Source organism: Glandiceps talaboti, chromosome 3 (genome assembly GCF_964340395.1).
Source record: "Glandiceps talaboti chromosome 3, keGlaTala1.1, whole genome shotgun sequence".
NCBI classification, from domain to species: Eukaryota; Metazoa; Hemichordata; class Enteropneusta; family Spengelidae; genus Glandiceps; species Glandiceps talaboti.
This window is the reverse complement of record NC_135551.1, coordinates 8,978,480-9,050,568: the sequence shown is the minus strand read 5'-3', so window position 1 is coordinate 9,050,568 and position 72,089 is coordinate 8,978,480. Positions and strand designations below refer to the sequence as shown.

The window sequence follows — 72,089 nt, the reverse complement described above, 5'->3', positions numbered from 1 at the left end:
GTCATTGATTGCTGTTTGCCCCTTGCTGTAGCAATCTCCTGGCCAACCGGAACATGCAATGTGAAGCTTTATAGAACAATGTAGCGTAGCACTCACCGTAGAAATAGTTTCAAAGGCCAAAAAAGAGAGAATTGTTTCTGTTCAGTGTGCATCACTTAAATACTCCCTGCCCCTGTCTGTGACATTTCCTGACTAGAAACAATTCTTTTCTTTCTGTGGCCTAGCGGAAATGTGCCAATAACTTATGAAAACTAACCACTACATCGATAATATTTTCAGGACAGGTGTGCTTTGGTATCACAAATTTATGTACCAAAATATATATTGAATTTGAAGCATGCACTCTTGAGATATAGCGTAATTACTGAAAACCATAAATTATGTACTAAATAAAAAGAACAGTAACTGCTATGAACAGTAGTCTGAGTAACATTTGTTGAGAATGTAAAAAAAAAATCGCATCGTCGCACCACTTTAGACAACATTTCCAAACCAGAAACAATGTCTATGTGATCTCTGTGTCTTGAATACTAGATGCCAACCTAATTATGGTGCAATCTAAACGCAAGTTAAAGATACAGATTTTGCTTAGTTTATAAACAGGCCGATTTTGTCACCTTCGTAGATTTTATGACCGGTCAATTGCCGCAAGTGCAAATTTTAGAGAATAGATGGAATAATAGTCCCTTTGTGAGGACAATGATTACAAAATTGATTTACACCGCACAGTTTCTCTCTGAAGACAACATGTTCTGAATAACTCCATTGGATGAGTTTAAGGGCGAAATTGTTTTGATAATGATTCGTTTACGATTAAATATTTGTTTCATCCTGAGTTATGTTGAATTTATTTTATTATGTATAAACTTTTAATGATATGCAATATTTATATCGTGTTGGCTTGTACTACAGGTCGTGCTGGCGCGACTGACTGTTTCCCGACATATTCCCTGAGCTAGCTACCCAAGTAATAGTTACAAGTGAATTCGATGTAAATACTGCTTATTTTGGACAGTATAGTATCTTATTTATGACGTCATAATTTATCAGATTTGTATTCGGTTTGGTCCAAGTAAATGCTCACAATTTCCTCATATTAGAAGAATAAAGTTTCGCGAAGTGTTCACTCCAAATCACAAAAGCCATGACGTTCCAAACTGACGACATCAGTGGTTACATTGCTACTTTTCGTAGTGACAATAACGGTCTCCATGGTGACAATGACGATAACTCGATACCCTAGCCCCCTTCTAATTTGTCTATGGTTTATTAGAATATATGTACTAAACATGACGATTAGGAATGATGACCATTTGGACTACGACTACTGTATATGCATGTAGTTATGGAGAGATTTAGTTAATAGCTTATACTTAGTTTTGATAATTGGTTCCACACATGAATTTTTCACTTTTGAATATATACTCAATATTTAATCGATACTTACTCGATATATCCAATTATATGGCCTCAGAAAATATTTATTTAATCTTTATTATTGTTTTTATTTTTGAAAAAAATATTGTTTCGACCAAAACCAAACAAGACGTTGTTAATAAAATATAAGAATTTCCTATATTTCTCTTTTAAATGTTTAAAAAAATGTTTAATGTCGACGGCTTAAACTAGGGTATGTCGAGTTATCGGAAACACAAATGTTTTTATTTAGTCTTATCTGAAAATGGTTTGCGTTGAAATTTGTGATAAGACCAGTTTGTCTGCATAATGTAGTAATTTATGTGACTGTGTTAAAATCTGTTAGTTTCTCTGTTTACAGTACTGTGTCTGAGTCTTTGTATACGCTGTGATACAGTATAGTTTAGGTACCCGATAGACAGGATTGCAATCGACTATTCGCATAGACACATTCGGCGTGATTATTTCTGTTGGAAAACTGGACTAGATTTAAACTGAAAGTTTTGAGATTCACGTTCCTACAGACAATTGTTGGAATACAACAGAACATATGCAATAAGTTATTTTTTGTCATTGATTGCTGTTTGCCCCTTGCTGTAGCAATCTCCTGGCCAACCGGAACATGCAATGTGAAGCTTTATAGAACAATGTAGCGTAGCACTCACCGTAGAAATAGTTTCAAAGGCCAAAAAAGAGAGAATTGTTTCTGTTCAGTGTGCATCACTTAAATACTCCCTGCCCCTGTCTGTGACATTTCCTGACTAGAAACAATTCTTTTCTTTCTGTGGCCTAGCGGAAATGTGCCAATAACTTATGAAAACTAACCACTACATCGATAATATTTTCAGGACAGGTGTGCTTTGGTATCACAAATTTATGTACCAAAATATATATTGAATTTGAAGCATGCACTCTTGAGATATAGCGTAATTACTGAAAACCATAAATTATGTACTAAATAAAAAGAACAGTAACTGCTATGAACAGTAGTCTGAGTAACATTTGTTGAGAATGTAAAAAAAAAATCGCATCGTCGCACCACTTTAGACAACATTTCCAAACCAGAAACAATGTCTATGTGATCTCTGTGTCTTGAATACTAGATGCCAACCTAATTATGGTGCAATCTAAACGCAAGTTAAAGATACAGATTTTGCTTAGTTTATAAACAGGCCGATTTTGTCACCTTCGTAGATTTTATGACCGGTCAATTGCCGCAAGTGCAAATTTTAGAGAATAGATGGAATAATAGTCCCTTTGTGAGGACAATGATTACAAAATTGATTTACACCGCACAGTTTCTCTCTGAAGACAACATGTTCTGAATAACTCCATTGGATGAGTTTAAGGGCGAAATTGTTTTGATAATGATTCGTTTACGATTAAATATTTGTTTCATCCTGAGTTATGTTGAATTTATTTTATTATGTATAAACTTTTAATGATATGCAATATTTATATCGTGTTGGCTTGTACTACAGGTCGTGCTGGCGCGACTGACTGTTTCCCGACATATTCCCTGAGCTAGCTACCCAAGTAATAGTTACAAGTGAATTCGATGTAAATACTGCTTATTTTGGACAGTATAGTATCTTATTTATGACGTCATAATTTATCAGATTTGTATTCGGTTTGGTCCAAGTAAATGCTCACAATTTGCTCATATTAGAAGAATAAAGTTTCGCGAAGTGTTCACTCCAAATCACAAAAGCCATGACGTTCCAAACTGACGACATCAGTGGTTACATTGCTACTTTTCGTAGTGACAATAACGGTCTCCATGGTGACAATGACGATAACTCGATACCCTAGCCCCCTTCTAATTTGTCTATGGTTTATTAGAATATATGTACTAAACATGACGATTAGGAATGATGACCATTTGGACTACGACTACTGTATATGCATGTAGTTATGGAGAGATTTAGTTAATAGCTTATACTTAGTTTTGATAATTGGTTCCACACATGAATTTTTCACTTTTGAATATATACTCAATATTTAATCGATACTTACTCGATATATCCAATTATATGGCCTCAGAAAATATTTATTTAATCTTTATTATTGTTTTTATTTTTGAAAAAAATATTGTTTCGACCAAAACCAAACAAGACGTTGTTAATAAAATATAAGAATTTCCTATATTTCTCTTTTAAATGTTTAAAAAAATGTTTAATGTCGACGGCTTAAACTAGGGTATGTCGAGTTATCGGAAACACAAATGTTTTTATTTAGTCTTATCTGAAAATGGTTTGCGTTGAAATTTGTGATAAGACCAGTTTGTCTGCATAATGTAGTAATTTATGTGACTGTGTTAAAATCTGTTAGTTTCTCTGTTTACAGTACTGTGTCTGAGTCTTTGTATACGCTGTGATACAGTATAGTTTAGGTACCCGATAGACAGGATTGCAATCGACTATTCGCATAGACACATTCGGCGTGATTATTTCTGTTGGAAAACTGGACTAGATTTAAACTGAAAGTTTTGAGATTCACGTTCCTACAGACAATTGTTGGAATACAACAGAACATATGCAATAAGTTATTTTTTGTCATTGATTGCTGTTTGCCCCTTGCTGTAGCAATCTCCTGGCCAACCGGAACATGCAATGTGAAGCTTTATAGAACAATGTAGCGTAGCACTCACCGTAGAAATAGTTTCAAAGGCCAAAAAAGAGAGAATTGTTTCTGGTCAGTGTGCATCACTTAAATACTCCCTGCCCCTGTCTGTGACATTTCCTGACTAGAAACAATTCCTTTCTTTCTGTGGCCTAGCGGAAATGTGCCAATAACTTATGAAAACTAACCACTACATCGATAATATTTTCAGGACAGGTGTGCTTTGGTATCACAAATTTATGTACCAAAATATATATTGAATTTGAAGCATGCACTCTTGAGATATAGCGTAATTACTGAAAACCATAAATTATGTACTAAATAAAAAGAACAGTAACTGCTATGAACAGTAGTCTGAGTAACATTTGTTGAGAATGTAAAAAAAAAATCGCATCGTCGCACCACTTTAGACAACATTTCCAAACCAGAAACAATGTCTATGTGATCTCTGTGTCTTGAATACTAGATGCCAACCTAATTATGGTGCAATCTAAACGCAAGTTAAAGATACAGATTTTGCTTAGTTTATAAACAGGCCGATTTTGTCACCTTCGTAGATTTTATGACCGGTCAATTGCCGCAAGTGCAAATTTTAGAGAATAGATGGAATAATAGTCCCTTTGTGAGGACAATGATTACAAAATTGATTTACACCGCACAGTTTCTCTCTGAAGACAACATGTTCTGAATAACTCCATTGGATGAGTTTAAGGGCGAAATTGTTTTGATAATGATTCGTTTACGATTAAATATTTGTTTCATCCTGAGTTATGTTGAATTTATTTTATTATGTATAAACTTTTAATGATATGCAATATTTATATCGTGTTGGCTTGTACTACAGGTCGTGCTGGCGCGACTGACTGTTTCCCGACATATTCCCTGAGCTAGCTACCCAAGTAATAGTTACAAGTGAATTCGATGTAAATACTGCTTATTTTGGACAGTATAGTATCTTATTTATGACGTCATAATTTATCAGATTTGTATTCGGTTTGGTCCAAGTAAATGCTCACAATTTGCTCATATTAGAAGAATAAAGTTTCGCGGAGTGTTCACTCCAAATCACAAAAGCCATGACGTTCCAAATTGACGACATCAGTGGTTACATTGCTACTTTTCGTAGTGACAATAACGGTCTCCATGGTGACAATGACGATAACTCGATACCCTAGCCCCCTTCTAATTTGTCTATGGTTTATTAGAATATATGTACTTAACATGATGATTAGGAATGATGACCATTTGGACTACGACTACTGTATATGCATGTAGTTATGGAGAGATTTAGTTAATAGCTTATACTTAGTTTTGACAATTGGTTCCACACATGCATTTTTCACTTTTGAATATATACTCAATATTTAATCGATACTTACTCGATATATCCAATTATATGGCCTCAGAAAATATTTATTTTATCTTTTTTATTGTTTTTATTTTTGAAAAAAATATTGTTTCGACCAAAACCAAACAAGACGTTGTTAATAAAATATAAGAATTTCCTATATTTCTCTTTTAAATGTTTAAAAAAATGTTTAATGTCGACGGCTTAAACTAGGGTATGTCGAGTTATCGGAAACACAAATGTTTTTATTTAGTCTTATCTGAAAATGGTTTGCGTTGAAATTTGTGATAAGACCAGTTTGTCTGCATAATGTAGTAATTTATGTGACTGTGTTAAAATCTGTTAGTTTCTCTGTTTACAGTACTGTGTCTGAGTCTTTGCATACGCTATGATACAGTATAGTTTAGGTACCCGATAGACAGGATTGCAATCGACTATTCGCATAGACACATTCGGCGTGATTATTTCTGTTGGAAAACTGGACTAGATTTAAACTGAAAGTTTTGAGATTCACGTTCCTACAGACAATTGTTGGAATACAACAGAACATATGCAATAAGTTATTTTTTGTCATTGATTGCTGTTTGCCCCTTGCTGTAGCAATCTCCTGGCCAACCGGAACATGCAATGTGAAGCTTTATAGAACAATGTAGCGTAGCACTCACCGTAGAAATAGTTTCAAAGGCCAAAAAAGAGAGAATTGTTTCTGGTCAGTGTGCATCACTTAAATACTCCCTGCCCCTGTCTGTGACATTTCCTGACTAGAAACAATTCTTTTCTTTTTGTGGCCTAGCGGAAATGTGCCAATAACTTATGAAAACTAACCACTACATCGATACTATTTTCAGGACAGGTGTGCTTTGGTATCACAAATTTATGTACCAAAAGATATATTGAATTTGAAGCATGCACTCTTGAGATATAGCGTAATTACTGAAAACCATAAATTATGTACTAAATAAAAAGAACAGTAACTGCTATGAACAGTAGTCTGAGTAACATTTGTTGAGAATGTAAAAAAAAAATCGCATCGTCGCACCACTTTAGACAACATTTCCAAACCAGAAACAATGTCTATGTGATCTCTGTGTCTTGAATACTAGATGCCAACCTAATTATGGTGCAATCTAAACGCAAGTTAAAGATACAGATTTTGCTTAGTTTATAAACAGGCCGATTTTGTCACCTTCGTAGATTTTATGACCGGTCAATTGCCGCAAGTGCAAATTTTAGAGAATAGATGGAATAATAGTCCCTTTGTGAGGACAATGATTACAAAATTGATTTACACCGCACAGTTTCTCTCTGAAGACAACATGTTCTGAATAACTCCATTGGATGAGTTTAAGGGCGAAATTGTTTTGATAATGATTCGTTTACGATTAAATATTTGTTTCATCCTGAGTTATGTTGAATTTATTTTATCATGTATAAACTTTTAATGATATGCAATATTTCTATCGTGTTGGCTTGTACTACAGGTCGTGCTGGCGCGACTGACTGTTTCCCGACATATTCCCTGAGCTAGCTACCCAAGTAATAGTTACAAGTGAATTCGATGTAAATACTGCTTATTTTGGACAGTATAGTATCTTATTTATGACGTCATAATTTATCAGATTTGTATTCGGTTTGGTCCAAGTAAATGCTCACAATTTCCTCATATTAGAAGAATAAAGTTTCGCGAAGTGTTCACTCCAAATCACAAAAGCCATGACGTTCCAAACTGACGACATCAGTGGTTACATTGCTACTTTTCGTAGTGACAATAACGGTCTCCATGGTGACAATGACGATAACTCGATACCCTAGCCCCCTTCTAATTTGTCTATGGTTTATTAGAATATATGTACTAAACATGACGATTAGGAATGATGACCATTTGGACTACGACTACTGTATATGCATGTAGTTATGGAGAGATTTAGTTAATAGCTTATACTTAGTTTTGACAATTGGTTCCACACATGAATTTTTCACTTTTGAATATATACTCAATATTTAATCGATACTTACTCGATATATCCAATTATATGGCCTCAGAAAATATTTATTTAATCTTTTTTATTGTTTTTATTTTTGAAAAAAATATTGTTTCGACCAAAACCAAACAAGACGTTGTTAATAAAATATAAGAATTTCTTATATTTCTCTTTTAAATGTTTAAAAAAATGTTTAATGTCGACGGCTTAAACTAGGGTATGTCGAGTTATCGGAAACACAAATGTTTTTATTTAGTCTTATCTGAAAATGGTTTGCGTTGAAATTTGTGATAAGACCAGTTTGTCTGCATAATGTAGTAATTTATGTGACTGTGTTAAAATCTGTTAGTTTCTCTGTTTACAGTACTGTGTCTGAGTCTTTGCATACGCTATGATACAGTATAGTTTTGGTACCCGATAGACAGGATTGCAATCGACTATTCGCATAGACACATTCGGCGTGATTATTTCTGTTGGAAAACTGGACTAGATTTAAACTGAAAGTTTTGAGATTCACGTTCCTACAGACAATTGTTGGAATACAACAGAACATATGCAATAAGTTATTTTTTGTCATTGATTGTTGTTTGCCCCTTGCTGTAGCAATCTCCTGGCCAACCGGAACATGCAATGTGAAGCTTTATAGAACAATGTAGCGTAGCACTCACCGTAGAAATAGTTTCAAAGGCCAAAAAAGAGAGAATTGTTTCTGGTCAGTGTGCATCACTTAAATACTCCCTGCCCCTGTCTGTGACATTTCCTGACTAGAAACAATTCTTTTCTTTTTGTGGCCTAGCGGAAATGTGCCAATAACTTATGAAAACTAACCACTACATCGATAATATTTTCAGGACAGGTGTGCTTTGGTATCACAAATTTATGTACCAAAATATATATTGAATTTGAAGCATGCACTCTTGAGATATAGCGTAATTACTGAAAACCATAAATTATGTACTAAATAAAAAGAACAGTAACTGCTATGAACAGTAGTCTGAGTAACATTTGTTGAGAATGTAAAAAAAAAATCGCATCGTCGCACCACTTTAGACAACATTTCCAAACCAGAAACAATGTCTATGTGATCTCTGTGTCTTGAATACTAGATGCCAACCTAATTATGGTGCAATCTAAACGCAAGTTAAAGATACAGATTTTGCTTAGTTTATAAACAGGCCGATTTTGTCACCTTCGTAGATTTTATGACCGGTCAATTGCCGCAAGTGCAAATTTTAGAGAATAGATGGAATAATAGTCCCTTTATGAGGACAATGATTACAAAATTGATTTACACCGCACAGTTTCTCTCTGAAGACAACATGTTCTGAATAACTCCATTGGATGAGTTTAAGGGCGAAATTGTTTTGATAATGATTCGTTTACGATTAAATATTTGTTTCATCCTGAGTTATGTTGAATTTATTTTATCATGTATAAACTTTTAATGATATGCAATATTTCTATCGTGTTGGCTTGTACTACAGGTCGTGCTGGCGCGACTGACTGTTTCCCGACATATTCCCTGAGCTAGCTACCCAAGTAATAGTTACAAGTGAATTCGATGTAAATACTGCTTATTTTGGACAGTATAGTATCTTATTTATGACGTCATAATTTATCAGATTTGTATTCGGTTTGGTCCAAGTAAATGCTCACAATTCAATTTCCTCATATTAGAAGAATAAAGTTTCGCGAAGTGTTCACTCCAAATCACAAAAGCCATGACGTTCCAAACTGACGACATCAGTGGTTACATTGCTACTTTTCGTAGTGACAATAACGGTCTCCATGGTGACAATGACGATAACTCGATACCCTAGCCTCCTTCTAATTTGTCTATGGTTTATTAGAATATATGTACTAAACATGACGATTAGGAATGATGACCATTTGGACTACGACTACTGTATATGCATGTAGTTATGGAGAGATTTAGTTAATAGCTTATACTTAGTTTTGATAATTGGTTCCACACATGAATTTTTCACTTTTGAATATATACTCAATATTTAATCGATACTTACTCGATATATCCAATTATATGGCCTCAGAAAATATTTATTTAATCTTTATTATTGTTTTTATTTTTGAAAAAAATATTGTTTCGACCAAAACCAAACAAGACGTTGTTAATAAAATATAAGAATTTCCTATATTTCTCTTTTAAATGTTTAAAAAAATGTTTAATGTCGACGGCTTAAACTAGGGTATGTCGAGTTATCGGAAACACAAATGTTTTTATTTAGTCTTATCTGAAAATGGTTTGCGTTGAAATTTGTGATAAGACCAGTTTGTCTGCATAATGTAGTAATTTATGTGACTGTGTTAAAATCTGTTAGTTTCTCTGTTTACAGTACTGTGTCTGAGTCTTTGTATACGCTGTGATACAGTATAGTTTAGGTACCCGATAGACAGGATTGCAATCGACTATTCGCATAGACACATTCGGCGTGATTATTTCTGTTGGAAAACTGGACTAGATTTAAACTGAAAGTTTTGAGATTCACGTTCCTACAGACAATTGTTGGAATACAACAGAACATATGCAATAAGTTATTTTTTGTCATTGATTGCTGTTTGCCCCTTGCTGTAGCAATCTCCTGGCCAACCGGAACATGCAATGTGAAGCTTTATAGAACAATGTAGCGTAGCACTCACCGTAGAAATAGTTTCAAAGGCCAAAAAAGAGAGAATTGTTTCTGGTCAGTGTGCATCACTTAAATACTCCCTGCCCCTGTCTGTGACATTTCCTGACTAGAAACAATTCTTTTCTTTTTGTGGCCTAGCGGAAATGTGCCAATAACTTATGAAAACTAACCACTACATCGATACTATTTTCAGGACAGGTGTGCTTTGGTATCACAAATTTATGTACCAAAAGATATATTGAATTTGAAGCATGCACTCTTGAGATATAGCGTAATTACTGAAAACCATAAATTATGTACTAAATAAAAAGAACAGTAACTGCTATGAACAGTAGTCTGAGTAACATTTGTTGAGAATGTAAAAAAAAAATCGCATCGTCGCACCACTTTAGACAACATTTCCAAACCAGAAACAATGTCTATGTGATCTCTGTGTCTTGAATACTAGATGCCAACCTAATTATGGTGCAATCTAAACGCAAGTTAAAGATACAGATTTTGCTTAGTTTATAAACAGGCCGATTTTGTCACCTTCGTAGATTTTATGACCGGTCAATTGCCGCAAGTGCAAATTTTAGAGAATAGATGGAATAATAGTCCCTTTGTGAGGACAATGATTACAAAATTGATTTACACCGCACAGTTTCTCTCTGAAGACAACATGTTCTGAATAACTCCATTGGATGAGTTTAAGGGCGAAATTGTTTTGATAATGATTCGTTTACGATTAAATATTTGTTTCATCCTGAGTTATGTTGAATTTATTTTATCATGTATAAACTTTTAATGATATGCAATATTTCTATCGTGTTGGCTTGTACTACAGGTCGTGCTGGCGCGACTGACTGTTTCCCGACATATTCCCTGAGCTAGCTACCCAAGTAATAGTTACAAGTGAATTCGATGTAAATACTGCTTATTTTGGACAGTATAGTATCTTATTTATGACGTCATAATTTATCAGATTTGTATTCGGTTTGGTCCAAGTAAATGCTCACAATTTGCTCATATTAGAAGAATAAAGTTTCGCGAAGTGTTCACTCCAAATCACAAAAGCCATGACGTTCCAAACTGACGACATCAGTGGTTACATTGCTACTTTTCGTAGTGAGAATAACGGTCTCCATGGTGACAATGACGATAACTCGATACCCTAGCCCCCTTCTAATTTGTATATGGTTTATTAGAATATATGTACTAAACATGACGATTAGGAATGATGACCATTTGGACTACGACTACTGTATATGCATGTAGTTATGGAGAGATTTAGTTAATAGCTTATACTTAGTTTTGACAATTGGTTCCACACATGAATTTTTCACTTTTGAATATATACTCAATATTTAATCGATACTTACTCGATATATCCAATTATATGGCCTCAGAAAATATTTATTTAATCTTTATTATTGTTTTTATTTTTGAAAAAAATATTGTTTCGACCAAAACCAAACAAGACGTTGTTAATAAAATATAAGAATTTCCTATATTTCTCTTTTAAATGTTTAAAAAAATGTTTAATGTCGACGGCTTAAACTAGGGTATGTCGAGTTATCGGAAACACAAATGTTTTTATTTAGTCTTATCTGAAAATGGTTTGCGTTGAAATTTGTGATAAGACCAGTTTGTCTGCATAATGTAGTAATTTATGTGACTGTGTTAAAATCTGTTAGTTTCTCTGTTTACAGCACTGTGTCTGAGTCTTTGCATACGCTATGATACAGTATAGTTTAGGTACCCGATAGACAGGATTGCAATCGACTATTCGCATAGACACATTCGGCGTGATTATTTCTGTTGGAAAACTGGACTAGATTTAAACTGAAAGTTTTGAGATTCACGTTCCTACAGACAATTGTTGGAATACAACAGAACATATGCAATAAGTTATTTTTTGTCATTGATTGTTGTTTGCCCCTTGCTGTAGCAATCTCCTGGCCAACCGGAACATGCAATGTGAAGCTTTATAGAACAATGTAGCGTAGCACTCACCGTAGAAATAGTTTCAAAGGCCAAAAAAGAGAGAATTGTTTCTGGTCAGTGTGCATCACTTAAATACTCCCTGCCCCTGTCTGTGACATTTCCTGACTAGAAACAATTCTTTTCTTTTTGTGGCCTAGCAGAAATGTGCCAATAACTTATTAAAACTAACCACTACATCGATAATATTTTCAGGACAGGTGTGCTTTGGTATCACAAATGTATGTACCAAAATATATATTGAATTTGAAGCATGCACCCTTGAGATATAGCGTAATTACTGAAAACCATAAATTATGTACTAAATAAAAAGAATAGTAACTGCTATGAACAGTAGTCTGAGTAACATTTGTTGAGAATGTAAAAAAAAATCGTATCGTCGCACCACTTTAGACAACATTTCCAAACCAGAAACAATATTTTCCTTTTTGTGGTATACAGAAAATATGCCAATAACTTATTAAAATTTAATGCTACATAAATAATATTTTCAGAAAAAGTGCACTTTGGTATCACAAATGTATGAATTCTAAAAGGGCACTTCAAAAACAGTAACTTTGAGTATCTTGTAAAATGGAAAGACTATTCCTCAATCCTCATACCATTTTTAAATCAGTAGCGATTTTTAAATCGGTGGCAATTTTTAAATCAGTAGAGCGATAATACAAACAGAAGAGTGATTTGTCGTTTTCGGCTACAGTATCTTCGGCCACGGTAATTTACAGTTGGATTCCAGCTTCAAATATTAATAGAGCTGCCCAAATCGGTTTACAATGTCACCCTGTTACAATTGTGGGTTCGTCAAGACACTAGCGTTTGCGTTCGTAAACTATGTATGTCTCATTATCACCACATTCCTTTTCTTTGAGGTGGTCATATCAACTTTCTTATACTGTTAACAGGTATTGGATGCGTTGTCAATCTTTTCGTTTAATTTCCTAGGGAACTGTGTGCGATAAACAGGAACAAACTAGGGACCACATGTCTTCGTTATTCACTTATTAGATTTTACGTCTGTCTATGTGATCTCTGTGTCTTGAATACTAGATGCCAACCTAATTATGGTGCAATCTAAACGCAAGTTAAAGATACAGATTTTGCTTAGTTTATAAACAGGTCGATTTTGTCACCTTCGTAGATTTTATGACCGGTCAATTGCCGCAAGTGCAAATTTTAGAGAATAGATGGAATAATAGTCCCTTTAAGTGAGGACAATGATTTCAAAATTGATTTACACCGCACAGTTTCTCTCAGAAGACAACATGTTCTGAATAACTCCATTGGATGAGTTTAAGGGCGAAATTGTTTTGATAATGATTCGTTTACGATTAAATATTTGTTTCATCCTGAGTTATGTTGAATTTATTTTATCATGTATAAACTTTTAATGATATGCAATATTTTTATCGTGTTGGCTTGTACTACAGGTCGTGCTGGCGCGACTGAATGTTTCCCGACATATTCCCTGAGCTAGCTACCCAAGTAATAGTTACAAGTGAATTCGATGTAAATACTGCTTATTTTGGACAGTATAGTATCTTATGTATGACGTCATAATTTATCAGATTTGTATTCGGTTGGTCCAAGTAAATGCTCACAATTTGCTCATATTAGAAGAATAAAGTTTCGCGGAGTGTTCACTCCAAATCACAAAAGCCATGACGTTCCAAACTGACGACATCAGTGGTTACATTAGTACTTTTCGTAGTGACAATAACGGTCTCCATGGTGACAATGACGATAACTCGATACCCTAGCCCCCTTCTAATTTGTCTATGGTTTATTAGAATATATGTACTTAACATGATGATTAGGAATGATGACCATTTGGACTACGACTACTGTGTATGCATGTAGTTATGGAGAGATTTAGTTAATAGCTTATACTTAGTTTTGACAATTGGTTCCACACATGCATTTTTCACTTTTGAATATATACTCAATATTTAATCGATACTTACTCGATACAATCATTTATTCAGAATATATTTTAGATTGTAGTTCGTTAAAAACTTCGTTTACACTATTATTGGAAGGCGTAATAAAAAAATTGCGTGATTCCGATTACGCTCAATATTAGAAGTGGGGTAGATAGATTTTTTATTTTATTTTATTCTATTTTTTTTCGTGTGTGAGTGTCTAGTTCAGGTTTTGCTTCGTTTTTCAAATGGTCTCTGTGTTATTTATTTCTTCCTATCAGATGTACAGCCATTACAGATTGGAAGAATAGTTTTATACTGTCTTTTTAAGTTGATGTCAGTTTCCGCATCCAATATTTCTCGCCAGACTTCAAAATTCGAATACGTAAAAAAAACATTTAGGTTTGGCAGTGAAAAACTAGGTGTGGTCGGTTAACCGGAATCAAACAATTATTTTTTTAGGCCTAATCTTTTTAGTTACAGTTACTTTGAATCATTTGACATTATGCTCAGTTACACATCGGAATGTTCTACATATATTATGATAACCGGTATATAATCATAATTTCCCATTTATTCTCTTGTTTCCATAATGTATGTTAACTTTGCATTTTAAACAACAAAGACAATTATTTTCTTTTTTTTCACTTTTGATTTCAAGAGCCATTTATTTATGACAATTTTATTGTACGTTTTTTCCTTATTACCAGTTACGTCATTTTGTTGCGAGTTTATTGACTGAAAGTTACAAGTTTTTTAATGAAATGTTTTATATGATGCTATATTGATGCCTCTACTGACTTAGGTGGAGGAAAGAAACACGAATGAATACAAGAATCCCGCCCTCTATCGCACCCACTGCTATTTTCTTTGTTTTTGAATTGTATACCAAGCCATTGCAGTGTCTCCTGGTCGCTGTTACCCTCTATGGTACACATGTAAACAGTTTTCAAGTACAAAGTACTATAATTTCGCTTGTAATTTCTGTTTTGATTAGAATCAAAAAGGAAAAACGTATTTTTAACTAGAACTATTGATTGAATGGATTAAGAGATTTTCGACAGTTTCACTATTTTACTCTATACTCTTTATGTTTAATCAACATTTTCAATATATTACTAATTTGCTTGTAATCCTTATTGATATCTTCCCATATTTCATACATTTCTTCTATCTTATTTTTAGTTTAGTTGACTACTGGCGGAAAGAAAATTTGGTTTCGTCATACTCATTATGTCATCGCCTTCGATTTTCTTTTCTTTTCCTTTCCAAATTAACGTGATTTAACGTGATTGTCATGGTTGTAAATTAACCATGGCAAGACAGGGAAGAAAGCCTCAAAGGCTCATATAATCCCTTGTAGTGTTCATGTACTGGTCCAGTCTAATTTTAAAGTCCACAATATTTTAGCTTGGATGATGTGTTCTGGTAAATTGTTCCATTGAGAAGAAATATTTCCTAGTATCCAGCCTAACTGTAGATATAACAAGTTTTAGTGAGTGTTCTCTTGTCCTGCTGGTTTGGTGAAGCTTAAATAGTAGCTCATAGTCACTTTTATCAAATCCCTTGATTAAACGAAACACTTGAATCAAGTCGCCTCTCCGCATTCGTTCTTCCAAAGTGGTCATATTTAGTGTCCTTAGTCTATCTGCATAACTTAAATATCTCAGTTCAGGTATCAGCTTTGTAGCTCGCCTTTGTATTTTTTTTTTCGAGAAGGTCAATGTCTTTTTTTGTAGTGTGGGTTCCAAAACTGAACGGCATATTCGATGTGTGGTCTGACTAAGGAGTTGAACAACTTCATGATGACGAATTTTGATTTGTGTGAAATGTTCCGTTTTATGATACCAAGTGTCCTGTTTGCCCTTTTAGCTGCAGCTGCACAATGATGACTGGTTTTCAATGAGTTGTGAATCAATACACCCAAATCCTTTTCTTCAGTTACTGAATTCAATGGTTTATAATTCATGGTGTACTTGTGTGACTGGTTTGATGAACCAATGTGCATAATCTTACATTTGTCCAAGTTAAAAGACATTTGTCAGTCTTCAGCCCATGTAGACAATCTGTTCAAATCATCTTGAAAATTGTCACAATCTGCCTGTGAATTAACAGTTTAACACAGCTTGGTATCATCTGCAAATTTAAGTATGAAAGATTGTACTACATCATCAATGTCGTTAATGTAAATTAAAAATAAAATGGGTCCTAGCACAGATCCTTGGGGTACACCACTGGTGACGGCTGACCACTTAGATGCATTTCCATTTAATACTGTACGTTGTGATCTGTCGGTTAACCAGTTCTGAATCCAAACACTGATCTTCCTGGTTACTCCATGTGCTTGTAGCTTTGAAACTAGTCTTGCATGAGGAACCTTATCAAAGGCCTTACTAAAGTCAAGGTATGCTATGTCTATTGGGTTTCCTTCATCCACTGATTTTGTTACAATTTCAAAGAACACCAGCAAGTTTGACACATGATTTGCCTTTAGTGAAACCATACTGACTATCTCTGATGAGTGAGTGCTCCTCCAATTAGTTGCCGGAGGCAACTTCTTGAATGTCACAGACCAATATTTGAATATTTACTATTTCGGCAATTTCGTCCTCTTGTCTAAAAAATACATTAAATTAACTTCTCAAATTGAGCTCCCAGACAAATAGTGTTAACCCGGCACTTAAAGACCAGGGCGGATTTAGAGGGAAAAAATGCAACCATCTCGTTCGGAAGTAACAGGCGAACCATAAATCTATGTCTGTTGAGCTGTTCGACTTACTGTGTATGTGCTCGTGTGATCCCATACGAGTGGAACTTGATGTAGCGTGTAGCTAACTGAATATTTCCTACAACGTTTCATGTGAACTTCACAGATCGTGACAGAGGTATACTGAAAATGACTCATCAACACTAATTACATTGTATGTTTATGGACATAAATTGTGTTGTACAAACTCAAATTGGAATTTTACAAACACAACCCGAAATTTTACAAACACAATTACTGAAATTTTACGCCCACAAATTGAAGTTTATCGACCATATATATACATTGTACTTGAATGGCAACACGCATTTGTACCCTATGCTGTGATGAATTAGTATTTCAAAGTTTTTAAAACTTGAATGACTCCATGGGGTGACATCAATGGGGTAGATCTTGACAAACATAACAAATAATAGCAGATAGTATATATCACAGAGGTGTACTTACTTGTCAGTGTATATATTAACTCTAGGGCAGATTTACATAATTTGATATGCGAATCCAATCATAATACTTAGAGATTAATCATGTGATGCCGCGATCCAATAAGTACCATTTCAATTATCTAGGGATGTGTTAGAGATTCTTAATAGGTGTAAATACGTGACACTGTGTATTCATGTGAAATGTTAGATTTGGATCTTAAGTTCATATGGAATATTAAATCAAGTCTCCTTCCAGTGAAGAGCAGGTGTGCTAGAATCTTTGCTGTATGCTGTGAGATCTTTCGCCCCTCCCTGTGTAACTGACTGTTCGTTAACTCTTGATAGTTTAGGATCCAGAGTAAAACAACTAACTACTTCAAACTTTATCACACATAGGATCTAACATATGGACATAGGGTACGGCAAGCAATTATATAACATTTGATAGAATATCTGTAATAGGACTTTTGTTTCTTTGTGTGTTTGTCCTAATACATCATTTGCCACTTTCCATATAATCACAATGTATTCTCTCTCTGCTTTTTTACATTAGAACTCACTAACTGAACTATGGACTAATACTGGTATGTTATACAATATAAATTTGATAATGATAAACACAGTCATCCATATATCATTCCAAATTTACCAAGGATCTTGTCATGAATTGTTTGTCACCAGATGTCTTTAGAGATATCCTGATCAAACATCAGTGCAACCGGCAGTTCATGTTCCAAATAATGTTTTGTGTTATTAAAAAAAGGTTAGGTTGTTGGTTCTTTGGTCAGTAATAGTCAAGGCACATATTGCTCTGCGTTTCATTCTATCAAATGGAGAGAGAACAAACTGCTACTATTAAGAATTGTACATATGTTCTGCTGTTCAAGACCATCGTACCACGGCCAGCGGCTGGTAGAACTCTCATTGGTCTTTCAGGATTAACGACATCACATAATTCACATGCATAATCCATTCATTATGATAATATCGAAATCATTCCAGAAGAATATGTATGTACATTTGTATTTCTGAATCATTTAAAAATGAAACATACAACTAACATTATTTAATAATTTTGGACTAAGATTGTGTTTCTGTTTATCTTTGGACAGCATGCCCGGAACATTTATGTAGGAATTACAAATGTATTAAGTATTATCGACTTTGTGATAATTACGATCACTGTGATGATGGAAGTGATGAAGACATTTGCGAAGGTACAATATTTAGATTTATTTATTTACTGATGTACCTGTCATGTGTCGTCTCTAATAATCGTTACAATGTAAAAGTTAAAGGTTAATGAGTATACATATCGCATAATACCTTGTCTTGCCACTCCTTGTATTATATTCCTGTGATGTCACCACTAGAAGGTTTCCCATAGATCCTTGCAGAAAACCCTCTCAATGACTGAACACATATCAAGTGCAGTAGGTGGGGTTTTTTTGGTTTTTGTTTTTTTAAGATTTCGAGGTTGAATAACTTACCGGGGTGCTATTTTATCACCCAAAATCGTAGTAGTTGATAGAAGTAATTATGCAATGTACACTAAAACCGCAAATAAATGTCTACCCGCGGACTTTTACTTTGAGAAGTAACAGCGTGACAATTTACCATTTTTTTGTTTGCTTCTAGATTGCACACATAAAGATCTATTCAAATGTAGCGACGGACAGTGTATTCCTGCTATCGGTCGATGTGATATATATCCAAACTGCAACGATGGAAGTGATGAACAGGATTGCACTTGTAAGTTTTCAATGTCCAAAGATAAAAAGATATTTACATTCAAGACATATTAACTCACTGAATATAGCGGATCTCCGGGTTCGATACGTTGTTCTGTGACAAAGCGCACTAAGTCAACGGACGGCATCGAATTCGATTGAAGTGTGGTGTTGTTTCTTCATCATTCAACTCCTATTGAAACAAAGATAAGAGGCACATCTTTTCATTCTGTAATATAGGTCTATACAATTTTCTAGCTTCATTAGAAATATAATATATCAGTTTTTCATCATTGTTTGCTAAGTCCATGTGTCTAAAAGTGTCTTTAAATGTGAATAATGAGACAATGGAAATTTCACATACCATCATTTTACCTACGTATTTTTCATTGTCACTCTAGAAGCAAAATGAAAAGTTTTAGAATTGTAATAAAAATAAGATAATCCCTTCCTGAACCTTACTATTTTCTCCTTGGACGAACTTTTTTGTGTACCATTTTTATCACAGTGACTATTATCATATTTTATAATTCTTTTGAATAAATAAAACCAAATCTAATAGTGAATATCAAAAGAAGGATGTCATATTGAACACATTGGCAATTGAATTTAAAATGTAGTTATGTGAAATGTTGAAATATCCCTATTCCTTCCTACCCTGCAAACACTTTTTAAATAAAATTTCAGTAATTTTCACTTCTGTAAATTAAATTAAATTAAATGCTATATTTGATCACACTTGCGAAAACTCATATCATACTTTTCAAGTCATTTACCAGTTTGTTGTCAGCAAATAAAGCATAAATATATTTAACAGGCTTTCTATTAAGGCCATTTGTAGAAAATTTAAACATCAAGTCAAACCTATACAAGAACACATGGTACACCATTCCTGTAGTAGCAAGACAGAGTTCCACCCCACACTTCAATACTGTTTTTGACTGAGGACGCTCCATCGCATAGCTACTATTCGAAGTCGGAAACTGGCTATTGCACATTGAAACTGTGCTACCTGTTAACTGACTGGCTAAGTAGTGATAATCTTACTGTTTATCGATATACATCAACAAGGTTTTCGAATCAATTATTCATGATCAACTTATCCCTTTCCTGTAGGTTATAAGTACCCAATATGGTTCTTCAAAAGCACATAGCACCAAACTTGCTTTAGCTGATTTAGTTTCTGATTTTACAGACAAAACGGCTTCATTGACCTTAATAAGTCTTATCCACATTCTTATCCAAAAACTGTCCAATGTAATAGAGGTCTACTGTTCCGTTGGTTCCAATGCTGTCTGGAAAATCACCAACAGGTTGTAAAACGCCCCCAAAATTCATTTGTATTGGCAACACGTACACACCCGTAGAGGGTGTGTTGTCTGCCATTTACCTAGACGTATCAATAGACTTTTCCCTGACCTGAAAGTCGATTCGAGGACAACTGCCCCCGGACAATTGCCCCGAAGGACACCTGCCCCCCGGACAATTGCCCCCGAAGGACAACTGCCCCCGAACCAAAACACAAGGTAGTATTACAGATGAACGGGTTTGTCATTCATTAAAATGTCACCGTCGGCAACTTACCGCCGCAATTTGCGTACATTATACTCACTACATTCACATGTTTTACTCTATTGTTATCTATGATAATTGTTACCTCATTCATAAAAGTCGGCATGATGATTTGCAGTTGTCCTTCGGGGGCAGTTGTCCGGGGGGCAATTGTCCAGGGGCAGTTGTCTGCCGGGGACAATTGTCCAGGGGGCAGTTGTCCGCCGGGGGCTGTTGTCCGGGGGGGGGGGGGGGCAGTTGTCCTGTTACCCTGGAAGTCCCATATTGAAAGTAAGAAATACTATTAGTCTAAAGGTTTGCATTATTTCGCGCATTCGTCACTACATTCCAAAATCTGTCCTTACCCTTCTCTACAATTATCGAACTGCTCCTGATCCACTTTTCCATCTACAAAAGAAATGGCTCGACTTATAACTTTCTCTAACTGTCAAGTCCATTCCACCCCTCTCTTCAATCAATTCAATATCCTTGACATACATAAACTTTGTAAACTTAAAACTTGCATTTCCATCTTTGACATAAAACGTAAACGCGATCGCTATATACACACGCTCGACCATTACATTTATACTAAAAAGTTGTCCCATAGCTATCGGACCAGACCTAAAATCAATGATAACCTTCCGATTCCAAAAGTAAACTCGTCAATTAGCCAACACAATTTCAAACATGCATACAGAACAAATATATGGATTGCTTATTGGTATCATTTGAACGTAATGGATTTTAGCTCTATATATGTGATTTTTGAAGTCCCAGTGAAAGTTGGTTGTCGAAAAAGTTATTCAAATATCTGCTATCTATTCTCGATCTCAATACAGGAAAGCTTGACTCGACTTTGAACACTCCGACATTCGCGATCCCCTACATAATATACCCGGTTATAATATACCCGGTTACTCGTTTCTACGGCAAATAATAAACAAAATTCAAACCGTCCTAACATCGCTTGTATGCATCAGAAAGTTTACATACTTTATGGTAAGCACGATATTGCTCTATACTTTGATTCTCGTTTACGGCAATATACCAGGCTTTATGTAACACTCAGTTCAAGAATTTCGCAATGCACGCCACAATGAGGTGAATTTCCATGGCTCTCAAGTTCGTTTGGTTTCTCAAAATATCAAATTCAGATCTGGACAGAAACTTGTCGATATATATTTCGATATACGTACCTTTCAATACAAGCAACTGGAATACTTTGAATGGTCTAGAACAAAGCCAATCAATATCGGAAAATTGGGGGGGGGGGAAATTGACCCAATTAATTAAACCACTTTGTACACATCCCAACATTGCAACACAGTAACAACATTTACTTTTCTCATTTGCATTGTTGTGATAATATGTTATTTTTTAGGAATAAATGCACGCGTTCTGGCAGCAAACTCACTTAGTATCGAAAGGTTTATATTAAAACAAAGAGAAAGATTTTCAATTTTGATAAAGAAAAGATCGTATGGATTTATCTTGGCGAATTCTCCAGCAAGAATTTTCGGTAGAAAGCTGGTGACTTCACCCGGAAGTTGAAGCTGACCTAGTTTGACCGACGATCTCCCCATACATGATTTCAGAAACACGCGGGAGTGTCGAACGCAGAAAAACAAGATTTTTACCTCCCGTAAGGGTACGGGAGGTATTAAAAGGGGAATGTCTGTCTGTCTGTCTGTCTGTCCATGTGTGTGTCTGTGTCATCATTTTCTAAAAATCGGCTAGCTCAATTATAATGAAATTTGGAATATATAAATTTGAGTGAGATCTGTCAATGTTTAATTAGAGAAATTTGCATATTAATGAAATCAACTAATTACGCAATATCTTAAGACTGCATACTTTAATTTCAATACAATTTAGTATATTTGTTAAACATAACAACATACATTTGTCCCATAAAATTCGTTGATGTACCTTACAGCGTTAATGAATAATTTTTTATATATTAATTATTTTTGGTAATTAGGCTATATCTCAAGAATAAAGACTTCAATTTCAATATAATTCAGTACACACGTTTTCACAGTGATCTTCATAAGTTATTTCATGTCTTTATTTAGCATAAAAAAAGCAAAATATGACGATTATTTGAGTGAAAAGGAACACATCAATTATACAAATGCTTCTAGGTTGTCTCTGATAACTTGAGTTTCTTTTTTTCGAACAGCATGCTCATCAGGTTTTCTATGTGACAATGGACATTGTTTGCAAAGTACTTATCTTTGCAATGGTAACGACGACTGTGTTGATGGAAGTGATGAAAGCTATTGTCAAGGTATGAAATACCTGTTTTCGTTCACCTATGCACCGCCCATGTCTTTTCTCTGAAAAAGAACACAGATTCCTAGGTATACATAGCACAACATCTAGACTATTCCCACTCATTTTAAAGTGGCACATGCTGAGTAGGAGTTTTATAAGCTTATTACTCAGGTAAAAATACTAACGCGATTAAACTATTCTAGTCAAATGTTAATGTCAATGAATGTCTTCTATGACATTGCAGTTGTCTTCTGGCATTGTTAGAAAATGTGTTTGTATAGTAGAGATTTTACAAAATATACTCACCACTTCATTACTAAATATACCAATTTATAGGACAAAACAAAATCAATGCAAAATTTGAAATAGTCGCTCTTCCTTGAGATATAATAGCTTAAAAGTCCGTGTTTTGTGTTTGGTCCTAGATTGCACAGATGAACGTCTGTTTAGTTGTGAGGACAGATGTATTCTTTCCACTTTTCGATGTGATAGCTTTCAATATTGCGATGGTGCAAGTGATGAACTGGACTGCAGTTGTGAGTTTTAGACTATCTTAACTATAGATTTACAAGTAGCCTGTCTAGCTGTGACCGGATCCGTGACTTTGCTAGCTCTCATCTACTATACACTTGGAGTAGTATCAACGTAAACTCGTTAATGCAGCCACACCCTCATGGCTGTTTTTAGAATAACTGTTTGTACATATTTACATACTATTTGGCTATATGTAGATTACGTCAATTTTATACTCTTGTGTTCATGTAAGTAAAGAGTGTACATTTACATAATAACTTCGTTGTGATAATCATTTAGTCTGGGTTTATGCCGACACTAGAACAAGCAGATAGTAGACAAAAACTACTGTTATTGCAGTAACTATATAACTATATGAACAACTTCACCACAAACGTATGTATGAAAATTAAGAAGAAAGCTGTACTAGACAACACTTTGGTATAGATCATAATAATCACTCACCATCTCAGATATATTTCTATGAGAATAAAAGGGAAAAAAAAAAGTTGGACAAGCTGAATTTATTAACTTTTTAGTCGGGTGAAAATACTTAAATAAAACATCGATCTCTGTTAGTACAATGCTAATGGCAATGCAAGCCTGTGGCATCGTATTTTGTTTAGTTTGCTTAATAAGAATTTCCAAATTTTTCGAACTGAGATGAGATTCATTAGTGCTATAGGCATGTTGAAGTGTGTGTGTGTACATGTGTGTGTCAGTCTGTCTGTCTGTCAATTTGTCTGTCTGTCTGTCTGTCTGTCTGTCTGTCTGTCTGTCTGTAAACGACTTAAAGTAAAAACAATGCCAGACTGATTGGCTTGGTATTTGGTGGGGACATTACTTAGGGCGTGTAGATGGTAAATTGTTCAGGTGAAAATGAATGATCGCATCATAGATTGGGTTAAACAAAACGTGATTTTCGGTCAAAAATTTAAACTTCCAACCTACTGGACAGATTGGCCTGAAATTTAGTGGAAATATTTTTTGGGGTGTTTAGTTTAAGAATTGTTCATGACACAATGATCCCATCAGTGATGTGCAAATTAAGGCTAAACATTTTTTTTTTTTTGTTGGGGGGGGGGGGGGTCAAAAGTCTCTAATTCCAAAAGTACTCTGTTGATTTGGCTGACATTTCACAGGGATGTCTCTGGTGGTGTACATATCATGTGATATTAATTAAATGATGACCCCAATATCGATATACAAATTAGGGCTAAACACCATATTGTTTGGTGAAATGTCCGTCAGTGAGGCCATAGGAGTGTACAGAAATTATTGTTTTATTGATCTCATAAAACCATTAACATTTTATAGGCACTTAACAAGTGTGTGAGGTGGCTTGGAGACATTGTCTACCTAACGGTAACACTGGTTCAAGGTGTAATGTATGTATGTATGCATGTATGTATGTATGTATGTATGTATGTATGTATGTATACATGTATACATGCGTGTAGTATTAATCAGTCAAGTCGTTCACTAGTTTTGTTCAGAAAACTCTCTTGTAGATGATGCAAGTGATTTTGGACCTTTACTGTGATCTACACGGTAGACCATCAAATTTAAGCTATTACTTACATACTGCAGACACTTTATAGCAATTATGCATGGCTAATATCTTTTATATCATGGATAGAGATAATACAGAACCAAATCAACATACACATGGTGCTCATATAACTTTTTACATAATGACAGTCATATTTGTAGTGAACACTTATGATTTACCACATACCTCAAAAACGTTAATACATAGAGACTACATTGAAGTGTCTACCCCCTATTGCCAGGTTTGAACTCTCTTTAGAGACATTGACGTTTGACCTTGACTCTGATCTACAGGCACACTTATCGACATTCAGTAATTTCCTGCATTATCAGACATTTTGTACTATTTATTTGTTGCCACAATTTCTTATAAATCATGTATTTCATGGGCTGTGTCTTTGTTCATTCTATTACAGATGGCGCCATTTATGATTACATCACAATATGTTCTATTCACTAGTTCCAGTACATAGATTCAGTCATGTATAAGTAATAACGAGCAGAAACCATTCCATAACCATAATTATTCCTGACTAATATCCTTTTAATTTTGATTTTTGTCTAATTATTTTGAACAGCTTGTGATGGATTTTTGTGTGACAGTGGAAAATGTATTGGAACTGACAAGGTTTGTGATGGTGGTACTGATGACTGTGGTTATCATGATACTGGTGATAGTGATACGAGTGACGAAGATTCTTGTCAAGGTAACATATATATTTGTTTTTATTACATATATACCTGTCATGTATCCTCCCTATGTATTATAAATAATCAAATGTTTACTGTTGTATTTAACCCTCTAACATTATAATTACAACATCTATATTATCCCATGGAAACTATATATCTACTTAATATTAAGTTACTATATCACTAAATGATATATTCAGATATTAGTCCCCTGTAGGTGGTTTGTTTTTCATCATTCAATCTAGGAAAATACTAGTGCCTATGGGGCCTCGGCATTTCGAATCAATACAAAGGTAATGACAGTAACGTCATGCACTAGCACTAGACGATGGACACTGAAGATATTACCGAATGATCGATTGAATGAAGATCGAAATAAAAAGTAAGTACTCCCACTGCTGCTGAAATTCCCTCGTAGTTGAACAACTCGATCGCTGTGCAGGTATAGTGTGTCCCTGAACAGTCGGCAGTTATGTCCCAGGGGTGCCGAAATATTTTGCTCATGATTTGAACCAAATTAAACCTCAGGAGCCGTCGTTTACAGAGTAAATGAAAAAAATTCTCATGGCTTCGCCGCAATTACTTCTAAGACATATATTCAGTGGTGAGATAGATGAAAGCCATGCGAATACATTTGTGTAAGTGTATTTTTTCCTCTGTCTGTCTGTCTGTCTGTCTGTCTGTCTGTCTTTCTGTCTGTCTGTCTGTCTGTCTGTCCCATTCTCTCTCTAGTCTCCGTCTCTCTACTTCCCTGTGATTTCATTCTAAATAGTATATGGTCAATGAACTTTTGTTCGCGTTGAACTAGCGACCTACTTAAGACAATAGATAGCCAGGTGCAGGTGGTACATATCAACAAGCCAGTGTGCGTTCTTGATGTTCGCGAGCGGCATGCATGTCATGCATATGTGAGACAGCACCCACTGAAATTTATAATGGTGATTAATATAGTGGTGACATTACAAGAAGTAACAGCCACGAATGGAAGCATCGACTTTTCATGGGGTGTCCTTTTGATAGGAAGGTGTCTTTTTCGTAGAAAGACGTCTTTTACACAGGAACGTAGTCTTGCTGCCAGACTTCGTGACTATCGTGCCTCAGTCTAAATTCTGTAAGGTGCTGAGCATGTGCAGCGACAAAGCCACAAGAAGCGAGTGACAAGAAAGTGACAAGAAGTGAGTCACTTAAGTCACTCACTTCTTGCGGCTTCACCGCTGCGCATGCTCAAATTTAGACTATGGGACGATGGGCACAAAGTCTGGCAGCGAGACTAATAAGAACGCATCTTTCACTGGAATGCATTTCAAAACAGATAGCTTGCTGGTTCCAAAAGAAGGCCTCTAATGTATTCTTCTAGATTTCAACGGCAGATGCCTGTTTCGTAAGACGTAAATAATTATAGTAGTTGGCCACTATATCATGTACTAATTCGATTAATTGGAAATCGCATGAGCATTTTTCTCTGACGCCACGTTGTAATCATTTCAGGCATGTTTCACCAAACTGCTGCATACAATATGTTCCATTATCTTAGAAACAGCACATGTGGGGCTAATGGGGCTGTAATTAGCACAAAGATATTGCTAGTCTTTTTTGTAGACATATGCTATGTTGGCATATCTTCAGTCCATGGGAACTCTCAAAGAGAGACTTATTAAATATGTGAGTGAAAGGACCTGCAATAACATAATCTGGTATTGAAATCATATTGTAATTGGTGGCATAGATGGAAACTTTGGTTCTTGGTATCTGGTATTGAAATCAGATTGTAATTAGTGATATAGATAGAAACTTTGGTCCTTGGTATCTGGCATTGCAATCAGATTGTAATTGTGGTATAGGTTGAAAATGTGGTCCTTTGTATCTGGTATTGAAATCAGATTGTAATCGGTGGTATACATGGAAACCTTCATCCTTGGTATCTGGTATTGAAATCAGATTGTAATTGGTGGCATACATGGAAACCTTCATCCTTGGTATCTGGTATTGAAATCATATTGTAATTGGTGGCATAGATGGAAACTTTGGTCCTTGTTATCTGGTATTGAAATCAGATTGTAATTGGGGGTACAGATGGAAACGTTAGTCCTTGGTATCTGGTATTGAAATCAGATCGTAATTGGTGGTATACATAAAAACTTTGGCCCTTGGTCCTTTCGATTTCACTTTGATCATGAGCCACACCCGGAGGAACTCTTAACTTGGTCAGGGAACCCAGTTACATTTACATGCTTACTGGCCTTCAAAAAGTTCGTTGCATCAGTAAAAGTCATTATTGTGATGGCCAAGTATATTTTTAGTGTTTTGTGTTTCTTTAATTCATTGTGCACGATTGAAATAGAAAGAGGTGAAAGGCACATAAATCGTAAGTCTAATTCGGGTTGGGGTAGGAAGCGTGGTCAAGGCATGGTACTAACCACAGTGTAACCATGGTCTAACGTACGCCTACTAACGCACATGTTGACGTCGACCTGTATTACATGTAAACATACATGTAGTTCTCAACTTGTTATGCTATACTGTAATGTATGATGAAGCAAACTGAATCTTTACTACAATAGTAACGATATTACAAAGAGATACAGAACAACAGGTTTTAGGTGAAATACGTGTATCGGCCATGGATATGTTATGTAATTCCCTAGACGTAAATAACCATTCCCCACGTCATCTCAGCTTCACGCTTGCTCATCATGATTTAGACATCTTAATATTCTGTGGATTCAGTGTACTTAGGCAATCATTTATCAAAGGTGATAACCAGTGCTTATTTTTCAAATACTCCTCAAATTGATGTCATAAAAATCTCAGACCTGTCAGTAACAGGCGCCAAACACCAGACATTCCGAAACAACACTGCATATTACACATTCGTCTATGAAATGTTGGGAAAAAATATTTGCAATACCCCATGCTGTTTTTAAGTCATCGATGATTTAAGCAACTTCGTGTAAATTAATGATGATTATTCCTCGTCGTTGGCAAAGTTATGTAAACAATAAGCTAGTGAGTTGGTTTCTATCATTGTCTATCTCACTTGTATGTGATGTTTGTACCGCATGCATACATACGAAAATGCAACGCACTGCATGATTCATGAAAAAAGCTACATTGTATTACATTCTGGTGACGTCATTCGCCTCGCGCGCACACAGTGTAGCAGTCGCCATATTTCTCACACTGGACACCTCGCAAATCTCATGATGACAATATCTGGATAATTTATCAATATTCCTGTAACAATGGATGCTGCCGTGAGTGCCACATGTCCCAAATGACATGAATGATATCCAGTGTCTATTATCGCCTGAATTTGGGACACAGAAATAAGTTGTGTAGATTGAATTCTCAAAGACTGCTGGTATTTTAGGTATTTACAATTTATTCTGGTGATTTTAGAGTTTTATGTTGCATAACTTTGATACAGATAATTTCAAAAATCATGAAACATTGTTACAACAGATATCACCAACCCATACATTCCAACAGCAATAATGTTTTTCCTAAATATTATTTGTGTTGTATGTCGAATTTTTCAAAAATCCACATAATATGGTTATTTTGGTTACCATGGCAACTGGTGTTCATTAAATGACCACTTATTTTGAACTCAGCACTACAAACTACCCTTTCTAGTGTGGTCAATGTGCAAATAAAAAAATATTTATCAGATTTATAATGTCATTTGTGACATGTATGTGTATATAACGAAAACACAATTTTCACGTCTCCCATACGTTTCCATGGAAACGGCTGTACAATTTTATACAATTTATGTTACACCAGGTAGCACTAACTCATACATGCCAAAAAGAAAGAAATTTTTTCGCTAAATTTGATTTTTTTTTCAATGTTTTAAGTCAAATTTTAGAAAAATGATTAACATATTATGGTGATTTTGGTTACCATGGCAACATAAATTCATAAAAAGACCCCCTTTAATGAACTCAGCATAACAAACTACCCAAGGTAGGGTGGTTAAATTTCAAATAAACATTATTATTAAAATTATTAATACGATCTCCGTACGATTTGAGTCTCGTTCTGGGAACCTTGAGTGTTCTATGACTTGAGCGCAAAGATCTTGTAGAGGTTATTAACTACAATAAGTTAAGCAAGATATTGAGAGGCGAGGCCATTTAATGATTTATAGGTGAGAAATAGAATTTTATACTGAATTCTGAAGGTTACCAGAAGCCAGGATTTGTGTGATGTGATCACGTTTCCTTAACTGTGCGATAAGTCGGGTGGCTTAGTTCTGTGTTCTTTGCAAAAGACTGATGTGCACATGTGGTAGTCCGAACAAGAGGGCATTGGCATAGTCTAGTTGTGAGGAGATGATAGAGTATACAAGTGTTTTGCAGGTATCTTGAGAGAGGTATTTCCGAATGAAACCAATACGACGTACATGCAGATAAATATTCCAGCAGGTTCGAATAATGTGTTGCTTCAAATCATGTGTGGCATTGAATGTACAGCCCTTCGTTAACCTATGCATAGATGCATAGGTTCATGGAAACCTGAGGATCAAAGGAAGCCATCGAATGTTGAGTTATGGATGTTTGGGCAATGAATATGGGTATCATGAATCGCACTGTTCACAGATAACACCAAGGCGTTTGTCACCCCAGTTCATAAAAGCCTTACAAGAAATACATATATGCATGGACGAATCAGAGTTGTTGAAACAGATATGCATTTTGCATTTTGAATGTCTTCGTCTTAACTGATGAGGATTGCATACACAACACTATAGGTTCTGCAGTTTTGCAAAAAGGAAGATCATTTGCACTATCAACCATAGAATGTGATGTACATATATCAGCAAACAGGTGGCGATGTGACAGTGGTTACTGCAGGGCGAAAATTCATTGAAGATGTTCTTTTTGACATTCTGAAGCAGACTTACGCGTTTTATCTCTTCAGGATGCTCAGATATGTTTCTGGAGGAATAAGTGTCAATTCAGATTGTTCATCCCGAACATGAGAGGACTTTCATGGCTACAAAATGACATTTGTTGACAAGCTGCTTGTTTAGAGTGACGCACATGCCAGTTGTGTGCGTGATGTGTGTGACAGGCAGGAATTGGCTTGATTTTGACAATTGACCTTGGAGGTCATGGTCAATGTCAATGGTCAAGGGCGCCAAAGATAGATTGTGTATGATAATATGGGAGTAGACAACAGTGAACGGAGTGTCTGTGTATTACAGTTTTTGAGTTGTGCCATAAATATTGATTTTTAACAACAAATATGGACGCCATTCGGTCAAATTTGCAAATATCAAAAGACAAATTGTCGTGCATATGTCCAACAAGATATGTCACCTTTGCGTCATGTTTGAAATAAAGCGCATATTGCAGGTCTGAGAAACGTATTACGGACTGGCGGGTGCATGCATGCACGCACACAGGCCGACGGACGGATGGAGCCCACTTTGATACCACCCCCTTCGGAGGGAGGGAGGCTAAAAAAAATATATGCAAATCTAAATGGGGACTAGCTTTTACTTTAGTACATAATACCTTACTAAGCATTCTTTATTTTCTGTTTCCATCTTAGATTGCACACTTGAATCTCTATTCAAATGTGACGACGGTAAATGCATATCTAGTTCTGGTACCATATGTAGTACGCTATATAGACCAACCTGCTCTGATGGAAGTGAGGATATGAATTGCAGTTGTAAGTTTTTACCTAGCACAAGCAAAGGTTGTGTTTTGGCAATTAGGCACTATCTTAAGAGTATGAGCTTTGAATTTCATACATTGACATGCAAAACAAATTTGTTGGTGTAGCTTTTGATTTTAATGATTTTAATTTACATAATGGTTCTCTGAAATGTATAGGTATTGTAGTAAGAATGCAAACAACAAACTTCATATAATTTTGTACAGAGTGTAAATAAACAAATACCAACAACTGCAAGCCAATGAACATGTAAATAAAGACGGTTTTCGCCGTTGTACTTATCTGTATACAACTGAAATGAATTAGGACAAAACACACCGTAAACGTCCAACCATGTTTTGAATTAAGTATGCTTCATCAGGGTCTTCAAGTGAATCATAGGTGTCCGTCAACTTTTTTTTATTTTCATCATCTTCTCCGAAAGTGACAGTCAGAATACTTTGATATTTGGTGTGCATGTTCCCTGGGGGAGGCTATCAGATTTGTTCATGCCCAGTTGATCCGTGCCATTTTCAATTTTTTACGATTTTTTTTTCATCATCTCCTCACATACTACTTGTTAGATTGCTTTGATATCTGGTGTGTTGATGCGCAGAGGGTAGCTTACTCAGATTTGTTCATTTCAAGTCAGCACATCTTCTTTTGTGTTGTTGATGATTTTTTTGTAATTTAACAGAAAAAAAAATAATGAGCATTGTGACCGACGCCATGTTGGAAATCAGTCCACGAGACTTTAAGTAAACTGCCACTTTTCAAAAGACACTATTGACGTCAAACAAGCAATGTAACATGTGCTATAGTCATAATTCTATGCATTGTGGGCCCAAATGACAAGTGTTTGTTCGAAACAGGGTTGTAAACTTCAAATCCAAATTCTGCACCCCTTCTACATAATCATCCAGTCCGCAATACCCTCATTTGCATACAATCTATCCTCCATCCAGATCGCGACCATTACACTGTGAATGGCTGCTCACAGGCCTTATTTTTGGGTATTTTCAACTCGAAAATAACTTTCACTAGAGTCCACCATTTTAGATACTGTAAACGTCTAAACAAACCTCAACTGACATCTCTTCTTTCGTGCCAGCAAAATAAATTTTGGAATTACATTTAGGAATACCGATTTTCGTATTCGAATGAGGGACGCATACTTGGGGCCCTGAAATTTCGACCCGGTTTTTTGCTCATAGTTTCCTTAATACGTACCCGGAAAGTTTACAAATTTCACAAAAAGGTGGCTTTTTATGTGTTTTAAATAACCATGGCAAGTAAATTTAGTAGGATCGTTGTGTAATGGTCCGTTCAAAAATTTTCAGTAGAAAACGACTGATTTGACCCGGAAGTTGAAGCTCACCTCCTTTGACCGGGCGATTTTCCACAGCAAGCAGCAACGCGCAGGAGTTCTTGGTACTCACTAAAATCACACTTCAGACCCACTATAAAAGTTTTATGTTTTCAGGTAACATGTAACTTGTGATTAATTCTATATTGTCGTGCAATTTAGAGTGACAGTGAACCAGAATAAAGACAACTCGCGGGCCTAGGCATGCGGTTGAAGTGTAAGAGCAGTAAGCTTACGTACTGTGAATCGCCCAAACTTTGTTTATTGGATGACAGTTTACATGTAAACATGTCTTGCCATTTCCAAAATGCAAATATTTGGCAGGTAAAAATAATTAAAATAAATACAACTTTAATTTGGCTTCAGACTTTGCATTATGTTTTGCGTATCTTTCCTCGTTTTACATGTAAATCCGAAAAAGGTTCTCTCTGGTCATGTCAGTGATCATACGAGGTGAGGCATGTTGAGGTATTTTGTTGAGAATTAAAAATATTGCAACACATCAAGTACAGGGTTTAAATACAATGAAATGATGAAAAAAAAAATTCTGAGTCTGCTGACAGGTGCCAGTCACAAGACACTCCTTAAATTAATATCAGACGATGTTATATGTCTACTACAAGTTGAATGTTGTTGACAATTATGTACAGGGTTTTTGGTAAATTTGTTAGAAAATTGAATTTCGAATTGCCTCAAAATTAGTTTACATCCCTAGTTTATTTCATTCATCATTAAATTTTTCCAGGGTTAAAGCTGTAAGACACTGGAATTATTTATAGCCAACCTCAAAAACCCGTTGTGTGTGTGTGTGTGTGTGTGTGTGTGTGTGTGCATTTCCCAGTCACTATTTTTCTGAGATTTTGTGTAATTTTCATAACAGTAGATATTTTTATAAAATGGTGACTATGGTATAAAAGTACAATATTTTACCAACTTTCTGTGTAAAATGTGTTTTATAGTGAGACATCATATGGAACAACTAACCACTTTAATACATCACTAAAACAAAACTGCATAGTGAAGAGCTGAACAACTGAACCACTTCTACATGTTACCAAAATTGAAAATAAAAAGAACAGCGGAGCTATTCTGACCGATAGGTCGCTTGTTGATCTTTATAAATTCAATAAAATAAACAATATAACATATTATATTGGCTAATTCTGAGAGGTACCTAGGAATTCAGATAACCCGAGCTGTTCATTTTCACTTCATTCAGCAGACGATGTGACCCATTTTAGTGACTCCCCAAATTGGCTCTAACATCTCCCTGCATATGCAGCGTTGGAGACCGTTTTGTCTTAGCTGAAACATGTTTGTAAAACTTAATATGAATAAATCGCAAATCACTGGTTTTAGACTGTCTAAACTATTTTTTTGTTTTCGGTTTAACACTGGACAGCGTGTGATGGTGCATTTGGTACAGCGTCCCATTTATGTGAATCTGGACACTGCGTTACGCCTTGGAGTTTATGTTATAATGGAGATAAGTGTGCCGATGGGAATAATAATTATTGCCAAAGTACGTATGCAATATTTTTTTTTATTTGCTGATGTATCTGGCATGTATCATATAGCTAACACGATTCGAAGGTTTGTAAGTGTACATACCGACTAATTCCACCTAAACTCAATACAGTGGTGACGAATGTAGATGAAGACATCTCCCCACATCCATGTTTCCATTAACACGTACCGGTACTACACTATTCATTCTAAAGACATCCTACTAACATGCAGACCAATTTAGGAGAGAAAACACGACATATTCAAAATCTAATAAAATAGTACATTTTCTTCTAGCTTATGAAATAATGCATTAAATATTTACATTGTGGGTTTCTTTTCCCTTAGATTGCACACACGAATCTGTTTTCCGATGTCAAGATGGGAGCAAGTGCATTAGTTACAGCCTTCGGTGTAACGCTATATATGATTGCCTTGATCAGAGTGATGAAATGAATTGTACCAGTCGTAAGTTTTAGGCTTTATTTTCTACTTAGATAACAATAGATAAATATATATTTAATTCCCCTTAGAAGTAACTCACTGCAACATTGAACACTGAAATTACCCTTCCTGTTTAAGTGGTTAATGGGAATTGTTATCTGTCGTAGCATGGATTCTCCAAAAACCCGGATTTTTACAACTTTAATCCGGAATCCGGAATTGTAATAGGGTGCATTATATTTCACACTATATTACTCACACAACGCCCACAACAGTATCATGTAATATTTGCTAAAATATAAAGCTTGTCATCATCAGTAACTCGAAAATAGCATGTCACCACTCTGGGTAATCATGAACAATAACTAGGTCACATCATGCTTTGTATAAAGTTTGAGGCAATGTTATACTTGAATAGCACTAATATTTTGAGATAGTGAGTACATGTGTTATTTAGTATGTGAGATACTCTTTCTCTGTAAATAAATTAACACTACAAAAAAAGGACGAGAAAAAAAATGTTAATCTTCTTTAGTGTAAACTTTAGTATTGAGACTTTTGGAACTTTAGATAGTAAACACCACATGCCTCATACTGACCAATTGTTTTTATTTTTACTTTTTATCGTAAAGCTGATATCATTCCAACTACAAAGGAACCCGCTGAGATTATCCAATGTGATACCAATCAAATGTCTGTAGTTATTACAAAGAATAAGTTGATGGATGCTTTAGATCTCACAGATGTAGATCCAACTGACTTTCATTTAGAAGAGGAAAGTTGCATTGGTAGTATGTCAGGTGACATGCTTGTATTTGCGACAATGCTTTACAGCTGTGGCACTACATCATTGGTAATATTTTAAAGTTTATCTCATAATTTTAATCATTCTAATTGCGTCAGAGTAACAAATCAGGAAATATAACACTGTATTCCACTCATCGAATAATAGTCAGAGCTATAAACCGAACCGATTGTTTACTATCGAGAAATATTGTTGCATACACTCTATCTGATCACATTATTGATATATGGTCTCTATTTTCTTCAATAGGTATTAACGAACAGCAACAACATCAGTTACACGAACATGGTTTACTCTAAGAGAGGCACAGAAGTAATTGAAATGACTTGTGTTTATCCACTGCAGTACGATCTTGAAGCCATTCACATCATCACCAATCCATGGTAAGTTACATTGAATCCATTCACGCCGTCCCCAATCCATGGTGAGTGCAATATTGAAGCCACTTTTGTCTAGTAATACAGTCATGCAGATTACTCTTTAGTATGCAGCCTGACTAGGTTTCTTTCTGCCAAGAACATGTTATGAGGTCAACATACGTTTGTGTTCTTGATGTTGTTGTTGTTGTTGTTGTTGTTGTTGTTGTTGTTGTTGTTGTCGTTGTCGTCGTCGATTTTAAATTAGGCGCCTTTAATTAAATACTTTATTTGCCGTACGTTGTTTGCAGATGTTTGTTGTATTGTTTGATTTGGTTTGTTTGTTTGTTTTTAGGTTAGTAAATTAGACTACTAAGTTGCGTTAATATGTGACGTGTTACAGATTTCCATATTTGTTTTATCCTCTTACAGTGATATCCTTATTCATTACATGGGATTTGGTACCTACAATACGTCAGCAACTCTCTACACCGATTCGACTTTTACTGCCACCCTTGAGCCAGCTACTGACTTCCCTGTTGAAATCTGCGATGGAACCTTGATATATTTTGGTATCACTGTTGACAACGACGAAGCCTTTCTGGAAATGCTTGTGAAAAACTGCTTCATCTCAATGAGTAACGATCCTGGGAATCCTTTACCTAAATATGATTACATCACTGATGGGTATGTATACTTCTTAAGTTACGTTGCGTTTTGGAAGTAGACTACATTTGAATATATATATATATATATTTACAGATTGATACTCACTGAGTTATATAAATATATATATATATATATATATATATATATATATATATATATATATATAATATATATATATATATATATATATATATATATATATATATATAAATATATATATATATATATATATATATATATATATATATATATCTGTGTGTGAAAGCATACAAAATGGTGATGATACTGAATGATACTTAACTAATAGCAGAACATCATCTTCAAATATCAATTCAAATTATATTAGCTTAAAGCAAAATCGAATAGTTAACTTGAAAGTCAATTTTTGCTAAATAATGATCCTATATTAGTTACTTGAATTACCTAACATGACTACATTCGCCTCATAGAATAAACTACATATGTCACAACCATCCAGACTAATCTATTAGGTATGGTCTCCCTTTGTGTAAGTTAAATTTACATCCACAATATTTACATCGTTCGAAATAACACACAAGTCTTGTATTTATACGTTGATATAGATTAAAACGTGACCAGCACTGGCTGCAACATAGACTTTTGTTCATAAAGCAACCAAATCTTTATTCTCTAAAATTGTTGTGCCTTATAAAGAAAAAACTTGTACCCAAGGCTGTTAATTATACGTGATTTTATCCGTAGGTAGCGAAGTGACAGGTTTAATTTTTGTGGGAAAACTTGGTTTCGAATACGTTTACATGTTAGTTTGACTTGCCTCGATACAGTATTCAATATTTTTCGAGAGACAAGCTCGGTTTAATACACTTTCAGTCTCAGCAATCGTCAAGTATTCTGTAATGGTGTGTCTCGTTACCGATTACATTTTGTGTGCACGTTTTTTTTTTATTTATTTGTTGAGAAAAATTGAGAAGTCAATATATTATTTAAAACTGTTTTTAAAAATAACAGGAGACCAATGTAGAATAGGAGAACGTTACTTATAAAAGTACTGATAGTTTTATTTGATTGAGGGGTGATGTAACAGATTACAGACACAATTGTAACATAATGAATAATAATAAAGTCTGTAATTATCTTTCAGTTGCCTTGTACCTGACTATGTGTTTGAATACGACGTTTCACCCACTAATGAATTGGAGAAACATTATGGTATTGACGTCTACGATCTTGCTAATGGGGACAACATAACGGTTGACCAAGATATTGATCTGTACCTCCATTGTTATGTTGTGTTGTGTAGGATAAATGATGTTGGAACACCATGTGATCTGGTATGTAGTCAGCTTACTGACAATCTCTCCAGCCACTCATATGCTAATTTGTGTATTAGTGAATTATGACTATCTTTTTGCCTCATTAATGGTATAACAACTTAAAACGTGATGTACAAAAAACGATATGTATGGATGTCTAGTTGGCCGCTTGCCAAGTTAAATGTGCCTTAGGATCAGACACATGGAAGTTATATTAAACAATAAATAATTTTCGGCAAGATATTCAACTGTCAGAAAAAGTATTACAGTAATATATATATATATATATATATATATATATATATATATATATATATATATATATACCAAAATAGTGACTAGAAGAGATGAAACAATTCAAAAGTCGGCCTTACTTCCAATCCCAAGATGTGAAGCGATGAGCAACGTTTCAATGTGACTTGCACACCTTCATCAGGCTCAGTTGTTACTATAACTATATGACAAACCTAGAGTAACTGCGCATGTATGTTGTAAACAAAATATATATATACACGTACTTTCTTGGCAATGCAATGTACATTTAAACAACATAATCATTCGAGTTGAAATGTTTATACTGATATTGCATCAATTACTATCCACAGGGTTGTACCAACAGTCCACAACGAAAAGCATTGCTAGATAAAGTTGATGGATCTACTCAGACTCTCGTAACCCACGGGCCATTCACTTCTACTCCAGGAAAGGGGTAAGTTTTTATGTCAACTTTTACTTTCAACAATGATACTACCAGACCAGAGAGACTATAGAGTTTTAGTGAGGCGACTTGCTGTTGTTTACATCTCACACACAGTTTCTTTGTTGCGCATTATGTAAACAAAATCCAGGCACTGATACTATTATATAACTGAATTTGCATAAAGTCAAACGTAAATTGAATTCATTGATGAAATGATAATGACACTAAATATTTTTTGCATTAAATGATTCTACAACTCTCCATTCATGCATTTAAAATTTTACCGAAAATGTTATGTAAGTAATTAAAATCAAGAATTTCTCTTAACTTCATTTTAATTTCTTTACAGCTGCGACAACTGAACAAACCAATCATCTTAACACTGGCAACGTATACAAGACACCGTTAAACGACACAATTCAAGGAAAATCTCCGCGATACACAATATCACTCTTCAACTCACAATGATTATACTCCATTTCATTGATTCAGTTATACATTCATAATATCGACCATTTGCCAAGTTAAAAAACAGACTCTTTAGATTTTGGAACGAAATCATGTGAACCGTGGAGAATTTTTTTTCTCAATTAATAACATCAAATCTTTTCGTTTAAAGACAAGTTATTACTTTATCCTCAATCATGGCATTCAAATGTTATCATTTACTTTTGAAATAAGTTGTACAACTCATAGGACGTCTACAATGGATGTTGGCATAAAACAAATTCAGATGTTCCACTTAAAATCTGGCTGTGAGCATCATACATGGAGCCGACAGACCGTTGACAATAGCAGCAGCAAAATGGCTTAGATTATTGTAAAGAGAAAGGTTCAATACACATGAATCAACTTAATTTTTACAGTCGAAATTAAAATAAACAGGTTTAATATTCATACCATTGTATTAAAGGACACATCCAGCGAGTCTCATCAACAGAAATGAGTGGTTGGTATCCTTCCCTTCAAATATTCTAACTAATAAGCCACTATGTGTTTGGGACAATCAGATAAATGTAATCAACACTGAGTTTAAAATTCAACTAACCCAACATATGGATTATGTCAACTTCATTCATACACAAATGTGACACATTTTCAATGTCTCAGACTAGTTTTGTGTCGTTCATATTATGCTAACAAATGTAGTATGCTATTGTTTGAAGGAAGGTTATCATTGTAACTAGTATTAATATATAAATTGGCTTACTGTGGCTTTTAATACATCATGCTTCACCATAAATAGCAAAACTTCATTTTCATTTTACTTGTTTCAGATATTTAAAAACATTGTATTGGTGATGGTTTTATTTCATGTGTTCTTCATCTTGGTGTTGGTATCAATAAAAGCATTATAAATTCAACTATAGAACCACGTGGTTGTCTGTTTAGTTGATATGATTGTGTAATATGTTTATCATTACACAGTTTATTTTCATATTTACAAATCTCTCTTTTAATAAACTTGAAAACAAACGCCATACTTGTCAAACAGAAACACAATTTTTTGTGTTTACTGTAATTGCCATTGATTGGTGAAGCAATTTTCAATTGTTCTACATACTGCGAAATGGGCCTGTTCCAAGGTTTATTGAGTATGATAACAGAAGTTCTAATAAGCACTGTCTCCCTTTCTGCCTTGAAACTGCACCTTACGTGTTTATCAGTTCGGTGTATGCTTACAGCCAGCTATCTTTCATCCACATCATCAAGGCAGGCGAATTTCAAACTGACGTTCAATAGCAGATGGTCAACCTTACCTTACGTAACCTTACGTGTCTTTCTGACCGCAGGCTATAGGCTCTATGGTCAGCTCTGTCTCATCTTCATTCATGGTTGATTCTATAATGTTCCTGGATATATTTGCTTTATAATAATATATGATGTCTTGTTCTTTCCAATGTTTATCTAGACGTTTTTTTTTAAAGTGTTGAGAGTGGGTGCATTTATAATGGTTGCTGGTAAATTGTTCCAGATACTTAAAACTCTAGTTGGGAATGTTTGTTTTCTTAAGTTCAACTTGTTGTGTTCTTGGTATAACTATTTGTTGTGGCCCCTGAGCCTGGTTCTCGTTGTGTAGTCTGCCTTGAGTTTTAGAACATTTTCATATACTCCATGTAATATTTAAATAATTCAATCATATCACCGCGTATTCTCCTGTATGCGAGAGTTGGTAAATTAAGTTTCTTCTTTAGTGGCTCTCCTTTGCACATTTTCAATAATTTCAATATATTTTTGTTTATCAGTGTTCCATACAGGACATGCGTAGTCAAAGTGATTTCTCACCATAGGTTTGGAGAGTGGTAAAACGTCTCCTGGTCCAGATACATGTACGCTCGTCTAAATAGTGCGAAGATGCTAGTTGCTTTGTTTATTTTTTCTTTTATGTGCTTGAATGTCGGATCAAACAGTACTCTAATGTCCTGTTCTGCATGTGTTGTTGAAAGGTCTTTTCTTGCTCCATCAATTTCCAATGTGTAATTAACGCTTTCCTCTGTTGAGTATCCTATTCTCATGGACTTACATTTTTCTGGGTGAAAACGAAGAAGCCATTTATTTGACCATTTCATTAACCTGTCGAGGTCCTGTTGTGGTAAATGTCGGTCCTGAGGATTACTAATAGTTTGTGATGTTTTAGTGTCACCAGCAAATAAGTAGATGTCTGACAGCACAGCGTCTGGTAGGTCATTGATATAGAGTACAAACAAAACAGGTCCAAGCAAACTTTCTTGTGAAATTCCACTTGTTACATGCATCCCGTACTGGTGGTTCACCGTGTATAACTAATTGTTGTACTCTTCCACTAAGGAACGATCTTATCCATCCTAGTCAAGGATCTGGTATACTGTATGATGTTAATTTGCTATTGAGTCTTCTATGGGGCACAGTGTCAAATGCTTTCATGAAGTTTACATACATTGTTTCAAGTTCAATTATGGGTGACAATAAAGCCTCGGTGGATCCCAGGTCAGAACTTCTACCTACTCAACGTCTGGTCTGTGTTGGCGTAACCCCAAGCTGGTACTAGGGATCACAAGTTACGATGCAACTAACGAAATTTCAAAACCTCTGTGCTACATGTACATTTGATGAAAAGATTATAACTAATCACATGGATTTCTGACCAGGATGTGTGACCCTGATGTCAATATATTTGTACCAATCAACAGGTGGTTCTTTAATATCCATCAAATAAATACCAGGGTATTTGATTACCCCTAAGGTAAATATTTTGGTACCCATTACCAGGTAAATACCAGGATGTGTGACCCCTAAGGTCAATATGTCGGTGCAAACCAATAGGTGGCTCTTTAAGAGTCGGGTTGATTTCGTCCTAACTGCTTTTAGTTAATGTCCAAATATTTCATCACCTCTACACTACATATCACATTTTTTGTAAAAGGGAAGTCTGGCTATACAAACAACGACGGTGCTCCATCAGTCATTCCCACTACACGATGTGCGGAAGTTTGAGGAACTTTCTGCATGGAGTAACATTTTCAGTAATATTGGGGCAATTAGTCGGATTTATCGAGTTTAGAAGAATCACACGTAGTATCGTCCATATCAGGGGGTTGTTTATAAATACGTCGTTAATCTTACTGCCGTTTTGAACTTCGATGATGAGCGTTTTTTTGTTAAAAGTAGGAGTACTTCATTGGTGAAGGTCATGGGTGATAACGACGTAGTATATGGTGGAACACACTCACTTTCGACCACAGCACTCACACACAACACACGGTGAATTAGATAAGTCCGCGCAAAGTAACAACTTTGTTGACGTCAACACGCACCTTCCTTTGGCTGAAAAATGAAGAAAACAGACAAGTATGCAAACGGAGTCAAAACCTGACCAGTTGCCATTCTTTGATAAGTTTGTAAAATGCAGAGATACATTATTTTTTTCCATAACTGTCGTAGCTTTCCACCGCCGGACATTGTCCGTCACTAGCCATCATAACTAACTGTACAGTACACTCTTTCCATCAACTTCCGTAGCTTTCCGCCACTCGTCATGTCATTGTGGGTTACTAGCCATCATTGCCGTAAATACACTATTTCTAATTACGTCTATGGTTTGTAGGAGGCCAGTTATGTATATAAAGACAAGTCAACTTGTGCCTCACCATATTCATGGTAAGCTTTGTTTAATGTGACCATATATGGATGAGGATTGGTATATATTTTGGATTTTTAATATATAAAGCAATTTTATCATGGCTTCCTACTTGACGTGAAACAAGATATGCCATGTCCTTGTTTGTAATTCTATAAATTACAATAGATTAATATGTGTGTAAAATGTTATTGTACGTACAATAACCTTAACATTTTACACATCTTTTAGCATTTTGTAATGTCATGAATTACGAACACGGACTTTGTCAATGTTAGATTGATTTTTCAAGAAGGAAGCCATGATAAAATTGTTTTATAAATTAAAAATCCAAAATAAATACCAAATCCTAATCCATATTGTCACTTTAATAGTTTTACTAGTATTTCGGGTGGGTGTCTTTGGATAACATGATGGCGAAATACAGAAGTAAGCAGTGCAGTGAGAGAAATACTAGCGTATCGACTCTCAGAAAGGGAGACTTTTGATGGATTGGTATGCATTTGAAGTCGATCAGCAAGACATGATTACGTATTTGCGTATCTCTATAGGGGGGGGGGGGCTCGTATACACCAGTAATAAATGAACGGACTGCAATAGAATCGGTCCAATTCAACAATACAGAAAGGTTGTTTGAAATGTTCGTATTTCGTTCAAGTATTGGCTACCTTAACAACAAAGACATCAAGTCCAGAAGTTTTCCACGTAATAAAATCAAAGCCATAACTTTCCGATACGTCAGTATGTACATGTACCTTGAATTGTGCTCAGTTAAAAGATTTAACATTTAAACCTTTAAATTCGACCGATTTATTCAGACAAGCTAAGCAAACGTATGCTCTCTAAAACCATACTCTTTAACTTCAAGTCAGTATTTATATTATGCTAATTTAGATCATCGTTTTGAGACTGTCTTCCAAAGTATATGTGTCAATATCATTGTGTTTGTTTGTGTGTGTGTGTGTAACATTAACTATGCAGTGTGCTGTATTATGCTTTAAGAATAGAGTGTCTTTTACAAGTTTGAACAAAAAGTGTTTCTTGTCAACAGATGGGGGGAGGTCATTGTGGTTTTTTTATTTGTCAGAGGGTGGAGTTGGATTGGCCCACCCCCGGCCGAAGAAACTGATGGCTCCCTTAACAGTGCATGAGGGGTGAATTGAAAGCAAATAGATTGTGTGGTATGATCATTATATTGACGTGATTATAAATGTGTTTGTGTATTAGTGAAAGATATCCAATTTAATCTTTTTTCTCTCATTGTTTCCACTTTATCATTTGTCGTAGGTGTATTCATTCTTTTAAAGAAACCACACAATACATTAGGAGAATAAACAGCTACAGTTGGTGATTGGAGATGGTCTATATATAATGTAGTGATACGCTTGTGCCCAACACACACAAATTGTTCACAGAGTGAGTGCTTCAAGCTTAATCTGAGTTGTAACTCTCACATTTCAGTGCACTACTATTCTGCCAAACATCCATTAACAAAAGTACGTTATGATTGAGGTGATGGGGATATTGTAGAAGTCACGGAAGAAGTATAACCTAAATACCAACTATAAAGTCAATTGTGAAGGACATAATGTGAACGAACGTCTCGATGTGTGGAAGAAGGCAAAAATGAAATTACTGACTGTAAGACAATTTCAGTGTGTCTGCATATTAAACCCCCGATTATAATCAAATGCCATGACACATGACACACAAAAGCACTGCCAAGGGGTCCATTACTCCACCAGCCGTCCCACATGCAAGTTCTTGCAGGCCCATGTTTAAGGTCTCGCCGTTGCAAGAGTTACTTGATAGTCCTGGTGATGTCTATGGAATTTTGAAGTGGCATCTTTGTGTAGCCAGTTAACGTTATTTTGTAACATTGAAATAGTAACATGCATCAAAGCAATATGTTTGGCTTCAGTTAGCAGGCGACGTTTTGAAGCATTTCTGGGAAGCCTTCCAATATTGCTGTTTGCCAACTTTTTCAGCCAAGTGGTTTTATACCATTAGCAGCGTTCATGGACACATTCATCGCCAGCAAGTCCATAATAACTTCACGAACCTCATCTTTGTACTTCCCATCACAAGATCTCTCTATTTCATCTCCATCCAAGACATCACATAGTTGTCCATGTTCATAATTTGATCAACTATTCTAAGATGTAGTTGTTGTATTTTTATCAATTGCTAGACTCATCATTGTGCACGTGTCTTTGTATAGTAGTGTAGTCTACCTTTGTCTAACTTGAGTGAAAGGATTTTGATTCTGTATCTTTTAATTTACGGGTTGTTTGTGCGAGTTCGGTAGATGCATCCAATTCTTTTTCTGTACAAGATGTTTCTCAATGTTTTTGTTTTTTTTACTTTTTCATTAACTGTTTTACTCTTCTCTTTTAACTATTTGATTTTTGTATCTCCCTCTGAATCTTTCTGTGTGCCTGCGTGACAATTTCCCTTTCCTTTTTTTCTTGTAATTGCCGAGTTTTTTGAAGTTTCAGTGAGTACCCTTGATTTCTCTTCAAACCCCTCAACTGTACCGGAATTTTCGGAATACTGTGATAAACATATCGCATTGAGTATGTGCAGACTCTAGTAAAAAAGGCATTACACACATTGATTATCAAGAAATTCCTGTGTAAAGAACGCTATATCCAAAATCTTTCCGGAAAACTGGTAGCAAAAGCTGTGACAGGGACGTTCCACTCGAACTCTATCGCCAAACTTCAGCGTGCGTTGCATGCAATGAAGTACCCGGAGATTTGAGCACTGAAAAATTGTCCTCGAGAATAGGGGACGTCCTGATCTGTTTTCTATTTTATTATATTCATTTAATTATGAAAATAAGACAATTAAATGATCATAAAATCAATTTATGGGCCAAAAAGATGTATCAAAATGTGTCTTGTTGCAGTATTTCGAGCACATTCAACCATTTTGTTTCTAGATTTTTTATTTCCTGCCCGATTTCGACGTTTGAAGGGTCTACTTGTAGAAAAGAATCATATCAAGATATAACCTCCTCTGAAATATTAGAATGGTTCAAAGAAAATACCCGGAGGACCAATCAAATCACTCTATAGCTATGACGACGCGGAATCGGTGTCTTGACACACAGTGAGAGACTGAAATCTGCCTCTGTTGACCTACTTTCAACGAAGCTCTTGTCGTAGTTTTCAGCCATATCATAACAAAAAATCATAATGGTAAAGGAGAAATACCGTTATATACAGTTATAACATCAAACACGTTTTTTTGATGGTGATAAGAAGAAGACTTTTTTGGCACCTTCAAATCCAGTTCTCATTGCCCACACTGATAAAACGACGTTCTGATCACAGGCGTTTCTATAGAATGATGACCAGAAACTTGCATTCAATATGGTATTAAAGACATTATCTGACTACATACACAAACCAGATACATTTGCAAAATTAAGACTTAATGTTGCAGGAATAGCGGGCTCAGGATAGTCACACCTTATTAAATGTTTAATTACAACAATCAGATTAATTTTTAAATAAAATAAATCAGTTCAAGTGCTTTGTCCAACTTGTACAGTGCAAACATAATTTATGGTGTAACTTTACATAGTTTTCTAAAAATTCCCACAATCTTCAAAGGTAAGGATATGAAACCACCATATGGTTTGATGGGTGAGGGGTTGCTAAAGAACTGCCAGGGTGTAAAAGTTCTTCACTTTGATGACAGGTCACGTATAGGGGCTACAACCTTAGGATGGGCAGACTATTTATGTCGTTGTGGATTTAATAAGGATGAGTCGTGGGGAGGCCTACCAGTGGTAGTGTCCTTTGGTGATGACATTCAGTTACCCCCAGTTTTAGATTCACCAGTGTACATAAGTAAAGGTAAAACACCAGCTGCTATGCGAGGAGTGTTAGTGTGGAAAGAATTTAAAGATGCTGTTACCCTAAATACTATTGTCAGACAGAGTGCAAGTGAAGAGCACTTCAAATAATTATTCAGTTCTTTGCGGACATATACAACAACACCTGCACAAGCCCAGTGGTTACAGAAGTTCCAATAGAACGACCTTAAAATATCATATGGTAATGAATTGCTGGAACGAATGAATAAAGATGGTCTCTTTATTTTCCCAACTCATGCAGCAGAGTATGAGCATAATATACACAGGTTGCTTGAATTAAATCAGCAGGTACCAATTACTAAGATAAATGCAGTCTGTAAAGGTTCACATGTTGGCACTATTCCCTGTGCTAGGGGTTCAGGTCTACACAAGGTTATGTTTCTTTGCAAAGGTGCTAAAGTTTCACTGAGTGCAAATTTGTCTGTTAAGTATGGCTTATTCAATAGAGCAGTTGGGAAGGTAATTGACATCATATATGTTAATGGCAGAAAACCACCAGTTGATCAGCCAGAGTTTCCAACGTACTCAGGTCCACCCTTTCTTGAAGAGAATACAAAAGTGGTTCCAATTGTACCAATTGAAAGAAGGGTTGAGTGTTATTGTAGATGTTGTAAAAGGAAACAGATACCATTGCGGTTAGGTTGGGCTACAACTATACATAGTTGTCAGGGTTTTACTGTTGGAGAAAACCAACCAAATAGATACATTGTTATAAATCCTGGTACAAAACAATTTGAGTTAAGAAATCCTGGTGCAATGTTTGTATCTTTATCACGTGCAAAGCCTGCTGGCTCCCCTTACAATGATCCTGATTTTGCCTGGAATCCTTCAGTTTTGGTAAATGAAGACAGACTATGCTTTGCACCAAAAACATAAACAATCTTTGCAAGATCTAAGGAAGTAGAAAGACTTGCTCAACTTTCAGAAAAAACAAACAAACAGAAATACCAATATCTTCATTCAATTTCATTACTTAGTGACTTAAGTGGTGATACATTGCACCTAAATACATTTGCAAGGAATTAGAAAAATTAACATTTGTCATAGTACACTTACCTGGCCTAGATGATATTTTCTATACATTCAATATATGCCTTGCGGCATATATTCATATTCATTTTTATTGACGAATTCTTTTTAAAAAGAACATTGCCAAAACAAGGACTTTTACATACAATTACAAAGAAACATCGTTAAACTTTACATGTTACAAAAAAACAACAGAAAGACACATTAATACATATGGCTGAAAGTAAAAAATAAATAAATACCAAAAAAGTTTTTTTTTCTTCAAAAAAATCAAATGTCAATATTCAGTACCTTTATGTAGTTGAGGGGGTGTAATATTTTGCTAGCTGTAGTGTAGCGTTACTGTTATTCATAAGAAAATTAAATTTTCTGATTTCGGCCATACTTGTAAAGTTTGGGTTTAATATAGTTAGTGTGTTATATAAATTGTTTCTATTGTGTTGGTAGTATGGGCAAATCATAACATAATGCATTTCATCTTCTATTACTCATTTGACATTTTCTATATATTCTATCTTCAAGTTTCATCTTTAAATGTCTTCCTTTCTCAATCATGAGATTATGATTACTTATACTTAATTTACATATACATTTTCTATATTCATGATTTTTGATATCCTGCAAATACCTTTCCATTTTAAATTCAGTTTTAAATTTACAATATGTGTGCAGTTTATTGTTCCCTCTGTTAGAGGGCCTATCTGCTCTCACTTCTTGTTTCCACTTCCATATATGTTCTGAATCACATTTATCTATTAATTTATGTTAAGTTTGTGGAGAATTATTATTCCAAAAAGTCTTGAGGTTTTCAATCCCACTTATTTTCTGAATATTGGTTGCCCAAGTTGTTTTATTATCTGTGTTATACATTACAGCCTCATGTACAAGACTGTTTTCTTTTTTAGTGCAGACTCTTTTCCAGTACTTTATAATCATCTTATTAATAAAACTTGACAGCGGATGTCTGCCAAGTTCCCCTCTTACAGCCAAGTTACTTGCTGATTGATTAACATGGAGTAGCATCTTACATAATTTAATGTTTTAATTTTTCAATTGGAGTCCTATCACTGTACTTTTCTACTCCCCAAATTTCACATCCATATATATTCTGAATCACATTTATCTATTAATTTATGTAAAGTTTGTGGAGAGTTATTCGAAAAATGTTATGAATAGCACTATGCATAAATGTATGCTAGATTGGTGTATATTACTTCATATTTAGTGTTTCATATGTATCAAATTTTCTGTGTTATCAGTTTTATTTTGATGGAATTCTTCAATGATAACCAGTGTCAATAGTAATTACATTTTAATAGTGCTATTTAAACATTCAAATGATATTCACTTTCATGCAGCTGTTGATTTCTCTTATACAAACCTCAAGTACAATTTGGCCATTTCTTGAACTGTTTATTTTTGTGTTGTAATGAATTATGTACTTCAATGTGTAATATATGACAATTGTAAGATTATTAAAAAAAAATAATATTAATATATTGTATTACTGTATATAAATAATAGTTTGAACTTCATATTTATCAAATTTTATATGTTCTTATCAGTGTAATTATTATAACGTGAGATACCAGCAGTACATAGTCATTGCATGCTGTAAGAATTAGAAACTGAATACATTTGTAAGTTTAAATTATGCTTCTAAGTTCTATACTGTATTATAACCCTTAAGGGTACTAGATAAGAGTTTTTTGACACGGTGTTTATTTTCCTTTAATGTGCAAGTGACAAACAGTTTGTCACATTTTGAGAAATTTGACCAGAGACACGATATTTCTAATTTATACTGTAAATATTAAATATATTCAGGGGATAACAATCAGATGCTGCCCTGTAATTTGTTGTTATAATTATAAAGTCACTTTGCAATTACACACTGCACTGTCAATTCTAATATATGATATGAAAAAAAATCATTGAAATTTATTTTATTTTATTCAGTTGTGTTTTTTATTTCATAGATGGAGACTACTATGTTTGTTGAAGTGAGAAAATAAGTTGCAAGTAATGATTTAAAATGAAATTAAACAAAATTATTAACATGAATTAAAATATACTCTCTGCATTTTAGTCCTTGTTTTAGCCGAGAACTCAAATGAAGTTATATGACATGAACTTTTGAACAATTACACATAAAATGTGATATTTGTGTTTAAACACTCCTTCATCATATATGAATACAAATAAGATGATGGTTTAGAATGGATAGAGTTTTGAATTAATTAAGAATCAAACAACATTATCATCATGAGAGTCCAATCTGGAAGGCAGTATAGTATGTAAAGTCTGGGTCTGTTATAGAGAAGGGCACGCCTGTGAAGTGCAATGCATGGTAAAATGCCAAATATCATAGTAACATATTCTCCTTAACCCAAATTTTCTGGTGAAATATGTCATCATCTTAAAGTTATGAAAATTGTTGCAAGATGTCAAATAAAATCACGAAATGAATATACCTTGCGCGAGCTTATAGGCTTGGCTAGTTATGATATTATACAATTATGACAAAGTAGCTAAATTGGTGAAAGCTGTGTGTACATGTACAGTTCACAGCAGCATCAATTTAGTGATGTAGGTTGTATGGTTATCAACATTCATGGGCCAAATACTGAGGTTATTGGCGATGTTCTCGTCAAAGGAGAGTCGTTGATAATGTAGTTATGCCAAATAACAATCAAGATATTGATACCTGTGTTCTCTGATCTGTTGTTCGTTTCAGTGACTCTTGAAAGACCGAAATTTACTTTAATATACGTGGTACAGAAAGTCCCAAATTCGTGTAAATAACAAATATCAGTCACCATCACCTCAAAATTCATTGCTCATTTCTATCTACTTTTTAAACTCAACTTCCAAACTGATGTGATGCCACACTGTATTCATCAGTGCAGTGGAATGTTCTCCTGAATAAGACATGTTATGACTCTTTCTATGCCATCAATACTCACCTTTATACAAAATTTTGACGGAATATGTTCAGTTTGTCGGTGTGCAATATTCCTGCTAAGAATGGGACTAAGGAATGACTCATTCAATAAAATGAGACTTGACTGATAATTAATAATGGTACTCATTCAATAAAATGGGACGAGCAAATGACTCGTTTAACAAAAAGGTACACCAGCAAGCTTTAACAGACTCCTGCGTTGGCTCACCATGAATACATTTTTCAAACAACTTGTATATGAATTATGAAAGTAGCATTCGCAAGATATTTTTAGATGTCATTCCCTAATTTTTTCTTTGTTCAGGCAAAGAAAATAGAAAGTTCTAGTGACTTAAGGGGTCTTTGTCGCTACGGGGCGATAGACGAGCAGTAAAAACCCTTATGTCATGAGCATTTTCCGGGTGGATGAAGAAAAATATTTTAATAATTATACCAGCGCCTGTAACATCAATGAAAAATTATGGAAGGTTATGGCAATTTTGGACGTTTTGACTCATATTTCGAACACAGCAGAACCAGTGATGTAGACATGCGTTGTTGTGAAGTAGAACGACCAGAGTATATATTCAATATGTGTACCAAACTACAGGAAATATATGAAGCTTACATTCTTGCGACATAGCTTCATTACCGACATAATATTAATAATGCTAATTACACGTTCGATTTAGAAGCTATAACAGAGCTTTACAGGGTAATTTTGCATTTTCGTCACAATATCCGTTTTCGAAATGGAAATATCAGTATACATAATGAAACATATTGTAATCATCACTACTAAATGCGAGAATATTTAGCAAAGCGGTTTGGCAAAATAATGACACAAGTATAGCTACACAAAACATTACGATTCGACATGGGCTATGGTTTTTATAACTTCAAAAATGCAAGACTGCACTCTGGTTACCGTGCGCAAGGTTTTTAGGAATAACCAGTTACCCTAAGGTTGCTTTTTACTATAAAATGTACAGAAAACAAGTTTGTATCATTAAATGCAATTTATGTCTTGTCTACTCTGTCTTTTGTTGTATTTCATACATTGTCTCAATTCTTTCAGCCAAAATGGAGCTAAGAGAGAAAAATACATGTAGGCCTAAGCCATAGGAATTTGTCAACAAAGATGACCCACACGGTTTCAGTGTTGAGATGTTTCCAGTCAAGGGTAAATACACTCTTTTTTCTATTTATGTACAATGTTAAAATATGTATTTTGAGGTATATATATGTATTTCATTGTCTGACGTACGGTCGAAGATTTTCGATATTTATTGAGTAAGAGCGGGAAATTTTACGTCAGCAAAGCTAAGGGAAGGGTCAAGTGATAGTTTCAATTAATCAATCATAAAATTTATTATTATTATTGGATAAAATTACATAGCAACGAATGAGAGCTTCGCGACATGAATGCCTAGTGATTCGTTGATATTGGATACTACGGTGACCTAGATCAAGGGCGGGTCAATGATATTTACACGTCATTTTACGTCACAATCTGTTTACATTCTGCGCATGTCAGAAACTAAGTTAATCGATTGTTCGCTGTCGGAAACGTCGTCTTCATTGTGGCAATCATGGCGGAGTCTACTAGACGATGGACACGGTGCTTGTTCAACTTTCCAAGTATTTCGTACGGGGAACTGTTTGTCGAAACTTCATCAAAAACACCAGTGAAGACTCTAGAGAGGGCACACATTTTTTTATCGAAGAATACATACACAAATTCGAAGGTATGTTTTGGTATTAACCGTTACGGCTGTGTTTGACGCCGGGACAATATCATTTTCTCGTGCTATTACTTGTGTTTATATATTTCTAAAATTCTCAGTTAATTAATATATATAATTTACCATGAATATATAACAGGTATAATTTCTATTTTTTTCTCTGAACAGTACAAGTAAATGATGATGGCAACATAAACATAGAGGCCAAATGTTACCATTCATATAAGAAGAGTGACCCTCCTCATAATTTAATGGTGAGTATTGTTCTGCTTTGTTCATGTTAACAAATCTCCGAAGATGCTTTGTAAATTACACTTTGACCAAAAGGAAAAATAACACCATTTTTTTTCTCAGTGAAGCAAAGTTTTCCACTTAAGCTTAGCTAACTTTATTGTAAATGTTAGCAATATATATGTGAACCATTTTAACCATAAAATGTGATGCCTATATAATATAAATACTGTAGAAAAATGCATGTACATGTACAGCAACTGTTATACTTTGTCAATCTTTTGTAGGTTTCATTGTCTATCCTTAACGGGGAGATAAAGAAGTGGAAATGTTCCTGAAAGGCCAGAAAAGGGATTTTTGCATCCGAGATCACTACAAAAATCAATCATCAGATCTATAGTAGAGCTCTAAATTTGTAACCTGATAAGTTGAAGTAAGTCCAATAGTGTGTCCTTACAACATCTGCTGGTGTCGAACGGTATGTGCGTGGAATGAAGATTTGAATCCACCGCAATTATGTATACGCCAGTATGTTTACAACGGTTTGTCTTGGTACATACCATAAACACAAAATAATACCGAACTGGGGACATTATTTTTTTAATGTACCACACATCCGGCTTCTTTCACCAGCCTTTCAGTCCACTCCAGTAAGTAGAATAATATACTAAAACCGTGAATTAATTAAGAAATTTTTAAAAATGACAAATTTTCAACTTTATACCAATTTTTTCCTATTTCTTCCTGAAAATCTTACTCTTTCCTTGTTCCCTACTTTCTCTTACTCGTTTTACTTAATTTAAATCAAAACAAAATAAATGTGGAAGGATATCGGTTATTATGCAGGAGTAGCGAGTATTCATTGCAGATTCTCACAGAGTGTGCCTATATATACATTAGTTTTTAGTCAGTGTGATTGTTGATGTATGAAATTAAAATACATATTAATGTGAATGTTTGAAATTATGTTGAGAAAAGTGATCTGGATAAATAAGCTGTTAATTTTATTGAGAATTGAATCAAGATTATTAATTTCACTAATGCTAACTCCACAATACTCCCATGTGTTTGGGCTACTACAGTTACACCACTGCCTGCTTGTAATGCAAATTAGGCAGACTCTTGGTAAATATAGGTCTTTGACATGTTATACATCTTACTTTCATTCTTGTATTATATCCTACTGTTGTCCTTTTTCTAAAACATTTTAGTCCTTCTTTTATATACTCTTTCACCTTGGTCTGCTTGAAAGCCTCTGCCCATAATTTGTTGAATACCAGTTGATGATTGATAGGTAATTCATTTTAGATGTTCTGTCACTGTGTAAGTTACATAAAAATAGTTGTGATATGAATGGCATGTAAAATCTGAAAATTTAGTTCAATTCCATTATGTATAAACCCTTTCTATTGTAATTTAATTGTCAATATTTTTATAACATATAATTGCAATACCTATAAGTATGTACCTAAACAATGTCACATTAGTATTGATGTGGCTGCCAAGGAAATACTCTCCTGCGCAACATCTAGACTGGGTGTGTCCATGGAGCACATGTAAATGACTTTAAGTTAAGTTCTGTTTGTTCAATATTTTCTTAGCCTCTGGTAGTGGCCTATCTAGTTTGTGCGTCATTCACATGAAAGGTATTGGACCAAATGTGTAATTTGGGTCAGGAAATAATATGTATTATACTTGGTCAAAACCATGGTGTGATAAAGTACTAAATAAAAACAACACTGTCATAAATACATGTAGTAGATTGAGTGAAAAAATAGAGAACAATCACATTGCACCACTTTAGACAAAATCGACAAACTGTCCTGATCAAAAACATTTTTTTGAGGGGTGGGGGTGGCGCTTACTCAAACGTAACTTGTAAGCATAGTGTAGGATTCATTCCTGTTTGTATGTATGTGGTAGTAGTACATGTATCTCTATTTCAATATATGGATAGGTTCAAGTGCTTTGATGAAAAATTTAAAAGATATTTTTATAGTGTCTTCCCCTTTTATTTGAAAACAAAACACCTCACTTTAAACATAATTGTGTAGGAAAGGTAGCACTCAGTGCAAAAGAATGCGAAGGCAGAAAACAGGAGGGAAGGTATGTGCACTATTAAATTTTTAATTTATGATACACCACATAACCAAATATTATACACTTCCATAGTACCAAAATCTAATTATAATTTGATCTACTGTTTTACTAGGTCATGGGTACATAGTGTGCCATGCAGAAGTATGCAAGGTACATTTCAGATGATCTATTATTGGCAATGACGAGAAACAAGAAAATGAAGCCAGACATGATTACACTATCTGAAGTAGTGATAGTAGTTACCCAAATACCAGTCTTTAAAATGGTCATGTATTTTCAAGTGAAAATCCTCTACGTACATTTGAACTGTGTCACAAAGAAGCTGAACATTTCCAGACGTCTGGAACAGATTTGAAAGACACCAGTTTACAGCCTTTCTGTTCATTTTGCTGTCAATTTCGCCTGGTAAAAATGTGAGTTCTAAGCATATTTGTTCTAGCGAGGTGGATTTGTGACAGATCTGAAGTCAATTTATGGAATTTTTTTTCGGATATGAAAATTATAATAGTACCCGCTTCTGGGTATGGCTGTTGATCAGTCAACCCTTGTGGGTTATTTCCATATGTGACCATTTCGGTGGGGGGGGGGGGGGGGGGGGCAGGGTTTGTTTGTTCGTTGGTTTGTTGTCATTTACTCATGTATGTATCTACTCATTTGTCGGTTTATTTTGTTTGTTTACTTGTTTATTTGTTTTGTTTATATTTGTAAACAGAACTAAATGAGCCTGATCTCCTTGTGATACGACATAGCAGGTAACTGAATGTTTATCAGGTCGTCAGCTGTTTGTTTTGATTCGACGTACACGTCCTATTTCTGACTGAAGCTGCGTGAAATTTTAAAAATGGCGGCGTTGAGTGACAGTAATCAGGATGGCAATCGTATTGTTGATATTTTTTGTGAAAGTAGTAACGAATCATTTTATGGTTTTACCGAGTCTGACATCGACGATGACCTACCCCTGGCTAGACTAGTAAGAAACCGTCATGATTCATCTGGCTGTAAGTTGGTTCGGACTTCGAGGTTTCTGACAGCCAGGTATCTGACACTGGTGGAGATAACATCGATTCAGGCCCTCCGTCACCTGCACCTGCAAGTAGCAGTAACAGTAGTACCAATGGGGATATCGATGAGTGAACTCGTGACATTGAGACCTGGGATGACATTAATTTTGTTGATGAAAATGTTGGTATTTCTCATGAATGTCACAACATGAGTGTCTTGGAACTGTGTTGTCTTTACCGGTGCTGTGATGAACTTTATCGTTACGGAAACTAACCGATACGCAAATCAACAACGCAGGGCAGAACCATTGATATTCAATACATGTACGCAGTGATAAACAATGCGTACATGTATGTCCATGACGAGTAAGACGCAACCTGATTTGCCGTGTGTCTCACTGAGCAGAAATTCGTTTGCATGTGCGTCAGTTCAGATGTAGAGGAGGCGATCAGGCTAAAAAATGTAAACATGTACCAAGAAGGTCAAATTCAGGCAAATAACGAAGGTAAAATAGCAATGAACGATTAGCCGACTAATCGATCGGCTTTTAATCAGATTGGTCAAACGCGATGCAAACATTCCTTTATTCCAACTGCAGAGCGGCTTTTAAATGATGTGTACCTTTTAAGTTAGTGTTTGTGATGTGTGATGTTTTATAGATTTTATGATTTTACTTACTGTCTTTATATAGCTATGTCTGTTTTCACAGCCGCCAATGTTAATTACCCAATTTGGGATAAATAAAGTTATATTGAACTTGAATTGAATTGTATCAACACCATATATCAGCCAGGAAACAGATGCATAAATCATAGCCGGGAATCAAAATACACGCTATCAACTTTGTCAGTTTAACACGAGGTGAAAGATAAAGTGACATGAGTTATTTCATCAATTCGGAATTGTATTATATGCATAGAGCATTTAAATATGTTCAAGTATGTGTATTCTATGACAAATATGTTAATGATTGGCATTTACGCGTGTCTAAAATAGGGGTGTATGGGGTGGGGGTGAGATAATCTAACACTGATCCAATATTACAAATCCATCCTAAAATACAAACATGATGTTATAAAATTACATCTTGGCCTACAATATTAATGTGTTTGTTTTTTATTCATGTTGGACAAAAATTTGGTCGGGATTTAGGCACTATTTAGCAGACCCCTTAATAAACCAGTGGATGCGTGAAGTGTCGTCCCCCTAATCTAGACCTGGCATGCATAAAGTTCATTTTGATTCGAAGATGATAAATATTGGCGGCACATTAGGTAGGATTCTCATGTTTTTGTTATGATCGGAGAATTTAAACCAATCGGAACATATCGATTGTTCACCCTTAGAGACAGCACTACAGATAAAAATAACTCGCGTTCAAACCAGCTCACAACAGCCGTAGACTTCATAATGATCGGGTCACCGCGGGTACTGCGTACCGCAACCAGAGAAATGCCCGGGAGAAATGCCAACGAGTCGACTCCCGCATTCGACTACAAGTCGTCAGAGCTGTTTTGCTGCTTTATCCCCGATGACCTCGAAAATGGATTCAAATTTGATATTTTATAAACATGTACATGTTACTAGTAAATAATTGTAAACATTCATGCATTGGGTTATATACGGTCATGATGTTTGAAAATGAACCATCGCGTCGTGTGCCTCTCGAGCTCTGGCAACAACAAAAAAATGTTCGGTCATACTGTGTGTATAAATATTGCAACAAATTAACTAATGTTTACAAATTTAGCTTGTCTAGTATTACAACTTTACAAGTAGTCACTTTGGTATATAGGTCAATGAAGCCTTGATCTCAATATTTGATGTCTGGAATCAGTTGTTATGAATGTGACTTACACAAAGCATACACACACACACACACACACACACACACACAGAGCAAAGACCTCCTTGGTCTAGTTAATTCAATCAGTAATAACCGGGTTTTAAATTGTTTTCCTACCATAAAAAGGGACATGAGAAAAGAATCCTACACACCAATGGGCAGAGATGGAATATCTCACATTCGTTGGGAAATTGTTGTCTCACTGCGGCTCGTGTCAGACAAAAATTTCCCAACTCGTGTGCAATATTCCATCTCAGCCCTTAGGGGTGTGGGATTCTATTAGCCACGTACATCCCCTGTTATTTATGTCCAGTCCCTACCAGAAGTTTCCGCTGCTCCTCACAAGGAGGGTTTGACATGCATAGGAAAATTACATTGTATTTCAAATCCTATGCCTCAACTACGATGTTCTTAAATATCATCGTCTGCAATCAGTTTGTGATGACGATGATGCGATTGAGTATTTACATGTGTACGAATTGCTGGAGAGAGTATATACTGATGATTGTATGTTTAAAAGTGTTGGCTATGAACATCTGAAAGGAAAAATACGTATGAAAAAAATAACATACACTTGTACCTTTGTTTGTTTGGTTGGTTGGTTGTTTGTTTGTGTGTTTATATATTCATTTACTTGTTTGTTTACAATTTGATTATTATTATTATTATTATTATTATTATTATTATTATTATTATTATCATTTCATTTCAGATTGAGAAATGACAATAAGATAAATGTATTGTGCCAAAGTATCATTCTGATGGTGACGATGCTGACAACAATGACAAAAGTTGTCATACCAGCGTAATTGATGAAGGGAGCTACTCTCTATATAGTGCAGATTTGGTAAGTATTTATCTTAAGTTAAAATAGATACATACATACATACCCACTACATAAATACATACATACATACATACATACATACATAGTTACTTGATTCAGTTTTGTCAACATACTCTCCCTACAGACACCCCATCAAAGAAGATCGTTTACCACATATGAGGTAAACATCATAAAGAAAACATTTGCTTCACCAATATAGAAAGGCCACATCATCATTAAGAGTAAAGCTAGAATTAGCTGATGACGAATTCAACACGCTAATGGAGGAGAAATCAAATAAACAAATAATCGATCGAATACGTACTTGCATAAAAGCACAGCAGAAAAAAAAAAACCAAATAAGGTTGAAACAACTAAATGTTAATGAAATGTGTTTTCTTTTAATTCTATTTTTTATTTACAAATATGTTATTATGTAAGTTATGAATGCATTATAAAATGTGCGTCGGTACCGTGTATACTTGGCATGCAAAACGATAACGACACTGCGGGGAAATCCATGAGTACCATGAGCAATGCCTGGTAGGGGTCATGTAACCAGCAAATACATGGCTCAAATGTTATAACCTCACATGCAAATTACGGCATGAACGCAGAATTTAGGGGGGTTCCCTTCTAAATATTCATAAAATTCACAAATTAAGTAATGTATACTACAGCGTGATTGGCTCAAACGGATCTTTTGAAACCTTTTATCGAAAAGTGAATTTTTTTGCTACAAATGTTGCAAGTGTCCCAGTTCGTTTTTGCGCATTTTTATTCTCGATATTTCCCCTTTCCGGCTCCGTCAACATCTGTAACACATCACGACAAACGAATTTATTTTTTTGGAAACAGGGATTCAGACGAAGCTTCACGCGATCTTAAAATCGATTGGGACGATGTAACATTATCGCAACTAGATTCACTACGAAAAGAATCACTGTGCAATCCTTCATCAGTCACATCAAACGACAGATTTTCAACACCATTGTCCAATTCGCAGTTTGTAAAGAAGAGCCTGGACAAGAAAGTACGACAGCGAACACACAAAGCCACAAACTGGACCGCATCACACATCGAGTGAAAGTCATGGCAGATTGACACGTTGACGGACACACATATTACCCAGTTGTATCTAGAGTCAGCGGCAGCTGTATGTGTGGAACGTTCCAGTAAAAAAATGACGATTTCATTCGATTTTTAATTGTTGAAAATTTGTACCCATAAATATATATTTGCAATGTTTGGGCGGGATAAACTGTGTTGTTAAAATGTTTCAAAATGTTGTGTAATTTGTTGCATGCAAATTGAGTGCTGAGAGAAATTTGTTTCATGCATATTTATAATTCTTTTGATCTAGGTCACACCCCTAAGAAAGAGCGGGTCATGGCTTCATATAACCAACCGAAATCAAGGCCCCTGATTTGCAAAATCGGTCAAGCCGTACTATAAACTATCTTTATTGAAGTTTAAAAAAAATCTCACCAGTGCTTTTTTAAAGTTTGTATAAGTTACATGATATAACAATGGCGAGCTATCGTGCACACGACTACTCAAAGGAAAGCGGCGGGAAATGAAAAAAAAAAAAGACTATCATACACGTTTTCATGGTTATGCACGTACGTGTTCATACTCAGTGACAGAGCTACTAGCTGTACGTGTTACACCAAATTTGTCATCCCATCATTCAAAAGATCGTAGTAAAGAAGATGTGTCCGGGAGATGTATGCAGTTGGCATGTACCGTTACACTACAGAGGTACGTTATTAACGTCGAAGACTTACTATATTTTTCGCGAAGAAACCAATAATCATGACTGTAAAGTCCGACAGGCGACACGGCAAGTTCTCGGTCACTTGCAATTGAAGAGGGACTTTGCTCGTTTGCTTTCAAGAGTAATCGATGCACGTCTTTCTTCAAACAGCCGATACTACATCAAGTCAAAGGCCGTTCCTGCTTTCATTGTCGACGGCTTGGCGTCGTGCAAGAATGCAATATTGTTTTTTTCGTGAAACCAGCAAACTTCGACAGAGCTAAGGAGATGGTGATGAACCAAGGTTTTACGGTTATTACTGCTGAGTAGACATTACACAAACCAAACCAAACGGCCCCTTTCAGGGCCACACATCCTCCAAAAGAGAATAACGTAACCATACACATGTTACACTGATCTTCACTCCCCTCCCACCACTTCAAACAAATGTACAGTTTGTTATTTATTTATTTATTTATTTAAATATTGACCCCGACAGGACTAGACTGAGTACCACTTTCGGTGACCTGGCTTGTCGTCTAGACACTGCACCATAGTCCCCTTTCCTTGACTGGTAAAATTTGTTCAAGTTATATGATTACTTATTTTTCGAAGACAATGTGTGGAGCCGATAATACATTGACCTTTAAACACATACCGATCACCCCTTTCATGTCATGGACAGATCATGCCTATGTCTTAAAGAATCTGCAGAACATGTCATTATTATGTATTATGGATTTTTTATTCATTGCAGATACCATGAGTGAACCAGTGTTTCGGCAACACTTCAACAATGGTCAGTATCAATGTTACAGTGCGTACACGTACATGTGCTGTGTGCATGTAGTGATATGTATTAATGATAAAAACTTAAAAATACTATTTTAATCAATGAATCAATAAGTGATTGTATATATACACTGTTTCTTATCAAGTAATCTACCCAGTTAATTAAAGCACGGTAGTTCAGAAGTCTATATGAAATAGTTAGTTTAATAGTTACTTAATTACTTCAAAAATTAACCAGAAGATATGTCACTGTAACTCTTCATTTTATTACATCTTTCATAGACAATGATGCAATCCAAGCATTCTGGCAAGCTGGATATTCAGCATACCATATAATTGCATTTCTTGATATGTTCCATGGCATCTATCTAAGGTGGGAATACCCAATTTATGTAATGAAATGAAAAACAATTTTAACACCTGTCAGGAACAAAGAATATTAGTTATTTGGTATTGTGATATCTGTATATTTCAGTGACAAACTTGTCATTTATTAAGTTCTATCAATGGTATGATTTATATTCTTTGTGTATAATTCTTATTTATTACCAAATTATACCGAGATTGTACATTGTACAAAATAAGATGTTCCAACACAGACAAGTATCCCAGGTATAATTCATATTAAGATCAATCAGTTATCATTCTTTTTAATGCTTTTGGTGACATATACTAAGTAGACATTAATGTTCAAATTGATACTTAACAATTAACAAAAAAAATGATTTAATTTAGCCCAAGACAACTTAGATACCGCAAAAAAACTGAAGTTGGCCAGAACAACACGATCCAGTGATGACGACATAAATAATGCCATATTGGTGAGTTTTTACCCATTGTTCCTTTCAACACATTTTAAATACTTGTACACACATATTCATTGAGTTTAAATTTCTCACTTGTACCCTTTTTTCAAAACTAACAATATTTTTTATTAGGATACATGAATTCATCATATATAGATATTTATCCTTTTATACTTCACCTTTCAGCATGAATTGAATGGTTCAGGGTCAAGATGTGGGTACAGAGCCATGTGGTGTCGCCTTAAAAAGAAATACAACTTAAATGTTTCCATGCAATTAAGTTTGATAGCTCATTATCCTGATGTAGTTAATGTACTTACCATTCCATTCAACTTTTCAACCTACCACTATGGCTGATTATCACAAATACAGAGTTTTGATCATTGCTAACATGTTTATGCAAGTTAAGGTAGGCCATGGGGTAGTAGATGTACGTTTATTTATGTCTCTGTTGATGGATCTTAGTTAAAAAGTTAAATAAAACAATTAATTGCATGTACATCTTTATCATTTTTCATATCGTAGAGATTCTGTAGCTGCTAGATTAAGGGTGCTTGACCCAGATGGTGTTGAAGCAAGAGGGAGAAAGCGTTTCAAACGTGGATTGTACAGGAGCATCGTAAGTTTGTTTGTGACGCCATTGTTCTTGTAGTGTAAGGTCATCTATATGTGTACAGCCTGACAAAACAGACATCTAAAGGACTGAGAATTTTTTTCATTTTGCCAAGGTGTATGTTATTATATATGGAGTTTACACAGGGTTCAGTGTATTGGATGGCCTTAAAAGTTACACGTTATTAATATAGAGACGGTTTAAGTTTGATTTCAAAACCAAGTACAATTATTCCAATGATTCAGATATAAAGGGATTCCTCATAACTTTTCATCGTGTGATATCTAATTTCAATTTACCTTTAAATTTAAATTTAGCAATTTACCTTTATTGATGGTGAGTCCAAACCATGTTACATAGTTCCTAATGGGTTAAGGATAGTGCATGTTAACAGGTAATTACCTAGCGCCGAATATGATCGATGGTAATGTGGAACTGCTCCATTCCGCTAGTGAAAACAAGTGGGGGAAAAGAAAGGAGCGCAAAATCAACATTTTTAGTGAGATACACCGATGGAATGCAGTCAAAGAACATTGCAAGATTGCTGTTAAATAAGTCTAAAATCGGTAAATGATGATAACATGTCAAGTACGGTAATACTGAGTACTTATAGTACTAGTAGTATTTTTATGCAGTGACTTTGTGTGATCACAGAACTAAAGTTTGTTTCACTCTTCAATATGCATTTGCCTAAACACGTTTATATTATCGACATTTTACTGTATTCTGATAAAAAAAAATACTCACAGCATATCTCGAGAACCTTGTCCCTGTGAACACCGGCCCCACCACATCACGACTAACGCTACCCAGCGGTGAATTGTAATAATAATTAGACTATGTAGTTATAAATAAATGCAAGTGTCACAATCGCCCGGGGAATAGACGGGCGATTGTGACACTTGCATCAACTATAGACAAGAGCTGTGAAAATTTACCTTGGTTTCCCGCTGCTGAGTTATATTGGAGCGCGTCCTCGCCATGGGGGTTAACGTCCCACAGGATGCGAATAAAACAATAACTAATTGCCTACAATGGACGCTTTCATGGTTATTGCCGCCATCTTGGAGAGGGGGCAAATGGCGCCGGTTTCGCCGTCAGTGGCGCGCTTTTTTTGTTATTATCCAGACGACACTCGGACAAACCAGGAAGTACACGGAGTCACCGCTCGCTCATTTCTCTCCCAATTTCGTAAGTTGTTCACCGTATTTCATGCTGGAAATAGAGTAACTTGTTTTATTGCGTTATATAAGGGATTGTACACGATTTTCATATCAAAATTTCGTACGTTTTAAGCTTATTTCAGCTGTAGCACGTATTTTTATTTTTATTTTAGTAATGACACATTGCACACCCTTCGTCACTGCTGGCTACATGTTACTGTCATATACTGGCGATCTGAATTTTTCGCAAACTTTGACAAAAAAATGAATTTGAAAAGTCAACCATCAAAAATTCAAAATTGAAAATTAATGTGGAGAAACCTCAAAAGATAGTATTAGTAGCCAGAATGTACAGCTGTAACACACTGCACGGATTAACATCACCATTGAAGCATGTAATATTGCTACTGTGAACAACAACATCAAATATTGTTTAATTTCTTATAAATGCAGTAGGAGTAGTTAGTACCTAAACCAGTTCGTTGGAAATGCCTGGTGGAGATAGATGTTCTGTCGAGGGCTGCGGTAATGACAGAAGATACCCAGAAAACCAAGTCAGGAGAAGCCATATTGGTGCACTACGATTTCACAAGTTACCGTCCACTGATGATGTCAAGGTGCAATGGATTGACAGAATACGTCATGGTAGACCTGATTTTATTCCTGGTCCAGGAATTAGAGTCTGTTCAAATCATTTTGTTGATGGTGTACCAACTAAGCAGAATCCTATACCAACCCTATTCATGTCCTCAAAATCAGCTAAATTTCATCCCCAAGAAAGCGTAGACCATTGAAGAAACGATTGTTCCAGGTGTCAAGTTCAGAAGATGAAGGAGTGCTACAATCTGACCCGGGAACTCATACTTGTATGCCACAGACTGTAGACATATGTACTGCTTCTGAACAACTCTCCAAAGATAGTGATGTTAATTTGTATACAGGTCTTAAGAATACTTTAGCTTTTGAAAAACTTTTTACTTTTTTAGTTGTGAAAGCAAAACATATGCAGTACTGGAAAGGGGAGAAACAAACCTTAAATGAAACACCATCCAGGTACACTATAAATCAAGATGAACAATACCATAGGCCAGGACCATCCAGACAATTAAGTCTACCCCAAGAGCTTCTCCTTGTTATGATGCGTTTACGTTTGGCATTGTTGGTTCCAGATCTTTCTTTTCGTTTCAAGATTTCAGAAGGTTTAGTTAGTTCTATTTTCATTACTTGGATTAAACTTATGAGTAGAGAGCTGAGTTGATTAATTATCTGGCCAACAAAGAGAGTAGTAAGAGATCACCTACCTGATTGCTTCAGACGTTTCTATCCCAAAGTCCGTTCCATTATTGATTGCACAGAAATTTTTGTTGAAACTCCTTCTTGTCTAGATTTACAAGCTTTATTTTGGTCTGAATATAAACATCACTGCACTGTAAAATTCTTAGTAAGTATTACCCCAAATGGTTTAATTTCATATGTTTCAGAGTGTTACGGAGGAAGGGCTTCTGATAAAATCATAGTTAGAACTAGTAAATTTTAAGATTTTATACAACCTTTCGATCAAATACTTGCTGAGAGGATTTCAGATACAAGACGATCTCATGATACACCAAGTGCGTCTGGCTGTACCACCAAGTACTACAGGAGGTTTACCAATGACTGCCAGTGATGTGTCTGAAACATCAAGAATTGCAAATGTGCGAATCTATGTTGAACAGGCAATTGGAAGAATGAAAACATTCCATATATTGACATCTGAACTGCCTGTAAGTCTCCTTCCAATGATCAATGACATTGTAAAAAACATGTTGTTCCCTTTGCAATCTATTGTGCGAGTGAATTCTTTGAAAGAGTGTTCTGCAGTCTCTTCTCAGGTTCGGGTGAACCTAGCACCAAGAAGTGTGTGCTTCTGATATCAAACACACAAACCAAACGGCCCTTTTCAGGGCCACCACATCCTCCAAAAAGAGATACCGTAAACCATACCACATACCATAACCTTACCAGCTGCATTCATTGCAGTGTTTTGGTCTCTTTTTTGACTACACACAGGTACTCTCTATTCAATTTATATCATCCTATTATAGTGGTAATAGTCTAGACTTTAAAGGGCCACACATGTATGGATGACAAATAGGTAATTCATTTTGGACTAATCATAAAACAATGCTTTCATACTTGAAAAAAACAGCATGAACCAACACATACAAAAATGTACTAAATCCTTGTTTATAACTCAATCAATAAAACATTTTTAAAATGTTTATAATATTTTTACTCTATGTACAATAACAAACTTTTTTGCACACTTTTTATGTTTTTTTAATTTATTTAGTTACACACACCGACTAGGTCAATGTTATTTCACACTGTGTTTTCAAGTAGGGAAAAACTGTGGAGTTGTTTCAAGAATTCAAAATTCAAAATAAATATCCATTTGTCATTCATATAACCACTTTAATACTAAATACCTTCACTGTCATTCATGTATGTACTTATTATGATCCAGTCAATCGTGGAGAGCAACTTTTGATTTTTTGTTTCTTTGTAAAATATAGGTCTCACACTCAAAGCTGTGACACTGTGTATAAGGTTTGTCATTGGTTTCCCCACAATTGGTGTCGTCAGATTATTCCATGTATTGTCTAGGCTGCTCTCAAGAGTCTTGATGTTAATAGTTCAACTGCTTTGTTTTAGCCTTGCACTGCAGACTCGGTGAAAGACATCCTATCCACCCACTGTCTGCAAGCCTCTATGATATGTCCTCAACGGTTGACATGATAGGCAAGATAGCTTAACAGTGCAAGAACAGGAGTGCACACTTGTGCTACTGCTCTTACATTGCAAGCTATCTACCATGTCGTGACAACTGTTGAGGGCATATCATATACGTTTGCAAACAGTGGGTAAAAGGAGGCAAGGACATATATTACACTAAAACTACAGCAGGTGACAGAACATTAGTCGAGCAAAGCTTCAAGACTGTCAAGAAGGGTAGTGTTGTCTTTGGACTAAACATGATCATCCTATAAAAAAAATGAAAGCACACACATTATCACTGAAGTCCATATTCACATGATTTTACATGTATCTATTTTATACAAAACACAGTTATTCTAAACATCAATTATTTCATTTTAAGGGTTCTATACAGCTGGGACATCTCCAGTCCTCATTTTCTTCAATATTATTTACATGTACATGTACACAACCCCAATGGTACCACAGTAAACATTTACAACACTGTATACTGTTTTGGTTTGAATCCTCAAATTCCCCCTCTTCTAGTATCAGTTTACTACATGATGGACAAAAAAATATTTCCCGTACACCCAATAATGTACTTGCAAGGTATGTTCTATAAAAGTTACACAGATTTAGTTCAACCCTTTTCCAAAATACAACATCGAAGTGTACTTCATCAATGAGAAGCTTTCCAACTGGAGTCCATACAGTAAAATAACATTTATTACAGCCTGTCATGGCAAGCTGTCCCTGAATTTGTGTATATTATTTGTGTGTTCGTTTGAGTTGAATTTTGTCTCCTACTTTTTCTAAGAAATCTGTTTCACTCCAACCCTCATCAATACTTTTATTTCTCAAAGAATATGGACACTTACACTCTATCACAGCCTTTCCACAACACTGACAGACAGCAACACCATCTGGTGAGGCTGCCAGGTAGGTAATATCCCTGTGGACAACCAACCCAACTTTTTTTATTTTAAAATGTGTATGGAAGCCTGAAAGTTCCTTTTCTAATGCTAAAGTAGCTAAATGTTCATGGTCTTTCCCCATTTGATTGCTGGAACACGATCTAGGTTTGGACATTCAACAATTCTGTTGATCAATCTTGTTACTACAGTTGGTTTTCCTGGATTTTTTGTCGTATTTTCAAATTTGGTATGTACATCATGGAATACAGAAGCAGTCAGCCTACCAGCCCTTTGTCCAAACCATTGAGGATTGTCTGCTTGGTTAACCGTAACCATAGCAATAGTTTCAACAGCATCATAGTCGATTCTTGAGTTCAGTTGTTCAAGGAAGCCACTCACCAAAGTTGGTTCATCATCATTACTGTGACTCAGCGCATATTCCTCAGCCTGACATTTGACAGGAGGTAAACTACGAAGACTTGACAACTTTGGAAGGGACTTGTACACCACTGCATTGGGTTCTACTGTTCTTCACTCAGCCAGAAAGTCTGAAACTTGTTTGTCAGTAACATTCCTTTCATTTTGTTTTCGTAGGTCAAAATTTAATTTTGTCTCTGAGTTTATATTGATATTGTCACCAGCTGATATTCTAGAGTGTTGTCTAATTGTCATGTTCCTAACTTTTTCTGGTTTTATTTCTTTAAATGTTCTATGGTTCCACTGACATGGTATAACTGTACAGGATGGGTCACTGTATTTCATGGTAGTTGCATACTCCATTTTGTAGAGTACAGCCATGATATGATTACAGCCCTGAGAGAGACCAGCTGTGCAACTACACCAGGCTCCAAGTACTACACCATCATTTTTTATTACAATCCACACAGATCTGGGTTCATCCCTAACCTTCTGTGATGGTGTAACTTTTGATTTGATTATTATTGTGTCACTAGCTTGGACTACATGACGAAATATTGTGTTCACAAATCCACTTGAAAAGTATGAATATGCTTTATATGTTTTATACTTTCCAATGAATGCTTCCTCATATTCTTTCTTTTCTAGTATGAAGGAAAATATTTTCCCTAGGTCTATCTTTGGCCATTCTCTGACATCACTTTTCCATTCTTCAGATGGTATTGTCAATTGGTTATTTACCTCAAGTTCCTTGACTCTATCTTCATATTCAGTTTTCAACTTCTGTTTGATTTGATGTTCTGACAATTTGATTGGAATTTTTTGTTCAGAAGCAACAAAGGCCCTGGCCACTAATTCTGACTTGGTACCTGATGTTTTGATGCCTCTGATTGTCAGAAAGTACTTTAATTCTCCACAAGACTTCTGAAGAAAACTCTCATATATGCCTGTTTGCTCAGTAGCCATTGTCAAAGCTACAAGCATGTATACTGGCCTACTCTACCTTGTACTCTAGTGAGTCCTATGGTCTACACTAACCTGTTGAAATAGATAGACACATAATTAATTTATACTATGTATGAATTAGGAACATTATGCTCATATACAATGTCTGCATGCTGATGACATTATATGTAATCATTACTCGACTCTATGAAACTGATGTAGACCAGCACCCATATAGGAATGAAAAGTCAAATACCAAGATATAGATAATGTATATATACAACATGCAATTTTTGATTCCAATAGTTTTATTATCATCTGTCAGTTCGATCTCATTATTCAAAAAATCAACTAAAATGTGTTTCATCATATAGCGCTACAGTTGCAGTAAACAGTACCCACCCATGAAATGTGTGATTAAGTTTTACAGCTAACGTTACATTTATTGTGTAAACTATGTAAAAAACAATCTTAATCAAGTTAATGACACACACGAAGAATACTTTTATTTCAAATGATTTCGTTCAATTTAATCCTTGTAATATTTAATCACATACAACATGGAAACTTAAATATCCTGAAAACTAGTTGCAATCCCGATTTCAAAGATGCGTATCCGCTAAAAATGATCGCAAGCATGCACAGCGATAGATATATAAGTATAGTTTACCATCAAACAACAAGCATCCAACAACAAGCATCCACGTACCACAATCAGTCACTTTTTTCAAGAATGACAAAAACATAATATTTGTACACAAATTTTAGAAACTGTCATTTTAAAATACATGAAGAACAACTAATCTGTCTTTCCAGCATGAAATACAGTGAAAAACTTACGAAATTGGGAGAGAAATGAGCGAGCGGTGACCGGATCCGTGTACTTCATGGTTTGTCCGAGTGTCGTCTGGATAATAACAAAAAAGCGCGCCACTGACGGCGAAACCGGCGCCATTTGCCCCCTCTCCAAGATGGCGGCAATAACCGTGAAAGCGTCCATTCAACACACCAGCCGTACTTTATTCTCTGTCATCAACGCACTGCAATTCACAGGTTTGTAATACCAGACCTTACATACTATGGTCTGCATACTACAACTAAGCGGACCTTACAACGAACCGGTCCGCACTACTCTGAAGGATCACGCTCAACTCTCCCTAAAACTACAAACCACATGTAAACCTGGGTATTTTCCGCTCAAACTGGCTACAATGTTACTACAGCTGAATCATCGAGGGATCGCCGAACGGCTGTGCGTATCATACACATTTTATGTTCCCCAAGACCGATTTAGTTAGATAAGAAACAGGCTTCCCACGACCACTCATTACAAATATAAACAACACCACACTTCTGCCGACAAACAGGCACTGTATGTGCACACACATATCACCACAGGGAACCATGCAAACCGACGGTCATATATTAGGATAAATGGAAGTACATGTACATGTATACATACACAATAAAAGAGACCCACTTCCACTCATCAATGAATATACATGCATTCATGCTCATAATTGTATTGCTACAGACAATTTCAAACTTATACGTCGGCGCCCAAAGAGTATCAAAACATCATGACGAAGCGAAATTTGTTTGGCAGAGAGTGGAATGCTGGTAAAGCTGTGGGAAATGATTTACGGAAACTAAACTGAAGAACTGCTGGAACTCGGTGGCGAAAGTGAGACCGGATTTTTACCAAGAGGAGCAATGACAAAGTGTGCTAATGAGTTCAAAATGGCCCGAAGCACTATTCGTGGTATTTGGCAACGTTACCGTGACACAGGTTTCATCTATCCACGGAAACAAAACTATCCACGGGTTAAGAAATTGGATATAGAAGATTTAAGATATATAGAACTTTTAAAAACAGAAACACCGTCAATCAGTTATGGGGAGATCATGGAAAAATTAGCAGTCAATGCCGACTTAGAAGTTTCAAAAACGGCTATTGGCGTTGCTGTACGAAGTGGTCTCACAAACACACTGAAAAAGTGGACATGGAAGAAAATGGTGAAGCCAGCTGCTGAGAGATTTACTGACAGAAATTTGGTATACACTGAAGCTTACTTGGAAGCTATGCAAGGTGTTGATCCTGTTCGAATTAGATTCATGGATGAAAGTGGGTTTAATCTGGATTACCAGCCGTTGAAATTCAACGATATGCTACAGAAACACCGTCAATCAGTTATGGGGAGATCAAGGAAAAATTAGCAGTCAATGCCAACTTAGAAGTTTCAAAAACGGCTATTGGCGTTGCTGTACGAAGTGGTCTCACAAACACACTGAAACAGTGGACATGGAAGAAAATGGTGAAGTCAGCTGCTGCGCTGAGAGATTTACTGACAGAAATTTGGTATACACCGAAGCTTACTTGGAAGCTATGCAAGGTATTGATCCTGTTCGAATTAGATTCATGGATGAAAGTGGGTTTAATCTGGATTACCAGCCGATGAAATTCAACGATATGCTACAGCAGCCAACTTCACGCTCAATCTTTTAATCAGTCCTTTTGGGATTTCTCACGCAAATGTTGTTCATGGTGCCTCTAACACTGATTTCTACCTCAATTTCTTCAATGAATCGGCCAACACTGTGATGGAAAATGGCTACCTGCACTTTTCCAGAGCGATGTCGTAATAGTTGACAACTGTCCGATACATCACAATAGAGGGGGTGAAATTTTGTCTGAATTCTTGGATAACCAAGGCATCGAATACATATTTACACCAACATACTCACCTGATTTTAACCCAAGTACGTCTTCAGATGTCTCAAGAAAACATTTCAGAGACGTTCCACAGACAACTTGCTGCCCTTAACATGGAATATGCAATACTTAGAGCAGTTAGTGAAATTACCCCAGCACAGTGTGTAGAATTCTACAGAACTGTTGGTTATCTAAATTTATAAATTACTAGACTCGTCCGTCGTAGTGAGTGGGGTATATTGAATTACGTTCGGATGAGAACTGTCAAATTCAATGTCGATGTCTACAAGTGAAATGTTCTGGTGTCACTCATTTGATTGTACATATCGTGTTTAATGGATTTTTTATTTTAGCGAAAACGTGTAGACTATTTAAATAGCTGGACTTGTATTTGATTTCAGCTACAACCATGAGTTTGTCATATCGCAAAAATACTAATACGATGGTCTTGTCAGCAAATACCGGCAGCACATTTTTGTAGACGGACTAGTAATTCAAACCCAAAGCAATAAATAATTTTATGATTTCTGAATAATCGTGGGTGATCACTGATATACATGACAAATGTATTGGTTTTATTTCAATGTCAGGGAACTAAAGGTGTCATATAAATATTTTCAAATGACTATCAGACTACTGAAAGTTATCGTTAGTTACAAGCTTGCCAAATTGCCCCAACATCATGGACTGTACGAACACATCACAGTTTCCATGAACTAACATGTTTTACATCTTCTAATTACAATGACCGTGGTTTATTTTATCCTTATTTTAATTGGAGAGCGACCTGTCTGTACTTCCATAGGAGACATATACGCTACATGGGGCATTGGTCATGTGTCATTTGCAGCGGGAATTCCAGGAACTACATTAACTATTTGGCAAAACAATTCACGTCATTTGCGTTAGATACAAAACTAGGTGTATCAACTATCTGGGCTTCAACGTACTCAAAGGACGTTGAATTAATCGATGTGAAAGTCCATTATAACTACCATGGCCTGCCACGAGTGTACTATCGTCGAAGTTGGGTACAGTGACCTGTGCCTGGTGGACTATGCTGATTTTTGCAAATTCCTGAAGAACGAAGTCACTATTCTGTGTCGATTAACCCTGCTTCGTATTAGTTATAGAGATACCGAAGGGACATACATTGATTTGCACAATGACAGAAGTTTCAGTCGTTTCCAGCGTTTCTGTGGAAGTAATACACCTGTTGTGAGTGTTAAAGTTGACGAGGGATCGTCACCAGCCGCTGCCGTAATG

General features: G+C 35.5%; 2 protein-coding genes across 2 annotated transcripts; one reads left to right on the top strand and one right to left on the bottom strand.

Annotated features, from left to right (window-relative positions):
- Nucleotides 1-40,521: 40,521 nt before the first annotated feature.
- Nucleotides 40,522-40,995, bottom strand: LOC144433001 (uncharacterized). The gene has a single exon (XM_078121313.1). The coding sequence runs from the start codon at nucleotides 40,993-40,995 to the stop codon at nucleotides 40,522-40,524; it is 474 nt and encodes a 157-aa protein (XP_077977439.1).
- Nucleotides 40,996-45,984: 4,989 nt separating this feature from the next.
- Nucleotides 45,985-46,332, top strand: LOC144433000 (uncharacterized). The gene has a single exon (XM_078121312.1). It carries the CDS (start codon nucleotides 45,985-45,987, stop codon nucleotides 46,330-46,332), a length of 348 nt encoding a protein of 115 aa, XP_077977438.1.
- The last annotated feature ends 25,757 nt before the right edge of the window (nucleotides 46,333-72,089 follow it).

Excerpts from the sequence above, each read along its gene's own strand:
- LOC144433001 (XM_078121313.1), bottom strand. The coding sequence starts at position 40,995 with ATGCATGTAACAAGTGGAATTTCACAAGAAAGTTTGCTTGGACCTGTT.
- LOC144433000 (XM_078121312.1), top strand. The coding sequence starts at position 45,985 with ATGAAACCACCATATGGTTTGATGGGTGAGGGGTTGCTAAAGAACTGC.